The sequence below is a fragment of the Lepisosteus oculatus genome, chromosome 20 (assembly GCF_040954835.1).
Source record: "Lepisosteus oculatus isolate fLepOcu1 chromosome 20, fLepOcu1.hap2, whole genome shotgun sequence".
NCBI classification, from domain to species: Eukaryota; Metazoa; Chordata; class Actinopteri; order Semionotiformes; family Lepisosteidae; genus Lepisosteus; species Lepisosteus oculatus.
Window position 1 is genome coordinate 11,349,786 of NC_090715.1, and position 72,089 is coordinate 11,421,874.

Sequence of the window (72,089 nt, forward strand, 5' to 3'; positions counted from 1 at the left end):
CTTACACATACTCTTCAAACACCATCATGATGAATTCTGAAAAGTGTATCGGGCTGTATTATGGAGAAGACTGCATTATATACGAATTTCAAGGCACTGTTGTGCGTTACCTGCACAAATTATATAATTGTATGAATCTAATGATTGCCACTTTGAAGCAAAATTCAATTGAAGGTACTTGTTAGTTTAAAGGACTAGTCATTAATCCTTTATTTTGATATAATTTATTTTGTCATTGCTTATGTAGCTCTTGAAGTTGTATCGTTTTGCAAACTCGCCCCCTTGTGTAAGTATTTATTAATGTCTTTCAAGAAGCTCGTCAGCCATGTGTAACAATGGCAAATTTTCAAGGTTTAGGATAAAAGTACTATTACCTGGGATATATTCCAATCTCTCAGCGTAAGAATAAAGTTCACATAGTGCGGAAATAAAGTTATCTAACAAGTATATAAAAAAAAACAAAATATAGAAAAGAATGTATTTAAAATGACATGTCAAACAAAATCGTTTATTTAAACAAGTACTGTAAATATGAACCCCAGCCGAAAAAAAAAACATAAACATAATTCATTAAAGAAAGTTATTTATAAATTATACATTGATAACCGATACTTTTTTCATAATATTTAGATTGGTTTACAACAACTCAAAGAGAACATGTGAGCGTATACTCGTGTGCAATAAGAGACTGTCCACAATGTACAGAATGGACCACGCAGGATTAAAAGCAGGAAGCAACATTTCAGAATTTTGGGCTTATATTAAAATGTTGCTTCCAATGGGGACCCGGGTGCCCAAGTGATGAATTTGACGGTCTTAGCTTTTTGGAAATTGGATAAAGCCATAAAATTAATATAATGGATCTAAGGGACCAGATTAATAATAGATCATATTGAACTTACTGTATACGTCAGAGGTATTCAGTCTTGATTTCTGCCGGGTTCCTGAAATCCTCTTTACGTGAGGAACCAAGAGATAGGAGTTCAGATGGACCCATCTTCTTCCTCCAGACCTCAACCTCCTTGAGATTTGTTTTCCATAGAGATATCATCTTTACTAAGATGTATTTCATATCTGATCTAACAAAAATAAATGTTTAAGAAGATGAAAGACTAGTACAAAAATGTTATTTTCTGGTGTCTTATTTTATTAAACCTTTACTGGTCCATAATCAACATAATGATGAAAAGAACTATTCTGCTAGTCATGAATCATGCGGCTCTTAGAATGCTTCACAATATTTCACTCAAATACACATTCATATACGTCAGTGAAGCTGAGACGAGTATGAAATAGGTCTCCTTTCATTATCAAAGATAGATAGATATATACATAGTTGCATTCTAAATGTTCTCCAATGTATTTTAAGAAATAGCTCAAATATTCTATTAAATTACAAACACTAGACTATATAACTATGTATAACTATGTAACTCTATTTTGTTTTGTTTGTATAAGTGGTAGGAACCCATAGATTTGCAACTCCTACCTCGTAGGGATTCTGGCAGCTAAAACTACAGCAGAAAAAAGGGGGGATACAAATAGTTAAAAACAGACAAGATGCTTAAGACGATAGCGAAATTCGCAACATACAGTAACACCATTATTGTCAGTAACAAGTGACCTACGGTTATTAACAAACTGGATGGACGTAGGTTTAAATTGATATGAAGGAATTCACAGCAAACAAAATATTTCACCGATGAATTAAAACATTTAATGTTAAGAATAGGACACAACAAACTATTAAACAGGATTCTAGTTAATTTTAATAACAGCAATAGCGTTTAGGCGACCTCCAGTGGTCATTTGTACTCATTTAACGTTTTTGGAAACCGATCTGTCTGAGGAGGGACAGTACAAGAAGTTCAAGTTTATTCAAGTCTGTAGCAGACAATAAATGAGTTGTAGGGAATGTTTCTTTCTTCTTACTCCTCAACTAAGATGACTTCTTCCATGAAATAATCACTTGAAAAAATACTCTAATATAATTATAATATAAATACAATATTTGCAACTTTTGTGAAGTGCAGGACAATTGATAGTGGTATGAATGTTTTTTTTTACTGTTCATACTCCTGGAACTTGATGGATTAACTCAATCCATGGGAAGAAACCAGCTCTTCAAGTTTAGTATTCATTATAATATACAAATTGATAGAAAGAAAGAGAACAGTGATTCATATCCATTTTGTAATTTATTTAAAACACACTTACATTGACACTTAGAATACAAACCGCTACACAGGTTATATTTTTCAGGTGAATTAACAATGTGAGTGGACCTACATGTCTCTCCTACAAAGATAAAAGATTCACTTTAAGGCAGTTGAAATATTTAGGTCTGCCCTGGGGAGTTTATTTTATTTTTTTTAAAGAAATGATTCACATTATTAGGTACATTTTTAGGTTCTCTGGTTCTTTTAAGAACAGATTTCACTAAAAAATGCCAAAAGGTCACTACAAGCTGATGTACCTCAGTCATCTTCGGGTGACACATTGGAAAACCTGTCACACAAAGATGAATGAGATGCATGAACAAAACGAAAGCTGAGATCAGGCAAGCCTGCACTCATCTTTGACCTTTTTCTGCAGTTTAACACATGTGGTTGGCCACAGTGCTGCCTGATACTAACATAGGAGCCAGTTCAGAATGTGTCAGACATGATGCTTAAAAAGGGGAAAAACATCACTGTGTTTTAAACATTTCGTAGTGCTTTTTAATTAAAATATAATTTTAAGTTTTATTTTCTTACACTAGACAGAAAGTAAGAGCCTGAAAGGTAATTAAACATTGTGGTAATACTAATGTGTAAAAAACTGTAGCCAATTTTGTAGTAAACCTCCAGTTAAATATGATATGATTTCAGATGGACCCACCTTCCTCCACAGGTCTCAATTTTATTGGTTTCGAAAATCTCTTCTATACAACAAGGTTGTATACCTCTTCTATACAACCTCTTAAGTTTTGCCTAAAACGTTCCTGAGGTTTAATGGTGTTGCACAAAATACTGCAGGATGGGTCAGCAGCCTGGATCAGGGTTAGAGAGTCTGTAGAGAGTCATTTGAGGTGTTTTAGATAGCCTGGGTGTGATCTTAGTACAGAAAACAGAAAGTGAAAATATAGCTCTTGAAAAATAATAAGAATCTGAAACCTTTTTAATAAAATGTTATTAACATTACTATCCAACCCACTAGACACTGATAACAAAGTTAAAGAAGCTGTACTTTCCTAGAATCACTTCTCTCTGTGGGTGGTACAGTATGCATTCTGACCTACTGTGAATATGAGGTACTGTCTTAGATCAGGCTGCAGATGGTCATAGTCACGTTCTGGTCTGAGAGAAAGCAAACAGAATGGCACAGCCTACACTTACGGTTCTAGCTGCCCACATCTACCTTATATACTGTATAAAAAATATCTGCCTTTCAGCTACCTAAATGCTGATTGGAAATGGTCAATGAAGTACTGGTAACAGCTGACTCATATTGATGTGATGGGCATCCAGAATTTGACCCTCATGTCGTTTACCCCTTTTATCGCTGCGCATCTTAATTGTAATCAGCTTCAAGTCACAACCATAATACTACATGATTATTGGCTTAGAGAGACTTTCTGCTAATTTCCTTTCTTTACCATGAACAATGTAATGACTGAAAAGAAAGAAAAGTTTTTAAAAAGTGCTTACACCACACAGTGAAACAATAGCACAGTTATCTCTGAATATGTGAATTTGAATCTGAATCTGTGCAAAGCTTTGCTGTTTCTCTATATGAGACATTAAAGTAGCATGTGTCTAAAAGACTCATTTTGCTTTGCACAGAAACACACTCATAGATTAGTTATAATATGCAGTTGTCATCATTGTGGTCACTCCAACTAAATTTAGACTACAGCTTTGAGCTGCACATGACAAGATGGTCCATAGTTCATCAGGTTTAAAAGAACCCATCAAACTGTAAGAAGTAATGACTGAGTTTGGACTTCAAATTCCAGCACTGGTCCAGATGTTGATCTCAAAATGACCCCAGTACTTAATGGAGCCTTCTTATGTACTATGTACTGTATGACTTATTTCTTCATTAGATCTAGAAACTTTTATTCAAACATCAAGTTTGTAATTGGCCATTGGCAGATGGATCAGGTTTGTTATTTAATTCAGTTGAGCAACTGTTCTGACTCAGAGCAGCGTTTATAGCACCCAGTACCTGACTCTGTCCTGCAAAGTTTATGGGTGGTTCCACACGTTCAGAACACTGAGGGCTTGGTACAAATGGGATTAAGACAAATTAAGTTATTAATTTTTAGATACGAGAAGATGTAGAACAATAAGCAGAATACATTGCATCTTTTCATTAGTAGATGTGTCTACTGCTGTTTCCACTGAAGTGCTCGTGGTATCTCCAGAAAAGGAAAGCAGTCACATTAGTGTTCTAGTGCTACAAAGTTACTTAAAAGGCATGTTGTTGGTGTCATTACTTGTCTGAAGGTGTAACTATACATATATTGAATACTATGAAGCTCACTAAGTAGATCAAGTTTTTTTGCTAATAAAATACCTTGCTACAGTATATAATGATGCAGAACTATATGAATTTTATTATAATATACAGTAGCCTGTGAAACTTATTACTATTAATTAATTTTCCAACTTTTTCCAACTTAGGTATAGAAATCACAGATGAATATGTTGAATAAGCAATTTCCAAAAGACAAAAGCTCTGCTTTAAAGCACAAATGTACTCTTCCATTTGTTGTAGTTCCATTTGTTCCTCCCACAGTGTAAGACATACTGGTAGGTTAATTGGCTCTGGTGTGAATGTGTGCATTTCTGTGTTTGTGTGTGCATTGTGACGGACTGGTCTCCCATCCTGGATGATACACAGTTTTGCACCCATTGCTTGCTGAAATATGCTTCATATTCCCCACAACCCTGTATTGGATAAAGCCATAAGAAATTGGACAAGTCAAATATCACATAGAAAATAATAATAATTATAATAATTGCTTACACTTATATAGCGCTTTTCTGGACACTCCACTCAAAGCGCTTTACAGGTAATGGGGACTCCCCTCCACCACCACCAATGTGCAGCATCCACCTGGATGATGCGACGGCAGCCATAGTGCGCCAGAACGCTCACCACACACCAGCTATCAGTGGGGAGGAGAGCAGAGTAATGAAGCCAATTCATAGAGGGGGATTATTAGGAGGCCATGATGGGGTAAAGGCCAGGGGGGAAATTTGGCCAGGACACCGGGGTTACACCCCTACACTTTTCGAGAAGCGCCCTGGGATTTTTAATGACCACAGAGAGTCAGGACCTCGGTTTTACATCTCATCCGAAGGACGGCGCCTGTTTACAGTATAGTGTCCCCGTACAGTATAGTGTTTCTTCAGAAAAGCCAGGAGACATTCCTTTTCATTAAAAAATGAAACTCAATAAAGACAAAGTATGTTCTAAATGGAGTGAGACTTTAACCTTTTACTATTAAATGTTAAAAGTGGAATGTAAAATTACTGTTTGTTACAATATGTTACACAACATGTTACATGTTAAATTACTTAGTCCACCTCTGTTAGTCATAAAAGTCATAAAGAGCTGGGTTTTGGCACCCATTTTTACAAAGAGAAAAATATCTTCATATTCTGCCTTTTCAACATGACTTCCAGTAACTGACCGTGTTCAAACAGTGCTTACATTTTTAGTTTTATCTCTCTTTTTATTTCTAGAACCGAAGTGTTTGAAATTAAACTATAATGTAAATGAAAATGTACCATGCAAATCGAAAATGCTTGCTGCATAAATCTGATTCAAGACAAACAAAATCTTTAGAAATGTGGCTTTCTGGAGGCGGTTTGAAGAAAATGGATTAGAGGAACTCATAAAAGATGAAACCACAACAGAAAGGACATGAATTTCAGAGTCACACATCAAGTATTTTGCCCCTTAGCCCTTATGTAAGCATCTTTAGTAAAATAAAAATGACCAGTTAGGTCCCTTACAGAGGCAAAGTGCTTCTGCTTCTGCTTTCTCACTGTTTCTTCCAGTTCAGGGGAGCCAGACCTCATCTCAGCAAACAACGGGCAGAAGGTGGGGTAACCCTGTTCTGAAGGGGTGTACAGGACACACACACATACAGAAACACACACAACAGAGCTAGTTTTTTCAGAAGCCTGTTAACCTACCAGCATGGGAGGAAACCCACTGAAACACAGAGAGAACATAATCCAGCCTCAGGAACTGCACCCACAGCCCCCTCACTGTAAGGCAACATAGCTGATCACTGCACCACCATACCAGCCGAAACATAACGTAGGATTATTCTTCCTCACATCCTCTTCCTCCTTCTTATGGGTACTAAAGAACATGCTACTGCTTTGATTACTTGTAAAAATAGTTCATTTTTATTTCATGTTTTTTTTTGCTAGTAGTTAGAACATTAACATGCTTCCAGGACTGGAAACCACAGAATTGTTTAAAAGTCATTCTTGCAATGGTGCATTTACTGTATACAGCGTCAACATAGTATCATTTAGAGAATTCACCTTTTGACTTCTGAAATCTGATAGCTTTTACACTATCCAATACATTTTTACTGGTGCTTTGTTTGAATTAAAGTATCATCTGTCTAGAATTTCCATACTCCATAGGCAGTGAGAATGTGCCCTGATAATGCTTATGTAGGGCTACTATATGTTCATGCACTATACAGTATGTTTTATATGATGTGGTGGTTCTACCAACCTCTGTGAATATATAGAAGTATGCAGGATGTGTACATTTTTAAATTAAAACATTAATAGCCATGGTTTATGACACATAAAACAAATCTTGTTTCCCCATAAAAATGTCTCCATGTGGACAATAAGAAACAAGTGTTCTAATTTTGTCTAGATTTAAATGTTGTCTTCAGTGATTTCAGATACCACTAACTGGAAACAGCAATGAAACTTGCTACAGTGATGGATATTTATCAGTGTTATTCTGGGAAAAATTCAGGTTACTTTTTGCAACACAAATGCTGCATAAGACATAGTATGAACTGAAACTCTAACTTTGTCAAATGTGATGTTACTGTATGTTAAATTTGTATTACCACAAACTGAAAGTAAAAGATGAGATCACTTAAAGTTCTTAAAAAGTAAATGCCAATTCTATCTCAATAGAATAAACATTCCTGGCTGAAAAACATAAAATTAAGTTTGAATAATCTATCTATAATATTCCATATAGTCCATCAATTTTCAGGAACTGTTTAGTGCCAGAGCCAAAAAATCATTCATACTTAACCAAGAAGAGTAGTAGCATTTTCATTTTTTAGTGATTCATTTCCTAAATTAAATTTATTCGAAGAAAAATAAATTCTACATTTTAGTCCTCCTTGTTCAGGGGGTGACTAATCCCTTTCAGTTAGGGGCTAATCAGACAGGCCCACCCCTCTGAAAGTAATTCCCCTTCATGTATTTGTTAGATGAACAGCTCAGCAATAAAAGAGCGCCGCATCGGAGGAGATATTCACTTTCACAGTGAGTCTTCTGCAGAACCGTCGGCTTTGGGCTCCTTAGTGCCATGCTGCTGAAGATGGGGTCTCTTCGCCTGTGTCTGCCAGTCTGGCTCCTGGCTCTGCTGCTCGCTGCGTCTCTCACTGAAGGTAACACTGTCTGGGCAGCTGGCCCTTTAAAATCACATGGGCTCTGATTTTGGCTTGCAGTGTGTTTTAGCATCTTTTCTTAAACAAACTGTAGGGTTTCTTACTAATAACATTTCGCCACAAAATGAGGATGGCCTCCAAGCATATTTTAATGTTTCTAAACATTGCATCCCACATGCACTCAAACTTTTCTTTTACTACATAAAAAATGTGCTTTATATTTAACTAGAGATTGTTGAGGAGGAAAATACATGAGGTGTAAGAGACGGAATTAAGAATCTGGGATGATGGATGATGATAGAAGATGCACTCCCTGATAGAATGGACAAATGTTTGGGGTTCATATTTTAAGGGTTCACCACTAAATTTCATTTAACGTTCACAGTTAGACGAAAAAAGGTTTAAGATAGAATTTCAAATGATACCCGGCTGCATCTAACTGATTTCTCTAGAGATGTAGAGAGTATCCCAAATATCAAAGCTAATCTAGTCCTCTTTTTGCATTCCATCTTTACCTTTTTGACTGTGATAATTTATACGATACTGTTTGTCTAGTGATATTTGACTGGTCTTTTGACTGAACTGGATTGAAGAGTGAACAGAGTATTAAACCATAATTTACACATCCTTTCAAAGAAGGCATAATGTACTGGCACTTTTCTGTATTGTGTTGCTGTGGTAATCGTAGGCTTTCAGTTCCCTTGAATAAATATATGAAGGTGAAAAATAGCCACCATTACAAAAGCGTACAAGCAAGTTTCAAAACTCTTTGTTTCAGTTAAAAAATGATCCGCTCTTCTATTCTTATTTGCCAAGGAACCTGGGGAAAGCTCAGTTGAAACAAACAAGAAAAATGTATTTCTCTTCTCACCTATATTGTCCCCAGGTCAATCCAATCTCTAATATTTACAGGTGCTTCCAGAACTTGAGTTCTGTTTTGCTTTTGTGCAACCAGCTTTGAAAGTGACTTTGCTTGTTTTTGAAATCACATTCTTCCTTTGCTTCTCAGCATATTCAGTGTGCTTTTCGTATCAGCTGTAGTTCCCCAGAGACACGGCTGTGGTTATTTTCAAGGTATCAGCCACTCACAAAATCAAATGTGAAAAGGAAAAGATAGAAGAAGCCTCAGGTGTTTTACCTCAAGTCAACCTCATTTGACTATTTTCACCTGTTGGCATCAGGGAAGGTATCACATGTGGTGTTCATCCAACATGATGTCTTTCTTGACTTGCTAAGACACTAATATCCCGCTTAGTTTCAGTTTTAATCAAGTAATACTGCACAGAGTTAAACAAATGTTAAAAATCTTATATGTAAAATCAAACCATGTATGTTACGACTTAAAGATTGGTTATCAAATTGTTCGCAATTTATGCTGCTGTAGTTTCAGACTAGTCTTGGAAGAAAAATCAATAAGATAAGGTCTGGAACATTTGCTGCAAGTCTACAGGCAAAACCACAGATCTGGGAAATCAATCATGCAGCTATTTTAATAAACTGAAGAATAATGATCTTTTCTACTACACAGATCTGGGATATGTATTTCAGAACTGTAGCTGTGAATATAAAAGTACCATATATTCAGGGAGGACCCATCTTGATGTACTTGGTATAGTTTACAATTTGACTATACCGCTGTGCTTTTCTAAGAAATGATAGAAAAATAGTACATCTGACTAAGAAACAGCAAGATGAGAAATTGGTCTCATGAATGATGTAAGAAATCTTTTCAAAGTTTCACACACTAAAAATGAAAGTTTTTTATGATTGTTTCATTCTCAGTAGCTAACAGCCACGCAACAGTAATGAAGACAAATTAGGAAGGGTGTTGCTGTGCATGGGGAGACACGTTTTTGTCTACTGTGAGACAAGGTTTGAAAATCGCTGTAAAGTTGTCCCAAATCAAACTGGTGTTTACAGTATAAACAGAAGCAAAATCAATTCAGTTTGAAGCAGGCAGCCTCAGAGGAACACTTTCACTTGATTGAAAGATAGGGGAGATCATATTTTCTTGCAGGTTCTGTGGCTGGTTTAATTCCTCTAAAGGCAATCATAAAGTTACTGGAGTTATTTAAATATAATTGGCAGATTAATTCTACTTAAATAAATGTGAGTGAATTATGTTTAACCATGCTTAGCTGACAGACAGTTTAACTCATCTGAGAGCTAACAGCTCTATAAAACACATAAAAAGTCCGTGTTGGCTAATGCACAGAGAGCACAGCCTGAAGTGACAAGAACTGACAATTTCCCCTTGTTCGTGTCTGTTAAGGGTTTCACATGGTTAACAGGCCCAGGAAGTGCTGCTTTGACTTTGCTGCGAAACAGCTGTCTAGACGGAAGATTGTGAGCTACTCAACAACTAGCCAGCAATGCACGAAGGGAGGGATTCTGTGAGTATGGCTTTTTAATCCATACAATAATACTCTCTTGCTTTTCTGCATGGAGTAACGGAATATTCATCAGGCAGCTTGAGTAATGTTTTAAACCTAATGTGTTCACTGAACTGCTGAATTCACCCGCAAAACCCTCAGTACAGTTTCCATCTGCTTGTGAAAGATGGCCATGTCGCATCAAAGCCAACCACACAAAACAGGAAAGAAAGGAGAACTCACAGATATTTGCAGTCTTTTCTCAGGTGACACAATGTAGATCAAGCTACGCTGAATATCATAGGCGTTGTGGTTACATCAACCTCATGTAAGGACGTCACAAGAAAGAATTCTCAATTATTTTTTTAAACTAATGAGTTATTTACTTCAACACATGGAAAAAAAATGCTTTGGCTCTTTTTCTAAATATGGACTTGTCCACCTCAGGCTGAATACAAGCTTTAGAGCAAACCATGTTTGAACTTGGAAAAGTGAGCATTCAAATTCAAACCCCATCTGTCACTCAGCACACTGTGGGAAATTCGTATTTATATTCTCCACGCCGTCTAGTTCCTTCACCTAAATAGGTGGAATAAACATAACACTAAGAATGGTGATGAAAAAGTGGAGGTCGTTCAGTCTACCTTGTGTTAGTTGTTAGTAGTGTCTAGATAAAAGCCACAGAATCAACTAGGGGGCTGAATAGATTGACTTACTAATCCTCCTATTTTAGTTTACTAACTAGTTGAGGTATTAAATAGTAGACTAGTTCACTAAGCCAGAATCTAGATCACTAATACAAATTAGGAGAAGTAATTCAAGCAGATTCTGGTGCTTCCCAAACTGCAAGGACAGTCAGTGTGTTCTTATTTATCTTCACCTGTTACTTAGTTAAAAGTATATATTTCTGCTTATGTAAAGTTTTGTGGCCCAGGAACACCAGCTGCCATTAAGAGAAACGTGCAGCTCTGGGAATAGAAAATGGCCCCATGAACAGAGGGGTTGTTGGTGTCTCCCAGTGGTGGTGTGTAAGCTGATTCAAGAAACAGCTGGATAAGATCTTCAAATCCACCGGCCACCCCTAACCAAGAGAGGAAGAGCACGGCTACGTGTTTTCTTCTTGCCTGCTGGTGTTTAACCTGCCTTGTGCTCATACTGTGTGTTCATCTTCCTCAGGTTCAGAACTCTAGCTGGGAGGGAGGTCTGCGCCAGGCCCTCAGACAAATGGGTGCAAGACTACGTCAAGTTTTTTGATGGCAAAAGCAAGCCCTCCAGAATTTAAAAGCTCTGCTGCTGAAGCCCCTTTCATTATCTGTGTCTGCCCTGCTGTTCATTGGTGAAATAGCCAAGTATAAAATTCTCCAAAGCACCTTTCAAGCTAAAGTTGTGGACGTCACCTCTGTTGCTCATGTCTCCGAGTGAGTGACTGAGTTTGACCGCATTTTGCTCTCAGTTTAGATGCCCCATAGGGAGTTTGTTGTTAAAAAACACATATCAAAACCCGCAGTCTGGAAAACTCCAGTGGAATATCGTGTAAGTGTAAATCTGGAAGATATCGGATTAAAAATGAATGGAAAACCAAAACAAGCACTGTGTGATGAATTCTAAACTCAAGAATGTAATTTACTTCCCTTTACTGAAAATAGTGAAGAAAAAGTGTTAAAGAGGGGGCTACTTTCCTGCAGCTATTCTGCTTTTAGTACACTGAAGCATACTGCCAGAAAATGCTGTCTATTATACTAGGCCAATTTGTGATACTAAGGAAAATCACAAAGCTGAAATATCAGAAAAAGCCATCTACCTACTAAAAGAAAATAGTTTTGTGATACCTGATTCCTGTTGCCTCCTGTAAACAATTGTCTACAATAACAGTGATGCAGAAGTGTACTGTAGCCAGAGGTGGTCTATTTTGTACATGTATTTTTTTGTGCAAATCTATGTGTGTGTTTCATTAAAACAATATTACTGAAACATGCTGCTGTATCTGTTTTTCTTACATAGATATCCGTGTCTGAACACACCACACACAGTGCACTGCAAGCAGCGTTAAGAAGACAATATCACTGGGAAGCAATCTGCAATGTGCATTTTGTTACTTTTGAATGAATTCTGACTGTTCTAAATTCATATGCTGAAGGACAAACTCCTTCACACCATCTACAAAAACTGGGACTTCTACAAATCAATTTTATGGGGCCTAATCATCATGGACGGTATTGTTCTCTAACACACCAGCCTCACTTAACACAAGACCCTTCACCTGTGCAGGGGCCTGTGCTCAGTGAAACACTAAAAATCACATGCAGCCAAACTGTTCTTTTTCACCAAACCCTTCATCACATTATAATAAAACGGAAACGCTGGCGTTCAGGTTATATTTGCGCTTCTTTTGATTCTCGTCTGATGAATGAGCTTCTAGAGAAAAGAAAGACGCACTCGCCTGCTAAGTGTATCGGGTTCTCTAACTTAAGGAGTGTGCAGTGCATCACTGCTATTTGGCCAAAGTCAAATCCTTCGTCACCAACAAAACTTTGCCATCATCAGACGTTGCTCATTACCGATAACTCCCAGCACGCACAGTATAAATTCAGTAGAATATGTTTTAGTTCAGCTTTGTAATAAGTCTCTTTTGTTTGCGTTTGAGTAAAGGGAGTCTCGTTAAGTGTTTTAAGACCACATTCTTTAAAAAAAAAAAACAACTCTCTGAATTCAGCAGCTACCGTAGAACACAGATTCGCTTACATGCCCAGGGCAATTAAACTGGAATTCAGACGGTGAAAGGAACGGCGGAAATAAATAACAACAGCCAAGCGCTGCTGTCTTTCCGTTCCTGGAAGGTCAGGCTCACCGAGTGCCGTGGAGACGGAGGGGCGCTGCTGAGGACTGGAGTCACTAAACAGCAGGACAGTTCACTTCTGCAAACCTTGACCCCATACGCAGACTCAGGACCAGGGGCGTAGCCACGGGTGGGCCGGGCCCACCGGATTGATCCTAGGCCTACCCAATCAGTCCAAAGTAATTTAAGATTTTTTTTCCCCCTTGTTTGCGTTACATGATTTGCTTTTTAATGTTACGTGTTTGATTTTTTTCATCGTATGTGATTTGCTATTGTCTCGCTGTATCTTTTGTGACCAATAAGAAAATTATTGTAAATGTCGTGGGGCGGTGCATGCGTAGCCGTAGCCTAATTGCCTATAATAATAATAATAATAATAATAATAATAATAATAATAATAATAATAATAATAATAATAATAATTGCCTATCGTTGTCCACAGACACTCTTAGAGCTGTCTAGCGCTAGGGTTTTGGTTTATTAGCCAACATGGCAAAATAAATGCATATATTTGCGTTTTTCAAAAAGCCGCCTGTAGATGACCAGACCAGTCCCGAAACAAATAAGACACATGAGACGCTGTAAGGAGAACAGCCTGGCTTCCCGAATACAAGTGTTTCTGGACCGTAAGCGGCAGTGCACGCGTTTGCTTGTAGCAGCTCGATACCTGTAGGAGTTAAGTACGAGGAGGTTCTAAAATTTCTCCTGTAAACAAATTATAAGTTTTGGAATGCATGAATAACTAAGATAATATTGACGGATAGATGTGAGTGTGCATTTTACAGATAACTATTCAGATCGCCTCTTAAATGCCCTGCAGTTTAAGTGAAGGACGTTTACAGAGCTAAAGTACAGTTTTAATTTTCTAAAGCAGTTTTCCTTTCTTTCCCTACCATGACACATTGATGTCAAACCCATAACTGTGGGATTATATCGCGACAAGACCTTTGCAGTATGTCATGATAGGGACCCCGTGTAAATTGAATGTATATCGCGGCAGTTTATATCAAGACTGGCTCCTTGCTTCCATGCCACCCTGGCACCGCTGTCGCAACAAAGGACTCATATCAGGACATCATATACCCAGATAGGACTTGTCGCGATTTATGGACTTTGAGCCGTGATATGGGGTCAGAGTATCCTGTCAGGGTATGTCCTGTCGCAACATATGGACTCCATGTCGGGACATGGTGGCGGGGCATTCTGTCCGGGTATGTCATATCGCGATATAAGGGGCTTCATGTCGCGACATGGGCGTGATAGTTTTTGTAATATCGCGACATATGGACTCCATGTCACGACAAGGGGGGTGGGCGTTTTGGCTGGGCATGTTATATCGCGATATAGGGTCTTTCATGTCGCGACATGGGGCGGGGCATTTTTATCAGGGTTTGTCATATCGCGATATGCGGGCTTCATGTCGCGACATGAGGACAGGGGCATTTTGTCGGGGTATGTTATATCGCGATATATTGACTTAATGTCGCAACAGTGATACGTCAATCACAATGGGTATCGCGATGTGATCGTGATGCGCAGACTCCTATCGTGACATGCTATCGGAGTCGTGAACGCGCTGTGGACGCCATGACATTCTTTGTCTGCTATTCAGTTTTGACCTCAGTGCGACATCTCTTAGATTGATCAGTAATTGGAAACCAATGGATGTGTAACGGTATATCCAGCGTGCTCATACAGCACACACCGTTAACCGGGGCTACAGTATTTGGACCAGGAAGATCATCCATCACCTGTGTATCTACATGTTCTCGGAACTTCCGCTGTGGCGCTTTACCCAATCAGAGTGTCGATTCTCACTCTTCACCCAATCGCGGCCCGAGCTGTTCGGGGGTTTAGCCAATCACGGGGCTGAGAGCTGTTCAAGCCAGCAGCGCCAGGTGGATCGGCTTGAATACTGTCAATGAGAATCTACTTTTAAAATACTTTACTTATTTTCCTAATAATTACATTGGCTTATTTTTTTATTTTAACTTCTATATTGATTCACAATGTCCCGTACTCTTCGAAATAAATACTTTTTTTATTTGCAATATAATTGTCTCCGCTGCCTTCTGTAATGAACGCATGGTATTTGAACAATTTTAATCGTATATGTAAGGTAGGGAAACACCTTCTGCTTTTACTTAAAAAAATAAATAGAAATGTAAAGTCTATGATCATTATATTATTATGCTCGTGCTTTCAATTTTGTTTTTTTATTGTTAAATTATATCGATCTTGAAATACCTAAATATGTGAATATGGGCTCTCGTGTTGTACCAGCGGTAATTTGGAAGTGATACTTTTTCGAGAACATGGTTAAAAATTAAAAGAAAACACCTAACCCAATGAACTAACATAGTAAGTCCTTCCTAAATGTAAGATGTTTATTTGTGTAAACGCTGCAAAGTCTGGGGTCAACTGATCACAACTGAAAGATCTGGTGACCCTGGTGGACTGGCTTCTCCTACGCAGGGTATATTGCCTTACGCCCATTGTTTGCTGGGACAAGCTCCAGCACCCCTGTAACCCTGAAGTTCATAAGTGGATGAGAATATTGGAAGTATGATTAGAAAGGAAGTCTCAAACCTAAGATAGAAAAGTGTGGGGTCTTTGAATTTCAGGTGTGAGAGGGTCAGTAATCCTCGACTCTCAGGTGGTACAGCTGAGTTCTACCAGATGCACATGGATAGGTCAAAGCACTCTGATACAATTTAAACCCAGTGAGCCAGAGTGTTTTTCTTGTGATATTTCATGTGTCAAGAAGTAACGTCTATATAACAATTTAACACGATCTCTTTCACCTCAAGAGAGGAAATTGTGGTCTTTCACTGCAACACAATGGAGGACTATTTCATCAATAGGCTCATCATGTTGAGCAGGTAAGATTGGCCCTTGCAACTTAGGAATTATGACACAGAGAAGCCCTCACCGACTGGGGTGTAAGTACAATCACAATTCAGAACTAGAAAATCATAAAAAAAATAAACCAGCTTTACATGGGTCCTGAAAACCCTGTTTTTAAGGTGGGTACATTTTAATTGTTCCAGTGGTAGAGTACGCAAAGCCCGACTCAAATATTGAAGCATTCCCACACTCAACCCGACAACCTTCAGTTAATGATGTGGAACAAATCAGAGGACAAAAAGACACTGAGGAGAAGTGTATTTAAAATGGAGAACAGGAGGCATTTTTTTTGCAGAAAAGTTTGTCGGAGCCAGGAATACCCCTTAGAGCGAATATCTTGGCGTCTTCCAAGAAACAGCTGGATGAAAACTTCAGATCAGTTAGGCACTTCTATTAACGTCATCCTACTGCCATAATGGCAGCCAGACAAGGGCACAGCATGATGCTCCCTGCTCTTCATCAGAAATACACACTCCTGTTAGAGAAAAGGAGCTTTAGAGGTCCCACTCCACCTCAGAAAGCAAACTGCATCCTCATACTGGAAATAAAAAAATAACCCAAAGGATGGACAGAAAATAAACTCCACCATTCAGAAATATACATATTTATTTACAATTACAGTTCACCATTTGCATAGAAATTTAATATTTCAAAAATATTTTTTTAAAATATCACATAGTAAACGGATCAGAAAGTGATTAGAAGCTTTTTAATATACATATTTTCCACAAGCTTTTTTTAAAAATAAACATTCACCAAATACTATTATCTCTTCCTAGAAACACATTTACAAAATGTTACTTTTGAAAATGTTCAGAAGTGTTTTCTAGAAGTCATTAGACAGGACACTGTGCGTTGGGTAAGAATGGTGCCGGATGGAAGAGCTGTTGGAAGGATTTTGAAGTGGTATCAAGAACTTCAGCCAGTGACCTGGCCACACGATTTTAAGGTGACAAACACTTAACCACGGTTTATTTCCCCACACTGCAGTTGAATGAGGACGTTTCCCACTGCTGTAAAAAAGCATTTTGTATTTCTGACAGACTGCATTTATTTTCATAGTGTTCCTACTACACCTGTATTTAAATATCCTTCAACTGTAGTATTTTTTATTCCTCTCTAAATCCCAACAGGCTTTCCATCCTTAAGTCAACCAAATGGATTAATGCCCGTCTGTTCACCCTGGTACTTTTTTAATTTATTTAGCATAACCTAAAACATAGGAGATAGAATTATTGTAGTGGGGATATTTTGCATGCACAGTGCCAAGCAGATTTGGTAACAGATATTTAAGTTGGTTTCTGGTCTTCATTAGTACATTTCTGACTCTAATAAATGCCAACCTGTGGTCAACATGCCTCCCTGCACAAAAATATTAAGAACAATAAAACAGGTTGCAGGAGATGGCTTTGTTCCAGAACCCTCTAAGCAGAGGTGTCAGCCCTGTGGAAACATGAAAGTCTCTCTTACGTCCGATTTCTGAAGTCCTTCAGAGCAAGTGTTAACAAATAAAAAAAAGAAGACAAGTCGGAGAAACTTGGTTGACGCTCGGTGCCAAACATCCACATTCAGTGTCATATGATTTTATTGGATGAGACAGGTCCTCTCCTTTAAAAATAAACTTCTGGTTTCGCTTGCCATCTTCAGTCTACACTGTCAGAAACCAGCACACTGGGCCCCATACCCTCTGCAGGTTGGTCTGCAACAATGTCTGTAGATTGGCATGTATCCTGCTGAAGACCAGTATTTCCCTCAACACCCACACTTTACAGAGTCTCTAAAGGGCAACAAGAACAAAATATATCCCTCCCTCCAAACCCCCTTCCCCAAAGAAAACAAAAGTGAAGCAGATCAGAGAACAGAAAGTAAAAGCTTGAATGAAAGGGTCTACTTCTACTTCTCTAGCTAATGCACAAAATTAAGGCACCTAGTTTGTCATCTACCCTGTCGCTCAAACCTGGGTAAATCGCATTAAAAAAATAATTTTCTTGTTAGTCTTTTTAAACTTTTAAGATCCTACAAGAAATCTGGAAAACGACGTGAAGAGACGTTAAAAGCTATGGCTTTCTCATGGTTTCTCCCGATTTGGCTGTAGGTATTCCCGCAGGAACGAGGGAGCTGTTGAGAGGTCACTGGTACAGCAACGGCACAAGAAAGGAAGTGTGCAAAAAGCCCAGAGGAGCAGTGGCACAGCAGAGAGCTGGAGATACATTAGCTGGAGAGCAGAGTTCAGCATTCATGGCAAAAGTGCAGCTGAATGCTGTTTCCATCCAGACGTGATGCACAGACTGTAACAATCCGCATGCTGCTGTTTCATGGAGACATTCTAACAGCAGAGGAACAAGAACCTCTTTGGATTCTCAAGCAAGGGAGATCTAGAGTCGATGTGGCAGAAGTAGGTATTTTACACCCCTGTTTAACATCAGAGTTTGATGGAGAAACTTCACAGTTCTCCTGGGGTTCCTAGTAAACTAACACTTCACATTTACATAACACATAAACAGAAAAGTATAATTTTAGAAAGGAGACCAACGTGCCAGTTCTTCTCTGATGACTGCATGCTTTGTTACCAAGACTGATGCAAAAGTAATTCTTCAAAAACACAGAACTCCATCCTCCTCCATTTCTCTTTCTATGCAATATTTTGCAAGTATGTTAAGGCTTTGAAGGTAACTGTGCAGCCATCCTATATCAAGATGGACAGCCACCCCTATACTTCGTATAAATGAGTTCTGTAACAACTGAAGAAGAATAACACTCATATGTCAGCCTGGAAGGCGCTTGCTTGAAATAATAGGTAGCCATCAATAAAATATTTCAGCACCTAGACAAACATTCCTATAAATGTACTACAGGTGGCAGCACAGTCTGTACAGTGACAGTGTGCGAGTTGCTAACAAAGCAGGAAGACACCATTTAGACAAAAAGAACAGAAAACCTAAAAAAAAAACAGTACCCTTACCCAACAGAACAAAGCTGGGAGGGTGCAAAATTGGTGAAGCTGCTGACAACAGATTGTCTTCCTTGTGGTGCCAAAGCAGTAACAGTTTGGCTCATGTCCGGCACAGGCTTTAGAACGGTCTTTGTTTTGCTGTCCCCCTGCAATTTGTCATGCTGCCTTCATATTAGACCTGTCATCCAATTCTGCATCGCACCAGCACTTCAGAAGCTCGTCTTAGAATTATGCTGAACTTTGTGGTTTAGTGCATACACATTAACAATACTCTAAAACAATAATAAAAAAAGCTATTTCTTTCTTTTTTTAAACAATCAATAAATATGGAAAAATCCCCAGGTATTGAGTGGTACCTCGGATTGTGGAAGATAGTTAGAAAACAGAGACATAGGACAGATTCATAAATGCAAAGGCACAAAATCACGTGGGGCTGAGGCCAGATCTCTTCTCCCTGCTACGGAGCCCGCTGGATTCGGGGGCTGGACAAGGCACAAGGAAGGCCAGGTCCCCAGGAGTCAGTGTCCCTTCTCAAAGGTCTCTTCCGGGATTAGGGTGTGGAACGGGTGATCCCAGAACCGAGTGGTGATTCCAAAACCTGCAGCAGAGGGACAGAAACTCACAACCATCAGTGCCAGTGAAAAATCAGGAACACAATGTGGCATGTTGCTCTCACACAAGACTAGACGCGAGAGGGACACGTCGTTGAGGTTAAAGGCTTGTGACAAGCAGGCTGCCAGTTCAAGCCCCAGCTCTGTCACTTTGTGCCAAATTACTGCAATGTGCTCCCTAATCTATGTATAACATACAGAAAAGACTAAATGAGATTATTGCTATTAAAGATTAATTTTGTTACTAAATACTGTATAATAATATAAGCTTTAATCTGAAGTGGGATGCTCCAGAAGTGAAACATGTAACAGTGCCATGAAAAAGACATAAAAGTCTTAACTTTCATGATCAGAGTTTGCAAGATGGTTAGAAGATAAAACAGAGGAACAGAGGCCAGCCTGTACCTGATCTCTGGTGCTCAAAGTGATGCTTGACGTGGTAGGCCTTCAGACCATACATGTAGGAACCTTTGCTGGGGCTGCCGTAGTGTAGGTAGTAGTGGATCATATCGTAGACCACGTAGCCACAAAGACCCCCCACAAAGATGGACACACCCAGGGCCTCAGGCAACAGCAGCCGGATGAGGCCATAGAAGGCTACGATGACTATAGAGGCGGGGATGGGGGGGAAGACCAGGCGGGACCCATCATATGGGGACTGAAAAGCAAACATCCATTGTCACTGGAAAATCAAGGCCCCAAGCACTGCCCTAGGGTTGCAGGATTGCTCTATAACTGCTGTACATTCCCCTAGGTTTATTCTACACTTCTTCAGAATGAAGACAACTCCAGTCACGGGCAGCTGGGGCCTTGGAGGTCTTCACTCTTTATTTAAGTAGATGGGTTAGTCCTTCAAAAGAGGTGTCAAGCTCATTTCCAGCCTGGAGATCCACTTATACAGCAGGGCATTTACTGCAGAAATCTGAGGGAAATATCTTACTCAAGGGCACACCAGCAATCACAAGCCCTCACCACCACCCCATAGCACTGCCCAAATCATTGTCAATTGGCTAATTCTAAAACCCATCAGATCTCCGATAATTTGGCCATTTATCCAAACATTCAATTTAATAAAGTAATTGAGGCGAGAAGTAGAATGAATTTCTGAGGAGCCTGTGGCCTGCGAGGACAGGAAATGTCCATCTCTAATGTTCACCAGAGGAATGCAAGACTTAAAGATATTTCTTCTTTTTTATTCCTCAGATGTGTCCCGGCTTTCCCTGCACAAGATCCTCTAGGTTTTCGCCTCAGTCAGCTCCTACTGTCTTGCTGCTTATTTGACTGTTGCCCTTCCCAGGCAGCAGCGAAGCTTGGTTCTATGTTCTGGGAGAAAGCGCGAGGCTGCAATCTCACCAGCCCCTTTAATCCCACAGCACGGCCCTGTTGACCTCTTACCTTGTGGTGCTGCCCATGCAGGAGGAAGTGGAAGGTGATGAGGTAATAGTTGCTGGCAGGAGGCTTCATGTGGAACAGGAAGCGGTGGATGAGGTACTCGACCAGGGACCAGAGGAACATCCCAAGCAGGAACATGAATGGGAAGGTGTACTTGTGAATCGGTATGGAGTAATCTGCCATAGATACAGAAAAACACACAGTGAGGCCCAGGAGAGTGAGCGGAAAGCAGCCTGCCAGCCTGGGCCTGTGCACATTTCAGAGGAATAGCAAATATGTTAATTGGAATTTCTCCTTCTATAGTTTAGTCTATTTGAAATTGAAAAAATAACTGAAAACTATTTAATAAAATATAACCTCAACAACAAGCAGACTTAGATATCAACTATTACTTGAACAGTCACTCTGCTAACCAGTCCTGCCACACCTCGCAGACTTCCTTCTCAGCCTCCTGATATTCCAGATGTGGTGCCACTCATGCAATGATACAGCATATCTCCTGGGGTGCGATTCTGCTTGATTTACAAATATGAAAACACACATCTGTCAGGGGTGGTGCTGCTCTAGCGTCTGCCCTGGCCTGCACCACCTGAGAGTGTGGGGAATTCTGCAACAGGGACAAGGGTCAGGAAGCTGGACAGTGCTACAAGAAAGGCTGAAGTGCTCTGTACGACTATTTACACACCATTCTGAAAGAGATCCAGAGTGGAAAATTCTAACAAGACCAAGAGTTAAGTTACAAGAGACAGCCAATGCCTTAGTAAGCTTTTGAGAAAAGTGTCAGCCAATAAAATGCCAGAGGTGGGAATCTGAAATACCTGCAATGTGGGACACACCTACCTGTGGTGAAGGAAGCAAAAAGCCTGGTGTCACCCCGTGCGAGAGAGGAAAAGCAGTACCAGCTCAGGTACGCAACAACTGGTAACCAGACTATAGGGACCATGTACCTGCGCACAGAGACAGTTTGCACGGTGAGAGGGTTCAGCTGCCACACCAGAACCAAACAGACAAACGCAACAAAGCAAATTAACACCACAGAGCAGCCACTCTTAGCAATCATGTGAATAACGCCATTCGTTCGTCTCTAGGGAAATCACATCAGGCACAGCAAGTCATAACGGCATAACTGTAAGCTGAAACTGCCTGCTCTTTTTCTTCTCCATTCAAAGGATTTCCCTTGGAATGTGAATGCCAGGGCGACAGTGGGCTCGTATTGCTTCTGTGTTAATCCATGAAGCCAACGTTTTAATTTCCTCATTGGAGGTTACATAGTATCGTACATTTTGCAATGGTAGGTATATGACTAGATGCTGTAGAACTTAATTTTAACCTGCTGTACAAATTAGCAGTGCGGTGCTTACAAAAGTCACTTTTGGTGAAATTAATAGAACGTCAATATAGTTGCTCCTTTCATTATAAACCTGGATACCCTAAACAAAGGTCTCAGTAGTCACGGCACAATCAGAACCCCGACAACTAGCAGCTGCGGTCTTTACTGTGTCTCATGAGCCCAGCACACACCATACAGATGTCAATGCAGCACAGAAGGCAGCACTCGATTAAGAGACTATTGCTTTACATATGGGGGCCACATGTGCCCGCTTATATACTTCAAACACACTCACCAGGAGGTTTTGGAGCAGGCTTCTATGACGTCCGAGTAAAAGAGACGGATAGGCCGATCCACGGGCTGGTGCACCCAGTCGTCGTACTTCTCTCCCAGGTGGCCCACCTGCCACAGCAAGGGCTTCCTCCAGTCCACCAGGTCCTGCGGAGCAGCAGAGAGAACACCGTCAGCCCCAGACCTGGGGAAGACCTCCACAGGGCAGCAGCTAAGTGGCCAGAGTACAAGAGCAGAAACTACAGGGCCATGCCTGGTTATAATCTCTAGCCTTCACATGAGGATGTGCAAGCAGTACAACACCAAGCAGAAAAAAAAAGGCACAAGCACAGCAGGATCCAGTCACTTGAGCCTTGCATCAGGCAAGACCTGATCTAGACCCGTGCAGACCAAAGCTGCTGTTATTTGCACCACAAACATGAACTGAACAAAAATGTCAGAAGTGTACATTTTCAATTAGAACTGTAAATAATCTGTAACTGTAAAATCTAAGGAACCTAGAATGTTTCTGCTTCAGGACAAAAAGAGGAAGTTCCTTAATGTCTGTTCATGGGGTTCAGCAGTAGAACAGGAGGAAGGGAACATGACCATCTCTTTTGGGGGTGTATAGAAAAACTTGGCTGAAGCAGAAAAGAGCAAGAGGCAGACGTGTACTAGTGCACTGGGATGCATGAGGCAGCGGGACTGAGGAGCTCAGGAGTCGGACAGAAGTGTCCTTAACACTGACAGATCGTGCGAGAAAGAGGGGTGTGCAAAACTCGTCACCTGGAATGTTCCTTCTTGAACCAATGGAATGCCATGCCAGATGGATTTCACAAGCCACACCTAACCACCAGTTTAGGAGAGAACTCTGTCCGGGCAACACAGCTGAAAACCACTCGTGTGTTCCCGTTTCCTGCTAGTGCCTCAGCACACCAGAAGAGGGAGCTCTTGTTTCAGACAAACTTAAACAGAAAGCGGTAACTTGTTATACTGTAAGTCTTGAATGCGCTCTACAGGTCAGGTTTCATCCTTTGTTTTTGTAAACAAAGCAAGTACAAATCAATGAATATTCCTACTTATGCCTTCAGCAAACTGGTCAGGCAAAATAAAAAGTTTATGTAAACACTGAACTACATTCCTGACCTGCACAGCATTTTTTAACTCGGAGGGGAAAAACAAACATCCTTAGAGAAAAAAGGGTAAACAAGAAAAAAAAAACACCATGCAGACATGCAAGCCATGCAGTAAAGAGCCTTATGAAACTAAAGAGTTTGCTCATGATTAATCAGGATTTCCCTGATACACCAGTCTCATATTTACTGAATCCTATGACTTCAGGTGTCCTTTGTATCATTATTACAAAACTGTTTACACTGAAGCCTGATTGGATCACAGCTTCAGAACATGAACAGCCCCTGTCCTTCAGGCATGACCGGAAACATTAAATAGTAAGAAGAGATCTGAAAAACATCTTATATTACTCAAATTTGGATTCCAATCAAGTCCTTCCCAACTGAATGGTCTTTCTTATCACTGTTACATAATTAGGGTCAAATCCTAGAATTCCCCAGAGCAATACACAGAAAATGGTGGACATTTTTGTATTTAATTTACAAAATATACATTGCCACTCCAGTTTAATCTGCACTTCAAAGATTAATCCTAGCCTATAGAAAAAAATCCCATACAGAGTATTTAAAACATGTCTATTCAATGGTTTCTGGCTCCTCTATTCCAATACTGAATTTTCCTACATCCAGCTCATTAGTTAACCTGATAATCAATACAGCAATTTCAAGCTGGTCGCATTAAAGCACCGCTATCAAATAATCCTAACAAACAAAAAGTAAAATTCTTTTTTTTTTTAAGTGCAAAAATTTTGACAGAATCTGAGTCAAACCAGAAAAATACTTCAGGACCTGCAGTGAAAGAAGACCGCAGTGTACAAATGAAAGTTGAGAGGAAGAGCATTTATACATCTGTCCCTAGACATACTGAAGTAGATATTTTGGGATTCATGGGTCACTAAGCAAGGTGGGCTAATGGGCTCCTCTTGATTGCTCTGGAGCAAAAGAGGTGTAAAACAAAGGCCAGTGGGAGGATTCAGTTTGAGTGATCAATGCAATTCCATTCCTGTTTCTCAAAGCAATGGACTTCAATAACATAAATACCTGAATTCCTCCTCAGTGAAACATGCAGAGTGACTGCAGACGCTCAAAGGTACATGCTAGTCCGAAACTACCTGGGTGGCTCCAAAGAGGGGAGCAAACACTGACATCATGCACATGCAATCTGATGGAGCAGGACGAAGATGTCATTGTACATGCTGGTTTTGGCCTATGGCCCAGGGTGACTAAGTGAGAGACAAGCCTGATATTGGAAAAATCCATCTGTGGTTTCGGGAAGAAGGAATGTCAGCGTACAGGTCTGGTGTGCATTTGTGGAATCCAAATCACCAGGCTCTAATCTCAAAGGCCACACAATACTTCGGCAGAGAGGTGGCACAGTGGTTAAGGATCTGCGCCTGTGGCTGGAAGGTTGCTGGTTCAAAACTTCACATCTTCACATAGAAATAGCCAAAACTTTTTTCACTGGTCAATTTTTGTGCTCAATGAAAGTATGACCAATGTTGGATCACTTTGCCAGAAGCCCGAATACCTCACTTAAAACAATCACTAATCTACCAAACTACAAATCAAAATTAAGAACTTTGGTATGATTACATAAATGATAACATGGGAATATTTAGCAGAAGATTCGAACAATAAATGCTTCCAACCTAGAACCTTTAACCCCAATCAATGCCATCCATGTCATGACAAGCATGCTGCTCTAGGCTGCAATTATAAAAGGAAAATTACCTACCTAAAAAGAATGCTGTAAGACATGTTCTTTTCCTCATTTCTGCCAGTACCTTGTTTCACAATTTTCAACCTGAGTAGCTGGTTTGATCAGTGCATGAATGTTCTAGAGGAGGATGATCTAAAAACAATGTATTTGTTATTCCCTTGCCACAGTTTCGTTATTACGAAAGAGCATAAATCAATTTTTTTTTTGGGGTGGAGACAGAGTATTCATTAAAAATCTTTTTTCGGAATTTATTGCACCAGTCTTAGTGGAATCTCATTCTTTTCCCGATTTTCATCTTTAAAACCCCTGAAATACTGTCAGAACAAGACGCTTTCTTTTCTCATTGAGGAGACAATACTGTTACTCAATGGACAGTAAAACGGATGCTGTAGATCATGGTAGAAGGAAAAAAAACTCGTCCATAGCTTTTTAGCCAATTATATTTGAAAATAAAAATGAAAGAAATTGGTAAACGCTCCTATGAATTCTTCTGATCGGATTTATTCACTTTTGGCTTTCTGGCCCCCCCCACGGAACGGAAAGCAGCTTTCAAGAACTGCAAAAACACTCAACATTTTTTCCCCCCAACGAGAAAGAAAGAGAAAAGGGATTCGAGGGACGAGGAGTCAGCAAGGCTGTGCGCAAGCTGTAGTGAGGGCTGAGCGTGGAGGGTCAGTGACCGACCGGGCACTCACCTTGCCCAGGCCGCTCCAAACACAACCCAGCCACAGCTCACAATGGGCAAAGGCCCTCCCAGCTCAAACACTGCCCAGGGCCAGATCAACAAACACCACGATAGCGCCAGTCCCCTCTCGCCAGGAAGTGCACGGCACGGCCATGCACTGCTCTGCCCTCTCATCACAACTCGGCAGACGTGAAAGTCACCGTGTCGGACACTACCGAGGTCAAGCCCACGCTTGAGGCGAGAAGATCAAACTGTACAATAGAAAAGGCTTATTTTAACTTATTTTATTTCTTTAGAAATTCAGTGCTAATGGATGAGATGGTAAGTTGGGGTCTCCAATCCTGGGTTTCACAGGCAATTTATCAAATTAAGTGATTTAAAGATCTGGTACAAATCGTAATACTTTTCATTCCTCAAAGATCCATAACTCCTTTAAATGAACACATTTTCATTAGATTATTTAATATATAAATACCTTACATATATTGCTCATCATTAAAAAAAAAACAAATGATTAAGGGTAACTTATAAGGCTAGCTACATTTAATTTTCCAAGACCAGGGTTAAAGATTCCTGTTATAAACCACTATTGATAACCATTTTACTAATAAAACAGTCTGTCTTGGTCTACACATATTAAGTACTAGCTACTTGTATGTTTAATGCTAAGCCTTCTTAGCGTCTCTATAATATCTTTAGCAGGAATGAAGCCCATGAGCTAGACAAGTTCCAATACAGGTCCTTAAACTCCTGAAGACATCAGGCACCAGGGCAGATGTATGATTATCACCACAGAAGGAATAAAAAATGCTTGCATGTCATTTCTTATTTCCCTCTCTTCCTAAAGACATGCACACTGTTACAAAATAGCAGGGTCAGGAAATAACTCAAGCGTTAGGCAAATGTGAGACACGCGAGTTTTTTTTAATTCTCCAGCACAGTTATGGCGAAACAAATTAATCAAACTCAAGACTTGACAAGACAGCTGTTAAAAATATTATAACAGCAAAACACCAAAAATATTTGTGTTTCAGGGGAATACATCCTACAAACCTAAAACAATTTTACCCCTGTAATCTGAAAACAATATATAACACCTTTACAGTCTAAAAAATAAAAAACATGCATTCTATTAAATGAAATCAAAGCAAAACCAAATATCCCTCCCTACAACATGGATGCCCAAAGTGAATGGGAATCAATCTCCTTGTTCTATAAACACATCACCAATTAGGAGAGAACGTTTTTAGCCTGAAGATTCCACAAAGTAGGAAAGCTGAATTGCTTAAAAAAGTAAAACAGCAAAATCTTTACAATAAGTGCTCAGATTACTTTGTTAGAATCTGGTCTCCAGATCAGGACAATGTCTTCTCACATGGCCTAAGGTTTGAGGAAGAGGATGGTGATGGATCACACTTTTCCCCTCTCCACCTTCCTCCCCTCCTAGTTCATTGCCTCTGTATTGGTACTGTGTTCTATGGCTGTTGAATTATTCTTCTTTATTGTGGTTCCAACAATATACCATGAAGATAAAAGGTGCAAATCACCACAAAGACCTCTGAATTGTCTGCATTCACTTGCCTCCTAGCCCACCTCTAACCACTTCAAATGATAGCTTAAAACAAAGGATTTCTGAATTGGGCCTTGATCATGATGTAAACTGAAAATAAACTAAACTCTGCTACCAAACCCATCTAGGGGTTAGTCACCAATTTGGTTTATGTTGTAAATCAGACAAAAATGTTCATTTACATCAAAGTTTTTCTGACTTACCCTGATAAAGGTGGGAACTTCTATTGATATATAAAATCAAAATATGTACATCACAGACAATCTAACGGATGTTTTGATTTCCTGTGGCACTGCAATCCTGCAGGACCCGTGCAAAGCAGGAGTGATTTTGATGCAGTAATTCCTCCAATCTGTCCTCTAGGAACAGCTGTGGGAGACCTACTCTTTCAAGAAATCCAGCGTCAGTGCGTTGAAGGACAAGCTTGAAAACATTGCTCCATGTGGGACGGCAGGTAGCCTTGAGCCCCAGGACTGTATACAGCCACCTGCCTGCTCTGCGCTCTCTCTGTTGTTTCTCCATCTCTACCACAAGGAGCCCTTTACCATTGTGCCTGTCTATTTAAGTGCATGTGATGAAATGATGATGAAGCCCTACTGCACTTTCAAATTGCTGTGCTGTACTTATCACGCACAAGGTGACCGGTAGTAACTGGGCAGATATGCTGATTATAATAGCAGCAACTTCTCCATTACTTTTCTCTCCAACAACAGCATGCAAAGGTTGTGTTAAGGATGCCTCAGGAACACTTGCCCGTGGTGGTCAGGGCATTGTGTCACTAGCAAAGTATGCTGGTTAAACAACATGCAAGTCTTTCACTCTCACATCAATTCCCTTGTCACAAAGACAACGAAAGTGTCAGGAGGCACTCCCAAATCAGCCACTTGTGTCAGCACGAAGATTCGAGGAATGTCTACAAATCACTCAACACTGGGGATGTTCATAAGTCTATCCAGGACCAGCCTGGACTGGTTTCAGATCCAAAACTCACGCAACGTTTGGGGAGAGCTTTCTATCGCGAGAATAACAGGGTGGCAGACAAAAAGGCTGCTGGCGTTGCACATAGGACATGAATGAAATGTTACAGGTCATTCCATGTTTATTTTTGATCAACTCTTTTAAGATGAAGAAGGCAAAAAAAACACAGATGGAAAGATGTATACCAGATATACCAAGCAAACTGCAGGACTACGGTGGAAAATGATAGGAAAAGTGTTGACGCAGTAACACGTACTACTTACAAAAGCCTGTGGAGACTGGATTCAGTTAAAACAGGAACATTAATTGGGGGCAGTAAAGCAGCAATAAAGATGCACTTAAGCAACCTGTGCCAACCCCCATTACATCATTTGTCCTCGGATCAGATAAAGTGTCTATAAAGTATAAGTAGACAATAACAGATTAAGGTCTTGGTTTTAAATTGTCATCTACAGGTGAAGTTCTGTGGGATGTTTAGGGATGAAAGTTCAGTGGGTGTTTAGACAGGCTATTAGTGGACATGTAAGCACTGCTGGTCCTGCTTTCCCCTTTGTTGAGAACACAAAGGAACAGATAACCAGGGACATGGCTTTAAATTACTGAAGGATTGTAGTTCCCAGAGTTGCTGCAGCCTCCTGTTCTGAAACCAGTGCTGTCAGCTGTTACAGCAGTAGCCAACCAGCCTAAGACAGAGTGCATTTTTAGGACAAGCTGAGCTCAATCTCTTGAAATGATAGAATAATCCTCCCCCAGGCCTTTGACAAGACCTAAGGTTGGAAAACATGCTGGGGATGACTTGCAAAAATAACTTGCTACCATCAAGCTCAGAGCCAAAACACAGAAAAGGCAGCCGAAAAGCAAACCCTACTAAGCCAAGCTTAATTCATAGTGCACTGCACATTTACCTCAACCAGGATGTACGGCTGCTGCTAGCTAGGTACTGCGTCACGAGTTCCTGAGCTGAAACAGATTGTGCTCCTTTGATTTTTCTGTCCGCTTCAGTCTGAATGTCTGACTATGTGACCCCAATCATCTCCCTTGGCCTCATGAACACTGCACTCCATCAGAGCTATACAAGGTGTAAGGCATAGTCACTTGATCTATTGCTGACTGCAGTCAAATCACATGAGCTTTTAAGAAGATATTAATATTCATCTGAAAATTCATTCATATACATATTTGGCAGAGGATCCCATATTTTGCCATTTATGTACTGCCTAAACCATTATACAGTACACTGCATTTACATTACATGAGTCTTCTAGTAAACTAGAACAGCCCCTGCGCCCACCCCAGCCGTGTGCTGGGATCCACATTTCGAACTGTGCAGTCAAGTTACCGTCTCCGTGTTGACACTACTGCACCGGCTGGCTCCCGTCTCCTCCTCTGGGGTCTGGTGTGAGTCTTTCCTCCTCTCTCGCACCATCTGAAAGAACAGAGAAGAATTGTTTGTTATTTTTTCCCCAGAAACAGACATTCTTATTTTCAGACTTCAAAAGTCACCTGAAAATCAACTTAAGGTACACAGAACATGGATAAACTGAACTTAGTGTTAATTGGAAAATTCAGCTGGCACGGTTGTATGACAGCTACTTGAAAGAAGAAAGTAGAGTACAACACCATTGGTGTGAACAGCTGAGCTTTGGCAAGCACGGGAGGTCAGGTAAAGAGAAACTGATCAATATCTTCATATTTAAGCATCTCAAAATGCTTAAATTTTGAGCATTCAACTTCAATTTAGTTAAAGGTCTAAATTAAGTTCTTGAGTCTTTGAAGGACCGGTAGTGATAAACGCTGCAATTCAGTTTTAGTTACTTATAATTATCCGATTTCTGTTTCCTATTCTTTACAATCCCAATGTGAAGAGGACTCTTAAAAACAGGATTCAAAAATATGGTGTTAAGCACTTTGCTCCCTCAAAGCTATAAAACACTATATAGACATTCAAATACACAGACGGTATATATAACAAACCAGAAAAACATGTGTTGCTATACATCTTCAAATTTGTTCCTTTTAGAAAAAGTGTTGGTTATACTGAAGTTATGTTAAACACTGAGTGCACAGACCGATGGTAAAATGCAGTGTGTTACTATGTGTTGGTCCTTGCTTGCAATTTGTGTCTGAAGGTTCCCGTCTTTAATTTCTCTCTTTCATTCCAGGACTTCCAACACCCATTTCCACCTCTACCCCCAGCTTGAGGAGCTCCACAAGGAAAAAAACATTTCAGACAGATGAGCGATTACAAAAAAATAGATTCACTTAAAGGGAGGAATAAGAACCCTTTACATAACCACATTGTCAGATTCTATTTTTCCTGCAGAAACACAGAATATTTGCTTGCATAATACAATTTGCTTGACAACTAATGCCCAAGAAGACTCCCTCAGCCAAGTTCTTATTATTCACAGTTGAAGTATTAGGATATGTTCCAGTTCAATAGCAGATTGAATGATCACACTAATGAGTGGTATGGAATAAAGGATGTGAACTCCAACCTCGCCTAGAGTGCAATGCAGAGATGTAATAGAAAGGGTGCTTTTACACATACAGTAGGAACAAGCATGCAAGACACTGGGTCCAGTTTAAATTCTCTGAGCAAGAAAGAACAGAACCATTTAAAATTAACATTAAGAATCTCCTGAACACATATAAGGCACTGAATGTCCAGGCTCAAGATTGTTTTAAAGGATTATGAGTTTTGTCCAACTAAACTCGAAATTAATCTTCTGATTGAGACCTTCTTACTCTGCCAAAAGATGGACTCAAAGGAATGGGTATTAGATTGCAACACCATTGGGGTCTTTGGAACTCACTACCCAATTCCATTTAAGTCTGCAAATCAACTTTTTAGTCTTACTGTCTTTTCAGCAATAGTCTCAATGCATAGTTATAAATTAGTTTTATTAAGATTATTTGTTGTGCGCAACCTGTATGCTACTGTAAGGAGCAGGAGAACAGAAACAGGTTCTCCATGCAGCTGGAATGGAGAGAATGCATCACATCTTCTCTCACATTCCTGGGCTGGTGCTTGTGCAACAGGTTGAATTCTAGAACAGGGCTGTTCTGGTTTCAGCTCTCATTGGTCTTGTGTAATTAGCAGTTCAGATACACATTTACCTTTGCCACTTTCTCAACTTTTTGCAGGCCTGAATATTCTAGCTTTTATCCCCCAATTAAATGACACCAATAAGCCCATCATACACAAGTAGGGGCGCTCACCTTGTGGTCTGTGCAGGTTCTAATGCCCCCGTATAGTGACGGGGACACTATACTGTAAAAAGGCGCTGTCCTTTGGATGAGACGTAAAACCGAGGTCCTAACTTTCTGGGGTCATTAAAAATCACAGTGAGTTTCTCAAAACAGTAGGGGTGTTACCCCAGTGTCCTGGCCAAATTTCCCAATGGGCTTTACCAATCATGGCCTCCTAATAATCCCCATCTCTGAACTGGGTTCATTATTTTGCTCTCCTCCCCACTGATGGCTGGTGTGTGGTGAGCGTTCTGGCACATTATGGCTGCTGTCATGTCATCCAGGTGGGGCTGCACATTGGTGGTGGTGGTGGTGAAGGGGAGTCCGCCATTACCTGTAAAGCGCTTTGGAGTATCCAGAAAAACGCTATATAATAATAAGGAATTATTATTATTACTTCTGCGAGAACTGGAATGCTAGTGAAGCAGCACATAGTTCAGGACAGACCAGGACACAGAAGCTCATAACCGGTACAGCTCCCATAACCAGGGAGCTTCATATAGATCCCAGCTACACTCAGAAGCACATTTAGTAAGTTTCAGACAATGTTCTTTCATTCTTAAGGACAAACCAAGAGCTATTCTGGAAAAATGCCAAGACGCACAAAAAAATAAGAGTAACCCACATGCCAAACAAACCTTTTGCTTTAGTTTAGAAAACATTTCTGGAACTGGATCTTATTGACACTTTATTACTTGATGCTGTAAATATGTTGCCTGGTCTGTTGCAGAGAGGCTCTCAATAAGATTTATGGTTGAACAAAGGTCAACAAATGACTCATGAATACACAGACACGCCTGTGGAACAGGTCTTTCTTGGCAGGGACTATGACCTCTCACCTGCCCCGGGGATATGCCCCCACCCATTCGTACGTGCGCCTCGCAGCACCCCACGGACAGCAGTGCCTGCTGCATGACTAAGCCGTAACTTGCCAACTCCTGAGTGAATGGTTTGCTGCACGCTTTCCTGTATTGGGGAGGTATCGAATGAGTAGGTTAGCAGCATTGCGAAATGAGCCTTTGAAAATGGATTTAGCAAACGCTGCATCCCGATTTGGATGAATGAGATCTGTAACCATGCAATTACTACACAGGCAACAGCTACAACATATCCTGGCAACAAACTTAATATCACGAATGGATACTGCCTCTACAACATAGATATTATTGATGCAGTTGTTTGTTATTTAAAATACACGATGCATCCTACTGAGAACTGACTCACTTCACACAAATTGACAAGTAGTCGAAATAAATTTGGGATTGATTAATTAGAAGATTCCACATTCTTAATATTTTTTTGGGGGGGAAATACTCAGAATGCTTCATTTACAGGGATTGAATATGGAATTGCTCGGGACTTTAAAACACAACAAGAAATCCAATGTCCATGGCTACTGGGAACCTGAGGACTCATGCCTCACCGCACTGTGTGTGAGCATAGATTCAAACGGGCCGTCATTCCTCAGTCTTTAATGAAGTGATTTTAACCAAATAATGACAGAGGGATATTTGTCTTTATGCTCAAAATATATGTGACAAAACTAGAGAAATGATTTATAGAAGAGGAATTAAGTGATAAATGTTCAGGTGGGTAGCTGCGGCAGCATGCGTAGGCTGCAAAGGAACAAGTAATAGGTTTATTCCATGCTGAAAAACAGAAGAAAGAGAACACAACGTTTCGGCCCTGGAGCCTTCTTCAGGTGTGAGGGTGTCTTGCTCACAGCTGAAGAAGGCTCCACGGCCGAAATGTTGTGTTCTCTTTCTTCTGTTTTTCAGCATGGAATAAACCTATTACTTGTTCCTTAAGTGATAAATATCCAATAAACTAAAGATATTAGTTTACAAACCTTCAGGGTGTTTTTGCAGACCTTGAGTAGCAGGCCTCACACTTGCACTCCTAAATTAACAGTGGGTAGTTCAGGTTTAGGGGCAGCATGGTGGTGGATCAGTTAGCATTGTGGCTTCATAGCACTGGGGCCCTGGGTTCAGTTCCACACCTGGGGTGCCGTCTGCATGGAGTTTGTATGTTCTCCCCATGTTCGTGTGGGTTTCCTCCAGGTGCTCCAGTTTCCACCCACAGTCCAGAGACATTCTGGCACTTTAATTGGCTTCTGGGAAAATTGGCCCTGGTGTGAGTGTGTGCGTTTGTGCATGCCCTGCTATGGACTGGCATCCTGTCCAGGGGTACCCTGTCTTGCACCCATTGCTTGCCAGGATAGGCACCTCCACAACCCTGAAACGGAAAAAGCACTTAGAAAATGGATGGATGTAGAGATTGGCTTTAGTGTTTGAGAAGATACTGGTTAACCTAATAAGTCTGTTGGAAAACCTTTGAGGTAGTGTATCGGAATGCAGATAGAGCAAAGGAAAATCACATTTCCACTGCATCTCGGCAGTGAGATCATGTGCAGTGTTACAGAAGCCTGTGATGAACCTCGATGTGCTCAACGCATCACAGAGCTCGCTGACGAATACAAGAATGATGCTCTTCATTGCATAATCAGAGAGCCCAATCCAATTCTTTTCAAATATCAGAAGTATACTGACACCCTCAGCCTAAATTAATCTTAGTCACCATTTATACAGGCCCTTCTGCTTTTCATAACCTCTCTTTGGACTGGATGATGGCCAGTAACCAGGGACACATGATGGCAGATACACTCATCAATGGCAAACCATGACTACACTTCCCCTTTTTCTCCCTCTGTTTGTTTGAAAATGAAAGAAGTACAAGAAGTCAGGAATTCCCCATCTGGATACACTTGAGTTGCAACTACTTCTACAGATGCCAATGTGCCCAAAACGGTCATGAAAAAGCTTTTGTTTACGGCGGTACAAAACTGAAAGAGGAATTCATAATAACATTCTCTCTTTTGAAAAGAGCCTAGTTTTCTCCCTCCAAATAATTGTTTCGGGATCAGGTTATGATTTCTACGCCTAAGACTTTTACGAAAGTACAGGCTCCTGGAATGTAGCCTGAAAGTAAGAAAACTTCCAGTTGATATGAATGATAGATCAAGAGAAACCAAGAACAATGCATTTTAAAATTTCCACCTGGCTGGATGGCATTCCTCCGAGACACAGAACCGGTTCCCTGCCTATTCAGTCATTCCTAGCATGTATTTACACAATGAACATTTGCAGGGTGACCTCTTTGAAAGATATTCAGATAAACATCAGATCTGCAATAGAGAACACTTCTAGTATTGCTAACTAACCAAGGTGAAACTCTCATATGAAAGAGGCTGGAGTTACATAATCTATAGATGGCCACTTCTGGTCCTAGCAAGGCGCTGTCAGTCACCACAGACAGATGAAAGACCTAGATAGATCGATCGATCTACACTTGAACTACATCTTTAGAAAGTACTAATCTAAAACTCCAGCCTGTTTTCTCTGCAGGATCTGGGAAGAGACAGCCTTGATCCAAGTGTAAATTTTCAAGAAGGGAGAAGTTAGGAGTTCATAAAGGTTTACAAAGATCTGTATTTAGAAGTTAAAAAGATGAACACTTTTAGAAGCCATTTTTTCATTCAGTTATGTGTACTTCAGCCTAGCTGGTGGTGTGTGTGACTAACATCAGAAAATGCTGTATTTCTGATAACATGCATGATGCCAGCACTAATTAGTATCAAAAGATAATGCTACCTACACCCCATGAGGCCACCTAGACAAAGAAAGGCCAAACAAAACTGGTAGCTATAGCAAGCGTAGCTATAGCAAATGTAAGTGCGTGTGAAAGACACCCCTGTTTATTTCAGCAGTGAGCACTGCAAGTGGTGCTCAGACAGCAGAGGTGCAGCAGGTAACTGGATTCTCTCTGGGTACAGACGTGTCAGGGAAACTCGCAGACAAACGGAAAAATGAATGAGACTTTTGCGTCACTGTGGGCACCCATACATTGTTTTAGTCACAAGTACCAGAATGCAATGAATTCGCCTCTGAATAACATGCCAGAATAGGTGCAGACAACAAACTGCCCTGAGGATTACCAGAATGGAAGGCTGATAACAATAACCGTGTACTAAATGATATTTTCATAAAGTTCTTTACATAAAAGGTAAACAGCTGCTAATGAAAACCATTTCAGATGTAGAGAAGCTGGAAATAACAGACACGTCCCATTCACCCTCCTCTAATCCTGGGACAAGGGACCACTGCACGCAGGCTAAAATGAACTGCAACCTGAGAACATTAATTACACCTCCTGCAAATGATATCCCACTAAAGAGTCTCATTATGTTCTGTTACTTATTAAAAAAAAACAGTAGTATAATAAGAATGCACTCTCTAAAAGAACAGTTTTAAAAACAAACCACACCCTTTCACCTATTTTAATCACGACAAGTCCCAGCCTGCTGCTGCCTGGTATGACCCCATTCCCAATCTTCTCAATCTCATATGCAATTAATGAATTCAACTGTAAACTCTAGATCACAAAAGATGCTGTGAGCTTCAGTCCCTATTTACAGGAATATTTTATGTTAGTTATAAAACATGTTGTTAAAGCACATAACCAGTTTTCCTTCAAGAAACATCAAGATGAAACCCTCAGATCATTTACTTAAAACCAAGTGAGGTAGACAGGCCCCCTCTCCTTTGTAAACATTCTTATGTTAAATTAACATCTTAGCCTTTATCCACAATCATATCAGACATTTGCAGTCATCCTATTGACTATGACTGGAATTCCCAAAAAGAGCTTGACAATGTGCACACATCAAAATAAATCTCTTCAATGGTAGCTCCCTTTGAACAAGGAGGTCTGATAAGTGGCTGATCTACCGGACAGATGCCTATTCACAGATCTTCAACTATACGTGTTGATTTTGACAAAGAGACATTAATGTCGAATCCCAGCCTGCCTACTTTGGCCCCAAAGATGAAGACTTTTGCATGACAAAAATGAACCATGCTGCGTGTTCACAGAGACATACCATGGTATATTCTGCCTCATAATTCTTTAATTTAGCCACGGGTTCTCTCTGGAAGAATGGAAAATAAAATGAAAGTGATGTCTAGAGACCACTTTATCATGTCCAGAAAGTTGCTATGGTTCATACTTTTCACAATACTGGAAGAGCACAGGGCCTAGTTGGTAGCAGAACTTTCATATCTGCCTTTCAACTGATTATTTTAAATTTGCATATTGTACAATAATAACAAAGCGTATGTCTAGGGAATTTTCACAGATGCCAATGGAACAACAACTGTACTATAAGGGGGGAAAAAAATGGAAGTCTCACTTAAACATGGGCACGGAGAACAATGCAATACTGTATTTGCAATCCTCCGCAACAACAGGCTCTCATTGTGAGCATCTGAAACCAGTGGGGGTCTGCTGCAGTCTTTCATGGGAGGGGTCAAGAGTCCTGCTGTCCCTGGTACAAGAGAACAGGGTGCAATGTGTCCACCACCCTCAGACAGCTGGGGGCTGCTGCTGCATTGTGCAGACAGTGCAATGGGGCCATGCAGCCCACAGCAGCCAGCACCGACTGGCACACTTCTCTAATTTTGCCCAGCCCAGCTGGACGAAACAGGGGGCTCTTTACTGGACAAGCACAATGGGGCTGCTGTGTAGTGCTCTCCATTGCACAGTGCACAGCACGGAACATTTCATCTCCAAATCCAACTTTACCCGAGAACTACATGAGTCTCTACAAAGAAGTGCCACCCACCACAACATCTGAAATCAGGGAACTGGAAAAGATGGCTAATCAGAGGCAGACCAACTGCAGTGGGGCATTCATAAGAGTGGACACTGCACTGTTAGAGGGACAGTCCTGTGCTCCTTCTGAGCAGCACATAAACACTGAGAAGCTGTGGTCCAACTGTTCTGGCAAGAGGTTCAAAGGATGTTGAATGGAGCAACGTAGTACTTAAAACCAGAATTTCTAAAAGTCAAAGGAAATATTTCACCAGGCATCAGAGGAAGTCGGATATCAGAGCTTTCTTTGTGGTTGTCCTAGTCCCAGTCAAAATTGTTGAAATCCATTTTCATTTTCTGAATCCAGCAGATTCCAAAGAATACTGACAATACAAATTCCAAACAGCCCTGAGAGTTCTGCAATAATTAATCTGTTTAACAATTCTTTTATTCCATCTGCCAAGTACAAAACGCAATACTACCACATCACAAAGTCACAGTAAATAAAAACACACAGAAGCCCATCAAAATAATTTAAGACATGATAATATACATTTGTGACATTTCTGTTGGATGTAATATAACTATTTCACACACAGCATTTTTTAAATCCTGTAATTCATGCGTGATCTTTGTGATGATGAATACTTAGTGAACAAAGCTCTTTTGCCGATAGCCAGTTTGTTGGTCACCTGTTCCCTGCACTACACTGAAACCTGCTGTTGTGATACCTGTTGCCAGACTACCTGCAATGTGCTGCTCTCAGGTTTCTGCTCTAAAGGGTGGGGCTCTGTCAATCAGCTCGCAACCAGCACAGTCCTGCCCTTCCTGTTCTATTCCCAGAGTGGGACCACATACTCCAGGAACTGGCCTGAACTGCCCTCTAACTCCCCAACACACCCCTAAAGAGAAGCAGCCAGTTCCCACTGGTTTGGTACAGGTGTTTCCAAAACCACCTACTCAATTCACCTGCTTTCATGTCATATATTACTAAAGTGAAAATAATCCCAACAACAGAGTCTTGCATTTGTATAGCACTTCATTTAAAAGGATCCAAAAATATTTTACTTATCGGGGGGAACTACTTCATCCATCATGGGGTGACAGTCCATAATAACCATTATGCAGCAGCAGCCCCACTACTTCAGGAAGAAATGTGAAAAATTGTTTCACCAGATGGATTAACTTTAGAGAGGTCATACTGTGGAAGCCCAGAGTAGGATTCAGCCAGGACATCACAGTTGACACCTCTTGCCTTGTCAGGATCTTTAATGATCAGACAGGCAGAATCTCAGTTTAAGGACTCATCCAAAGGATGGCGCCTCCTACAGCACAATGTCATTGATCACAATACTTGGGGGACTTCCTTGAAAATTCTAGTGCAAGGATAAAAGTGTGAACTGTCCCCCGATACCACATACAGCAGCAACCTGGTGTTATATGGAGGTCTCTCACCTCAATGCTTACCCCAGCCAATGTTAGCTTCTGAGATCTGATGCAACTAGGCTACAGCTTGGTAACACAGCTGCTTTTTAAGTTATTACAAACTTTGCATATGTTCTGGGTATGCTCTGTGCCAGCTGACAGAGTAAGGAAGAGCAGAGGTGGTCTGTACAATAACTATTTTGAAGAATGGCAATAATTTGAAAAATTATTTTGAACAAAAAAGCCATCTGGATTCTATCATGGAAATAAACACACTGATATCTCACATTACAAACCTGTCAGACAGGATTTCTCTTGTATTTCTCAGTCAGCTGAGGCAAATTCCTTGTCAGTCACAATGCAGCGATAACTGAAACAGCATAAAAGTAAAACTGTTCAGTCTGGTAGTGACACACCTGTGAGAAATTAGAAGTCATTCTTCTACTGTTTCAGAACATTTGGGGTTGAAACTGGATTTTTTTGACTGAACCATTCAAATCAGAAAGATCACTGAAGGAGCTTTGATCCTCAATGCATGATCCGTAACTTTCAAACAATCTATCGTTGTGTCATAGAACTCATTCACTCATACCAATACATCTGCTTCATGCTTTCACCAAGAGATTTTGTCCATTATGCTTCAAATTAAGTGGTGAAAGTGGTTAAAGATGTTTCCACCTGGATCTATTTTAGTTTTTGTTTCCAAAAGGAGTTAACAAAAGGCTATTATATATTTTTATAAAGATGGATATCTTATCTCATATATATATCATATCTCAAATTGAAATTGAACAAAGACTCAGTATGCTGTCTCTTAGCTTTTTTATACTAGTCTATGGATTGCTGACCACAGTCTGCCTATATACAACTTTGTCCTGTTAGGGAGTTTTACCCTGAAGCTAAAACGGAAAAATCTCTTTTTCATAGTATATGACAAAAAAGGTTTCAGCAGTCTAGAAAGCTGTAAATAAAACTGGTGATCAGTACCCCATAAATGCAATTATGTTAGAAATGAACTGCTTGTCAAAATGAAATACTCAAGGAATACCAGAAAGATAAAGATTATTACAGTGTCATGACAAACATTTGGCAGTTATTTTTAAAAACAGCAGCTATCTCAATGCAATACAGTGCACCTCCCTCAGAAGGTGGGGTCACTACAAAGAATGACTGAATGACTTCCTCACTTATATAAGAACCGGTTTGCTTGTCTGAGACCACAAACTCCAAAAACCACTTGGAAGTGGGGAAGGGGCTAAAACATGCAACAAGCTTAAGACCTTCAGGGCTTTGCCCATTGTGAGGGCTCAAATGCAGGATGAGACAGTGCTAGTACCACATGGATTGAGCCACTCAGTCCAGCACTTCCCAACTAACTGAACAAATAATTTGCATGAACGTCATCTTTTTAGCTAGCAGATAATGGCAGGTTTCAAAACACCCAAACAATTTTAGTGGTTACCACACAAAAGAAATTCTCTCCAACAGCTCAAGAGCTGGACACAATTATCAAGGTCTAGTTTAGCAACTTCTTAACTCAATTAAGTTAATGGACAGGAGGTCTATAAAAATCTTTGGGAGCTTCTATTTAGGCGCAGAATCACCTTCTCCATGAAGCAAGTCTTTCTTCTGCCTTTAAAATAAAAAAAGCAGGTCTAAAGTTCTTGTTAGTTCAGAGGGCAAAGTGGGCGGACACCACGGAAATCCTCACTTGAAAAGCTGCCATAAAATTCTTGCAATCTCATCCTGTAAAACAATCGATAGCCCTAGAGCCTTCAAACTACCTTCTCTTACTGGGTGCACAAAACCGAGTGAACACGACTGAATTCTTTGGCAGCCAGACAGCCCTCTTTAGAACAATGAGCCACAAGCCCACTGGCTGTTCTCTGGACTGATGACCACAAGTTGGGAAAGTAAGTCAGGATGACACTAGGAATTGGGATCTGATCGCGAAGAAAAGTTTAGTGTATTTAAATTTGAGATTTTCTTTGTATGTGATGAACTCCAATACATGCATGATGCCCTTGTCTATGCATTTTCACGCAAACTTCCTCAAATTCAAACTATGGCTAATATTAAATGTATGGTATTTATTTATTGAGTAGCCTTTCTGTTTGCTAGTATCTGCAATATCAACAGTAAATCCATTTCTGAACAGTGCAGAGATCTTGGAGAGTTACTGTATGTCTGTTGTGTTTAATTTTTAAGAGGTTACAGAAAGGCAAATGTTATTACAATATACGACAGCAGCATTAAATCAGGACTTGTCAACATCAAGAAGAACCAAGATTAAATATGAGTTTCTCTTATACTGTATGTGCTCATTACTGTTCCCCCTGGATTTCAGTTCAAACAAGATGCCCCAAATGAAACAATGCATTCTCTCATTTGATGGTTAATGACCTTACATACTGATTCTTCTTAAATCTATGCTACTTATAATGCTATACGTTTCCCAATCTATTGTCAGGGAAAGATGATGTGTGAGTGAGGAACAACTGGCCCAATCATGTTGCTGAAGTAGATACTCTGGCTTAGGCAACACAAAACAGTAAGAGCTAAAGAAGTACAACTTTATACAGAGAAATTCTTGAACATTTGCTGAAACAACTCCATACACCCCGACATCTTTTTAAGTTGCAGTGAGAAAGAAAATGGCACAGACCTGCATCTGAAGTGATTCATGTCCAAAAGAAAAGAATGGCAGTGTGATAAAAAGCAGGTCATGTCATTATCTCATCCTAGTTCCACTGAAACCAGTTACAGACTGAAGGGTTTGACACAGTACAGAAGTGCTACCAGCTAGTTCAGAGGGACTGTGAACAACTAACCCAGTGTGTTCTGGTCACTTCCAAAAATGCCAGCCACTGAGCTTTCTTGGTGGTGACTGACAAAAACACTGGTATTGCGGCTCTTTTGACCTGTAACCACCAAATGGAACCTGAACAATATTCATGTTTTCTTTAGTTAGTCACTGTGATGGACTGGGGTGCTGTCCAGGGTGTACCCTGCCCTGCCCTGCTGCTTGCCAGGTGTGGTGTCAGTTCCCCTGTACCTGTGAATTGGATGAAGCAGTTAGCAAATGGATGAACTCATAGTTTAGCAGCTGAGATGACTCTTGAAAGCATCGAAATTTCACAGTGATGTGAACTAACATCCTGGAAAAAGCATAACAGTACATTTCGGAAACGGACATACAGTAAGTTTAATTATTAATAATGTAGTTAAACGTTGAAATGTAACTTATATCAAAACAGGCCTTCCTCCCCAATATATAAAGTACAAAATTACAATACCTTAATCCAAGAGTTTTGGCTAGAATAAGTCCCACACCTGACCACAGTGAAAACCAAATTATGGCAATTTAGAAACAAAACATTTGACAGTTGTAATTGTTTCCTTTTCAGTTTAAATGCTCATATAAACCCATGCAGCTTATTCAAACTGGAATCTGCAGCCTATTCAGGGAAACATTTTCCTCTGTCAAATAACACCTTGAAAGTAAATATTTAACAAAATGCACCTCAGGCTGTGGCACTGGATGTTAGAAAAACAGAACCTACAACTAATGTGAGTTTGGAGGGTTTTTTCTCCATCTACAACCATCTTGTTGCTTAGCAAACACTGGATCATGACCACCATGTTTAACTAAAACAAAAGAAAAACACAGCATGCTTTCTTCCTTAGAGAGAAGGTCAGAAAGCAGTTCAAACCCAAATGCAAAAGTGAACCCCCTTCAAAGTAAACTGATTTGCTGAACACTCAAAGGTCTGCTGTGGACAGGTACCCTACTCTGCTTGGAGGAACAAGCTCATGTGCTGCAGAAGCAGCAGATCCATCACGTTTCCTCATCTGTTGCCACCATCCTGTAGAGACAGCACCTTACAAAACACATTGGATCCCTGCATCCCAGTTAACTTGCTATCCATTCTTTTCAGATCCTTATTCCAGCAAAGGTAACCACTGAGTTGTCACTCTTAAACCACTGAGTTGACAACTCTTAAAAGAGCTGTCTCTTTTTTATTTTTTTAAATGAATAATTTCATTCTGGGAACTTGGGAAGGCGAGTGAGTAAAATAAGCTGTTAGCTACCCCTCAAAGATGAGAGCTGCCTTAATTGAAAGCGTTGCTTGTGTAATTTATTAATAGTTCAGGTGGGGAGCTGCGTCAGCATGCAAAGGATGTGAGCAAGACACAACAAGACACCCTCACACCTGAAGAAGGCTCCACGGCCGAAACGTTGTGTTCTCTTTCTTCTTTTTTTCAGCATGGAATAAACCCATTACTTGTTCCTAATTGATTAATATACACACACTGCTGCACCGGTGTTCTGCAAGACCAAAAGCAGACTCATTCCACGACACAGGTCTTTCCACAGTTTCTTTATTCCGATAACATACCTTAGAGAGCATCTGAAGCTTCACATGCATAAACCACTACAATGCGGCACTAAGGCCTGCCACAGCCCACAACAAATACTCTGGATTTCAGATCAATGTCCCCCTTGTGTACAAACGGACATGCCTGGTTTTCAACTCCACCACACCCAAATCTGAACAGTCTTCCAAGTCCCCAACCATATCTAATAGAAACTTTAATTTCTTTCTTTCAACACAGGAAAACGCGCATGACTCCCAAACAGGAACATTCACCTCCGTGGCCTACTGCAATCATACGAATCCCATTCAATAACCCATCAGGATAAATATGCAAATCCATTAATGGAAATCATCTGATCCCGACACCTGCAGAAAGACCAGGGAAATCACCTGTAAAGATACAGTGCAGATCCTGGGGACAGCGAAACTAAGAGCATGTCTTGGGCCCAGTCAGAGTTTGCTCATATCAGGCCCTCGCTCCTTCCCTAAAGATCCCACCCCACAGGGTCCAAGTAAGCAAAACTGGCAAACTGATCCACACATTAACGCCAGCTGCCTCAAAGACTGTGACTGTTTTAATCATGATCTCTAGTAAGATGAGCATCTCACTTTGAAAGGTCTGGTTAAGAGACTACCACAGGTTGTTTAACAAGTGATTTAGAATAAACATAACTATATACATGAAGCGATCAGAGCGAACACAAACCCTAACAGTGCTTCAGAGACTGGGCAAGGTACATCACTTAACATCATTAAAACTGTGAAGACTCCAGTCAAGTCTTCTCTTGGAGTTTTATAAAATGTACCTCAGCAGCTCCATAAGCTCATGGTTCAATGTAATTATACGTCTGTGCAGATTTTTAGATCTTTTGACAAACCCAGACCTAGTCTATCTAGAGTATTCCAGTCTCAGCATAAAGACTTGCAATATAAGCATGCCTCCAATATTTCATATGTATAATTTTGCAAGAAGCATTTACTCTGGGTTTGGCCTAACAAGTAGGTCTCGCCTAATCAAAGCTAGGTATCTACTTTTGCAAGTCCTGAACACACATTCCGAGTTTGCAAAAACAAGCACTCAAGCACACAGTGCAAACAAGAGCAAAAATAATTAATCTTTAACACCCTGACTATCTTGCATCAGCTCCAGACATGTAGACTTTGCAGAGTGTTAGCATCCTCAGGGAAACGTGAGGGATACAAAGCCTGACAGCTGGGGGCAGTAAAGGATGCCAAGGTCACCCATCCCTTTTCAAGACCTTTGTCAGCTGCTCAGTCATTACTCCAGTCTCCAGTCCAATCTGAACTAGCATGAGCAGTATTACTATAGGCTATAGAAACTTGTACAGCCTGCGAGTTGAATTTGATTAATTTTACACTCTTTCGCCCAGTTGCTGCTGCCAGTTGGTCAAGGCCAAGTACCACATAACCCAACCAAACTTGAGCAGCACTCTGCGGGCACAAGCTCAAGACTGACACCAAGACCAAAGCATCACCTCATCCACCATTCACAAAAATGTGCAGCCTCTGACCGTATACAGACGAAAAAAAGAAATTTTCAAGTACAGCCACTGTAAAATATATTTCTTGTCAATTCCTGTGCTGTAGGACCTGACTTCAAGACAGTAGGTGTCTGCAAAAAGTCTAGCCTGATCAAAATTCTCAAGCCACTGTTTTAACGTTGCAGACAGAAGATCTGAAGCCCAGGTGATAAAGACTAAAAGCCGTGAAAAGTGTCGTGTGTATTCACCTCACACTGAATCAGGCAACTTCGGCTTCCAGTCAGCAGTTCAGTTCTGCATTCGATATCAACGTCCATTTTATTTTGCATTCAGTGTCAAGTTGCAAAGCTCAATAGTTTCAAAGTTTAAACAGTTTCTGGGTTAAAAATAAATCACAAAATGGGATTTTATACACAGGTCTTATGGGGTTCAACAAGACACTAGGAGATTTACATATTTATATTATTAGCCTATACAACATGGCATCCGATATTCTGAAGTCGGCGCTTCCTGTCCTGGAACACCTGAAGGGCACCTTGGGATCCTTTTCCTATTTCAGGACTTTAATGAATTGCTCCCGTATTAGAGGAACAGCAATGGCGAATTTCGCAGTTGAATTATTAACTAAGGACCATGGTTACGATGGAAAGAAAGCCTATGAGTTTGTGGAGGCACTTGTGCAGATCAAGACTAGTAGGTGTTTAAGACTGTGAGGTGCTGGAGCACCTCTGCTCATCAGAGCAAGACAGTGAAAGCCTGCAAGCTACACCAACATCACCTCATTTGAGAGCAATGCCATAAAACACTTTTTCTTCCCTCTGCACAATGCAATTACACATAAACCAGCATAACTGAGGATTAACTGGTCTACATCTCCAGCCTTCTCAATGGGAATCCTTTAAATGCTGTCTTCTTTTTACTTACTCAAATGGTTTAGCAAAAACTAAAATTGTAAATACTTTTCTGGCACTGTTTTTATTTTGGGAGATAGCTCTGCTTATAAACTATTTGTGACAATACATCAGGTTGTGCATTTATTATGCATCAATACAATTATTGAACCTCTTGCACGGAGATTTGTCTCCAGTGATGTTAAAATACAGACTTGAAGATGAGTGGGTCAGAACACTTCCAGCACTGTTATACAAAAATATGAAAAACATAAATCAGGTTTGTACAACAAAAACAAAATCAAGAGTACTTTATAGAATTCATAACAAGAAATGAGAAATCAGCTTACTTTATGCAAGTACAGAAAATGAGAGGATAGAAAACCATTGTTCAATTATTTTTAAAATATCAAAAACAGCTGTAGTGAGGTTGATTGTTAATTACAAAAATTTGGATTATTGAACGACATACAATCCAATTACAACAAATAACAGCAATTATAGACACAAGGAGCAGTTCTTATGCTCCATTTGAAGATTATTCTGTACGAAGTCAAACCAATGGCTCACAATGAGTTCAGACAAACTCGACTGGGACAGTGGGACAGAAAAATGCGGATCACTAGAATGAAAAGGCTCTTTCTCTCTGTCCCTCCTTCGGAATTGTTCAGCATTCCCAGAATTCCTACCCTGAAAATGTGCCCATTCTTTCAAATCCACTCTGCTCCCAACCTATGTAAGATACTCTTTTGAAAAACATTACAGAAAACCTTCACAAACAGAGACCCATAAATTCCTCTTGCAAAAGTCAAAGAATTAAAAGATCTGATCGTTTCCGATACACATTTTCAGCAGCCTTTATTTCTCTCTGCCTTGAAGTGCCACTTCCAGTACAGTATTTCACACAGAAATCAGCAGCTTCATGGTAGAATTGTAAAACGCTGAAGTAAATTCCAGCCGGCAGATTATAGGTTATGCCCTTTTGAGCATCCAGCACATTCTGGATATATATTGAGGATTTTGATTGTTGACTCTTCTGAAATAGCTCCTTTAAAAGAGGAATAGTGCAATTAACTTACAATGAGAGCTGTGTTTTCCTAGCACAGGCCTCTCGAAATTACACTGGACCTGAAATGATGAGCTCTCGCCAAAGCCACATTTAAAAAAAGAATCTAAATATTAAGATGGACATGCATTAGGATGAAGCAGCCCTTTGCTTTCCATGCAACAAAAGGAACCAATTATTTAAAAAGAACTTATTTTGATGAGTCAGCATACTTAGCATTGTTACTTTGAGTGCTCAATGTTTTAACATCTGCTGACTAATGCTTTATTAGTGTAATAAAACAATCTTTCTGGGCAGACAAATGCACAGCCTAATCATAATTTTCTTAAGATCACACAAGAATTACATGTTATCACCAGCTTATAACATGTTGAAAACCTTCAAACGAGGGCATTTTCACTAACAGTATTCTTGATTGCTAGATTAATAACACCATCATTCCCTCTGCTGTACACACAGCTCCTTAACTACAGGCTTCTCCGACAGGCGCTGTTTGCGCTATTCCAATGATCTCACCAATACCAAGCTTCTCTTCTGTTCTTCTTTGTGGAATCTAACGAAGTCCCGAGTTCAGGGTTCACTGCCCCAGTGGGATACCCCACACAAAAATTCAGGGCTCTCTGATCTCGCACTAGCAAGCTGCATTTCCCTGAGGTCCCCAGTCGACGTCAATAACAGCCCATACTGAACCCCGATGGGCCTCCCTGGAGTACTTTCCCTGCAGCCCATCGAGAGACGAGCACTGTACAGTACCTGTAACTGAGCAACTGCCAAGACGCTCTGTGGATCTTTAAAGGCACCGCTGGCGCCGAGAGCAGGTGAATGTGAATTTATCGGACCAGTCCCTGCTGATGACCGTGTCCACAGAGGACCGGGCGCACATCAAGGGCAGTACATTAATGACTCCCAGATGAGAGACTAAGCCATTGTGGAGAAGCGCAAACCAAATTAAAATGTAATGTATAATAATTAAAAAGCAACACTACTATTATTAAACCGAATCAACACACCAGAGTTCGCAGTGGCAGATATTCCATTTACAGAAGCTGAATGAAGAAGCCTCCACGGCCGAAACGTTGTGCTTTTGTTCTTCTCTTTTCAGCGTGGAATAACCTATTACTTGTTCCTGAACAAAAAAAAAAAGTTTGGTAATCAGAGCATCAAGTGGTTTCATATTACCTGCACCACACAGAATTATTTTATGCACCAAGCTGGAAGAGCACCCACAAGACATTTCTTAAGCAGCATGTCACTCAAGCTGTTACTCCATTTAGAGCTATGAATTAACAAACACCACAGCATACCTAATCAACCCATATAGTCAAAACTAATGAGCCCAGAAAAGCCCTCAGCACAGCAATGCGTTACCTATTAAAAGCACAGCAGCTCTTCTATCCTGACCTGATAACACTCCACCATGGGGGAAGCAGAACTGCTTTATTGTTTTTAAGGGTGTGAGACAGAGTAAGCTGTCCAGCCCACTGTACTCATCAGATCTGATAACTGGATTGGCCGTGTATCCCATATATTAAAACTGCCTGAGGGGGAAAGGAGTAAAAAAACCTCTAGGAGATTTGTTTTATATTATATGACCAGCAGCCATATCACCCTGCAACTCACAACTGGAAACCCACTGAAGCTAAGCGGGTGTGAGCCTGGTCAGTACCTGGATGGGAGATCTCCTGGGGAAAAACTAAGGTTGCTGCTGGAAGAGGTGTTAGTGGGGTCAGCAGGGGGCGCTCACCCTGCGGTCTATGTGGGTCCTAACGCCCCCTTATAGTGACGGGGACACTATACCGTAAACAGGCGCCGTCTTTCGGATGAGACGTAAAACCGAGGTCCCGACTCTCTGTGGTCATTAAAAATCCCAGGGCATTTCTCGAAAAGAGTAGGGGTGTAACCCTGGCGACCTGGCCAAGTTTCCCATTGGCCCTTACCAATCATGGCCTCCTAATAATCCCCATCTATGAATTGGCTTCATCATTCTGCTCTCCTCCCCACCGATAGCTGGTGTGTGGTGAGCATTCTGGCGCACTATGGCTGCGGTGGGGCTGCACATTGGTGGTGGAGGAGGGGAGTCCCCATTACCTGTAAAGCGCTTTGAGTGGAATGTCCAGAAAAGCGCTATATAAGTGTAAGAAATGATTATATTGGTTTAGCAGATAAAAGAATGACACTGAAGCTACCATTATCCACCTTGACATATTTCCAAGTGACTTCTATCGGCTGTAGTAGGAAAACGGCCAACTTAGACTAAATATGAAGCTGACGAAACCATATGAATGGAAGGCCTTAGGCTTCCATTTGGATCAAACTGGTTTAGATCTATATTTAATTAAATTGAAATCAATCTCTCGGTAAGTATGGGAAATTGTAACACTGAAAACTGTACTGCTTACAGCTGACCCGTCATGTGACAGAACCATGGTATGACAGAAGTCATGGAAATCACTTGCAAGGGCACTTAAACCCCAGAGCAGGAGGTACTTCCTTACCCAAAGGATTTTTGGAGTCTATGCTCCATAACAAGCTACCCCGCCATGTCATTTATGCCAATATCTTCATTCAAGAAACACCAGGATGAGAATCTTGGATCAGTTAAAACTACTTGCTACCAAAGAGTTCATTTTTCAAATCCATTAAGCTTCAGTGAAATGTGTAAATACATAAATTAAATGAAAATGAAGTTTGCCATGCTGGTTTTGCAGGGAATGTTTTCTTTTGTGCCGTCATTTAAAGGGAGTAAATCTGCAGGCCTTTCTTTCAGGGTAACATCTGTAAAGTACACAACACTGGGGTGGTTCAGAGGTCTTATTTGCTCACTGCTGTTTATTTAAATTATTTCTCTATCCCACTTTGAGTTGTACCCAGTGAAATTGTTTGTAAACAACAACTAGGAAATTGTCAAATCTTTACTATAGGCCTTTGGAGTAGTTACATGAACTCTAATGATTTTATAATTTGAAGCAATAATTCACTGCACTTCACTTGCAGACACTTATTTTATCACATCTTAAACAATGGCACAAACTTGAATAAGTTTAAAACCCTGCCACTGAAACAATTTTACAGAATGTCAATACAAAGGAAGACCCCACTTAAAAGGGATATTTTGCAATGTTGTCTCATCTCAGTGCTGACCAGGTTTAGCTTTGCTTAGTTTCTGAGATCTGACCAGATCAGCAACAAGCAAGGACTGATCCGGAGAGCTCATGAGATTACAGGTCTTATTTGCTCTGTTTGTTGAAGCAGCCCCCTTCGATGTGACCATTAAAAAAACCAAATACAGGAAGTCAGGGTGTATTTTCAGGAAATGAGCACTGTTTAATCTTGAAGGAACAAAACACTGCTGTATTGTACAGTATAGTCTAATCTCTTCGACCAGGAACAGAGATCGCAGCATGTAATATAAATTGTGGTCTTCAAAAGAAACTGACATGGACACAAATCCTGACTTCAACAAGAAAACTAGGATGAAGGGATCCTCAGCAAATTAATTTTGCATTTAGGAATAGGAGTCTCTTCTCTTTAAAATGGAGAGGATTTGCAGAACAAACTGGGACCCTTTTAAAAAACTGTTTGCCGAATGTCTGATCAGGGAAGCAAAATAAATACGATATATAATCAACTTTTAACAAAAATTAGGTCTTAATTTTGTAATTAGGTTTTGTTTCATTTTATTTCACGCAGGAATGTGTTTTCCCGTTTCCAGTGCTCACACAGATCTCTTCTGTAATTCCACACCAAACCTTAAAAGAGAAGTTTGCTGCACCTTAACTACAAACTTCTTTGACCTCTGCCATTAGAAAAACACGATCTTCCTGGATTTATAAGGGAATGTTGAAGATATGCATTTATAATAGTGTATTTTTAACAATATTTTTATTTTAGTACTATTTCTTTGTTGTTGACCCTCTTTGTGGTTTGTGAAGTGTGATGCCCAGGATACCTTGACAACAAAGGTGCAATATTTAAACACATATAAACTAAACCCCCAACAGCAGTTACATACAGTCTTCTTTAGACAGGTGTGTTTGAAATGAGTGACACAAAGTATGGGGTAAAACATTATGCAATTTCAGCTGACCACGAATATCAGATTATGGGTTGGTCATTTCTTGTAGCCCAAAGCATCAAGACAAGAGCTTTACATTAAAAATGGACAAGAAAAAAAGATTATAAAATAACTTTCTCATCAAGACTTTCTTTGATGCTATAAGAAATGCAAATAAGGAGAACCTTATTTGTATATTCAAAGGTAAGAGGTTAGCCTACTATGCTACTTAATGCTGGGGTATGAGTGATCGACGGCAGCATTTAGTGATATTTATGTGAAACTAATACATTTATCTCCACAGCATACAGCACAGTTAGCTGCCACATAGGCAAAGGTTCTAGACAAGAATCCATCTGAAAGTTTAGAAACCAGTAATAACAAAGCATCCAACAGAACTGGCTCCACCTATCAAGGTTTTCTTCAATATTTGCCATGTATCCACAGTACAAACACCCAATATTGAGGGACAGCTGGACAGCTAGGTGGACTATTCTTGTGAAAAAGGGCAAGGGTTTTATTTCAATCAAGCGCATGTGGATACTAGCAAAGATACCTGCTAGAATGAGGCCTACATCTCCACTAGGCATTATCGGCCAAAACTGACACAATCGAGGACTAGCACAGCAGGGTCTGTTAGAAAACGGAAATGGAGGAGAAACTAAACATTTTCACAACTGCAGGCTCAATAGTCTTTTAGCAGGCATGTTAATCAACTCAGAGAACCTGGAGCCGCCTCTGCACAACCACACAAACAACAGAAGCCCAGCTCAAGATCTCACATGAAGCCGATGTAAAGGTAAAGCCTCTGGGATAAAAACACAGGAACAGGGGCTGAACCAGGCATTAAACTGTGAAGCTCTTGGCAACAGGCCTTTTAACACCTACGCCACCATGAAGATGTTGCGTAGGAACAAACAAATCCTAAAGCACCCTTCAGAGACGTGCTTCAGTAACACAGCCATTCTAACGCAGACTGGAGACATTAGTCTCTGAAAGAGCTAGGAAAGCCTGACATGATCTCATTTCCCAGAGTGACAGCAAGCCAGATTGCATGATGGATCAGCTCACAGAGTAAACAGTTTTACAACTGTTATGTCACAAACTGAATATGAGCTCATTATGTCATCACTAGAACACAAGGACATGAGACTTTCAACCATTGCTTCGCCATGGAGGAAAAAGGGAAACCTCTCTCAGCTGCCAGAGCACCTGTGCACCTCGATGCCAAATCCAAGCACACTGTCTCCTCCTGCTTCCATTCAGCTCTGCACCATTGAACTCCCAATGTCTTGAACTGAACTTTCACATTTTTCCACCTTTAAACGTGAGTGATATTACCTATTGATAGAATTTCCCGTTTTGACTCTGCGCCAGCTGTCATGTTATTTTATTTAGAAGCACAGTTAAACATCACATTTTTGTTCCAAAAAGAAAAATTAGTGAAAAAAAAAACAGTGAGTGACAGCAGGCACACTCTCCAAGCAACGCCAACTGGTTACTCAGGTCGGCAGATGGGCGGGAACCAGATGGAACCAGTTGCCATGTGGGCAGACAGGTTCAGCCACGGTGGAGACAGGTCACAGCCCAGCCTCATGTCCACAGAGAGACTGATTTTCTATCCTTTAGCACAACCGGTTCTCCTTTTCTTGAGAAAAGGTCAACGGCCCCAGGCCTCCTTCTCCAAGGTTTCTACATCCCGTAGTTGTGGCCTCTACTCTCAGTCTTTTTTTTACTTATATTACAGCTCAGCCCTCAGTTACTTGACTGTGCTCATTTCTGCTTTAAAAGAGCTGCTTTTCCTTTCCAGCTCTTGAGGAGTTCTAGATCTCGAGTGATCTACAACATTTCACAAAACAAATAGAAGATATCCCCTGCTCAAGAGCTCAAAACCATTTAAAGGTTTTAAACGAATAACTGTAGTTGAAGGAGTTTTATTAAAAAGGGTTGGGGAAAGTGCAGTTTTGAAACAGTAGTAAAAATTTCCTTTTCCACTTAATTCACTGCCCAATACATTTTCAGCCAAATACACTCACTGCAGTATGAAATACTTAATTTTTTCAGAAAATGTGGGAAAACGATAAGTGAAGCGTGCTTCTTTCTCTTGTCTGTTGTGCAACACATTGGCCTAACACCTACTAACAGTCTAAATGTTTAACTGAATAGTGACAGGAAGAATGACCTGAAGGACAAACAGATAAAAAGACACTAAATTCCTCATAGGAATCTGCATTACAAGGGGACAATCAGCTAAGAGTTTCTGAAAAGACACAGGAGGAGTTCAGACAATTAAATTGATGCAGGCCCTACAAAAATCTACTGCTCTGATAGAGAAACTGGCTGTCCACTAACTAGGCCCTCAAAATTTACATACATCAGCTACTGCAGCTTCTGCAAATTGGGAAGGGGAAATTAGCTAAAAATGACTCAAAATATATTGCAGAAACAAAAATACATTTTAAGAAGTCAGCCATAAATGAAGTTGTGTTTAGCTGCACATGGTGACATTTGCACACTGATACTGCATTAATGTGTAAATTAATGGAAGGTAAATTTTGATAAAGCATTCTTTAATGAGTTTTAACCTAGGCTTGAATACACCAGCAGGGCAGGCTGGTGCTTTAAAGGCACAGTTATCTGAAGGTGACATTTGCGTATTTATGTCAGACACATTAAAAGGTTATCCAGACCAGCAGGAAAAGTTGCTGGGGCAGTGTTAAGAAGTGAAACAACGCCAGTCCAGTGAAATACTGTCTCACACACTGAGGAAACAGAGTCTACTGTGTTGAAAGTCCTCTAGGAGGTCACAAAATGATATTATATGAATGTGGTTTATGCTAGTTCCACCAGCAAAAATGTCAACAACAGTATACCAATAACTTAAATAATGTTTTCCAAAAATCGATACAAGGTCTGATTATTGATTTCCACAGACAGATGAAAAACCATGACATATACTGACCAGAATGGCCAAAATGTGCCAAACTCCAGGAAAGTGCACAGTCCAAAGGTTTATCTGATGACACTGGCCTGAGTACATGGCCTATTTACAAACAGCTACACCAAAATCACCCCTTACCAAGTAATCTTAATGATAGCCTCTGATGTTCAACATTACCATAGTTCATTTTGCAGATAGCCGTATGAAGGCAGGATATCTGCAAGAAGTAGTTTGTAGGAAATAAACACAAGACTGAGAATGATGGTAACCTGGCGGAGGATGGTTTTGGCAGAGGAGAGCACAGCGGATCACACTTCCGAGCAGCGATCTCTATCAATGTGGACTGGTCCAGGGAAAAGATCTCATCTTTCCACACCTCCCGTAACCACCCGTCAGTTTCTTTCTCTAGGGGGGTCACTCTTCCACTCAACTGAATCTAACACTTCAAAAAAGAAGAGCTCAAACAGTCAAAACAAACCCAAGACTGTTGTGATGCAGAACTAAATCTAGAGCAGAAGGAATCAGGGATGAGACTAGCCCAGTAGTCCCAATTTAACGTGACAAAAAAAAAAGAGAAAAAAGCCTTTTACACATTTGAAGAATTTAGCTCACATCTGTAAAAATAAACTGTGCTTACTTTGGTAAAGAAGCTACCGAAGATATTAATGCAGCTGTTATGAATGAAAGGACACAGCAAAAATTGGTCCAGTAATGTTTGACTAAGTTAAGGAGCAGGAGGACCAAATGAGGTTTCATGACATACCACTCTGTTAAGATGAGAATACTGTATGTTGAAAACATGGGGTTTTAGTTGGGGTGGTAACGTAGGCAATCTAAACAGTAATTCAGATATGGTCTTCAGAATGACGGAGTTAGTCATCCCCTACTCAGGATACAAAACGCATATCAAGTAAATTGGTTTGTCCATTGATAACAGGACCACTTTGTTCTAAAAATGCCACAGAAATACTGACCTCTCCCAAAACTAGGGTCAAACAAGGTTTGTGTAGGCAGGTCATTCATAGAAACAGTCACTAATGGTAACTGAACACAATGCCTAGAAATCAAAGCTGGGCTTATCTTCAGTCTGCTCAGCATAGCATGATTCAATATCAAACATTGCTAAAGAAATCTGAGCATTTCTCCATTTCAATTCCAGTGACGCACTGGATATTTAAATACATGTTATGTCCTCATCGGGGGCTGAGATTCACAGAGATACATGAAAACCTTGCATCACGTCTACATGAAGCTTTTAAAGAGTGCAGTTGTTAATTTTGTCCAATTTAGCCAATACGTCAATTTAGCTTCAGATCTGAGCTGGAATGAAACCCTGCAACCAAGAACCAAGACTAGACAACACTACTCATACTGTGCATTCCTACTACGTTTTTCGCAAGCACAACGCTACTACTGGATCGACAGTTAATGCTCACAGGCATGCAAGTACTCAGTGGAAGACAGCAGTAGAATGTAAAGGGGAGAGGAGTACTGGCACTGTTGACCTGTAAATGGATATTTAGATCACTCTATTTGGCTAAAGAAAATTGCTATGTTTCTCCCTTAGTAAAAGGTGCTAAGGGCTAACCACACTGTGACCATGTCCAGAGTTCTGCACACCTGGTCCTAGAGTCCTACAGGTTTCACTCAACCAGCATATCTAGAAAGCATGTTAAGTCTCCCTGCTTAAGCAACTGATTGATCCATGCCACATGAACCATTGTGCTATGATGGTCATCACCGCTGAGCATTTTGATAATTTTAACAGCATTCACATGCTTTAACTAGAGGCTGCTATCAGTCACTGTTCATTTGCTACATTTTTGGATTTAATAACGCAACACCGATAGAGCAATCCAAGCAGTTACAAACAGGCGCGATCTAAAGTATATACTGCAAATAAAAGGTACACGAAAACGATACGTTAGAACACATTCTGTAATGTCCAATAAAGGAGATAACACGGGCATGGGTTTCGTTTTTAAGTCAAGCGCTGTTGCCTTGAAGACCTCGCATATTGGTTAGAGCTTCCCAGACCCGCTGAGCTCAGATGCGTACTTCGCCCCGAAACTATTTCCTAGTTATTATCCTGTTTCGCGTACCTGCGATACGAGTTGCGCAGGTAGGACACGCCCAGACACACTGGCCCGTTCCCCTGCTAGCGACTCTCGGCAGCGGAGAAAGTAAACCACTTGTGCCGGACCATGGCCGAGCTGCCGGCGGCCGGGAAACTCACACCCAGTCCCTGGGAGCTCTCCCAGACCCCTGGCCATAAGGTGGTGTTGAAAACCGCCACTTTTTGTGCAGGGTTTGCTAACCACATCGCACCTGCAGGCGACAGAGAGGGGGGCTGGCTCTCCATGCTTTCCGTTTTGGCAGATGGGTTATTTGGCTGTAAGTTGCGGCGTGGGTGTGGGAACTAACGTGCCCGGTTTGCCTTTTTCATACAAAGTTCATCTGGACAGGAGGTTACTGGCACCGGCGTCAAAAAAAAAAATTAAAAGTCTGTCCAAATTCCGTTAAATTTGAGTTTCAAGGAGCCGCAGCGGTGTTTCGATATCGTCGGCTCTGACTTGACTGGCGCCGCAGCCTGGTCGCAAGACTTCCCGATTTGGTTAATTACGTTTTATTACGAAGTAATGGTAAATTAAATAAACGCCCTCTAGACCGAAAGAGCTGATGAAATTAACAGCTGGTGGCTTGCGTACCTGCGTGTCCCCAGGGTCTTTGCGCAGTTCCCCGATGTAATACTGCTCCATCCACCGCCTGGCGTTTTCTGAGTGCCGGTGAGGAGGTCCTTCCATCTGTCGGCTGACATCGGTCCCCGCTCGGCTTAAAATCAGAGCTTCCCCGCCAGGGTGCCTTCTGAGGAAACCAGTCACATCGTAGACCCTGTTGGCCAACAGCACCCAACAGGAGCTGGGGGAGCGGTGCTGGGACACCTCCGACTCCGAGAAATACCGAACCGGCGCAGGCGAGGACATGGGGCTCTGGGAAAGCTGAAAACTGACCGTCTGGGGTAAAAAAAGCGGAGCTCCGAGCAGACTGACCAGCTTCACTGACTCTGCGCTCCCTGCCGCGCTGCCCCAGACACCCACCTGCTCATTAACATGCTCATGAATATGCAGCGCACACCTGACTCCTGGCCCCAGCCCGACCTGGGCATGAATAATTCAGCAGACACCTGCTGCTGGCACGGCTCCGCCCGGCTTGCCGCCTACCTGGGCGACAAAATAACGAACAGAAATTTCAAAACGAAATCTCGCCTGTGACTACCAGAGACTTGAGGTTTCCAGACCCAATCTCGCCGTTTCCATTAAACAAAAAGCACACGTACACAGGAAGCGATGAACTTCCTGTGATTTTTTGCTACGTTGCTCTTCAGCTCTTAAGCTGTAGAACAGTGTTTCACGGCCCACTGACTATCTCTCACATGCGCCGAGCCCCCCAAATGCTGCTGCTGTCTGTGACTCGGTCGCTTTTCTGTGTTTTTTCTTTCCGTCAGTCCGGTGCAGCATGGTGCTCTGTGTGTGCCGCATGAGACTGGCTTAATTGGCACGAAGGACTGCTCTAAAAGCTGGACAAGCTGGCTATAAAAAGCGTTTATCAAGAAAGAAAGTGCACAGGGGATGTGACTGACTAGCGCATTATGAAAAACCAGTGATAGAACAGGGCGTGTAGTGTGTTAAAACCACCTGTAACACAACTATCAGACTCCAGCGCAGCTGCTGCCGGAGCTAGACGCGTTTCGTCTACCTAGAAATACTGTACAACCTTCGTGTTTAAGACATCGTGCGCGACACATGTTACGACAATGAGACGTGCAACCCCGTCAACCGCCTCTACTTCCTTTGAAACATTGACCGAGTATCTCCGAAGAGGAGCTCCGTGCACAGACAGGTGGAGCGGACGCTCAGGACCCGTCCCACTCATGGTAGTGACGCAGCTTTGAAAATCGGGGGGTTTGCGATGAGATCACGGTGTCAAAATGTTGCTCCGCGAGTTATTCGGAACCAAGGTGGAGAGGAGGTGAAAAGGCACACGGATGATGTAGAAATATGTCCTGGTCTTCCTCTGCATTAATTCTATTTCGAATAAAGTCCTAAACGGAAACATGAATGCATAGTTTATCGGACGTGTATCACGGACTGTGTTTTGGCATGATTTCAGTTCGCGGTTGTGAGGCGTGAAGAGGGAATAGCTGAGGGGATAGAGAGTTTGAGAAAGCCCATGGTTTGTATCCTGTGGCGAAATCAAGGCAACTGTTGCGAAAGCATCTGTAGAGTTTTTCATATTTCAGGTTTAGCGAAACTGGAAAGGGCGAGATGAGATCAAGCAGGTGAGCACAGCATTCACGTGTATCCGACTTGTGTAGAGCGGCCAGAAACAGCCAAGAATATCCCGACCTCGAAACTGACAGGTGACCGAAATTAGACAGCTCTTGTGACATCTGACGGCTTCAGGACTAATATGATATTTTCGTTGGGGCGGACGGGACAGGGGTAGAAAGATTTGTTTGCCTGTTTGCCCCCGCATTTCGTTGCACTGTCCTGTCTCATTCCCGTGCTTTGTTTATAAATTATTCATGGCTAAATTAATAACCGTGAATTTAGCATGAGAACTTTTAGCTTCATTAAATATTCATCGTCCGCCTGGAGCGAAGCCCTTTGTTGGTGAAACTGGAGTCGAGCGCTGCCTTTCGGTTGTTCAGAGCTGGGCTCTCCAACCCCGGACTGGACTACCTGGATCCTGGAGCCGGAGCGCTTTCCGGCAGGGCCTCTAGGATTAAAGCACTCTTAATTGAATACATGAGTCGCTTATTTCATGAATGCCTTACAGGTGTTGCCAATTGTTAGAAACTGGTAACATAGAAGACTAGAGCTGGGTTACAGCTCTCAAGTAGCAGGGTTGTAGACCCCTGTCTTGTTAATGGGATCAATCCATGTCTTAATCAGGAAGAATTTGCAGATGTTTGTTGATGTTTTAAAACCCATACATGGAAAAACCCTGTATCTGCAAGTTGTTTTACGTCTTATAGTGATCATCAGTACCTGAAGGGCTCATGGAAGTTATTAAATGGGCCCAATTAACCCAATAACAAGCAGATTTAGCCTGTTAAGAACTGACGTGAAATAAAAACCTGTAGAGGCTCACTGGGCCAGGACTGGACAGCCCTACTAGTATATTTTTATAAAGGGTAAAAGTCAAAGGGAAGTATAATAAAAGCTTTTGCCTTCAGACCCTAAAGAAAAGTTTGTTTCTGCCAGTCTTGTATATGACCATCCACCCACTGCCTTATCCAATACAGGGTCACAGGGGAGCTAGAGACTATCCCAGCAGGCAAAGGGCACAAAGCAGGATACACGCTGGACTGGACGCCACTCCGTCGAAGGCACACACAGACTCAAACACATACACATTCATGCCAGGGCTCAGTTTTCCAGAAACCAATTAACCTACCAGTACTTCGACTGTAGGAGGAAACTGGGGCACCCAGAGCAAACCCACAAAAATACAGGAAGAACATACAGTACAAACTCCACCAAGATAGCACCCCAGGGCCCCAGGGCTACAAGGCAGCCATGTTAACCACTACAGCACTGTGCTGCTTAGTGTCCTACTTAATTTTCCAAAATAAAAGAAGTCAACAGGCACCCATGACTCATGCCAGATCTGAAACCCTGTCTTAAAATATTGAACGTTGGTGTGCTATTTTGGTTTTTCAAATTTCTGTTACGCATATTATCATTCATGACCCTCAGTTACCTAAAAATACTTCCTGCATGTTAAAATTTCACTTCATTTGCATCAACAGGATTTTGAACACCCCCCAACCTCTTCTTTCATTTAAGTCTGTGGGAGAGGATTTCCTGAGTTCAGCTTTCCAAACATCAATAACCAGACTTCTCAGAAAACATTTTTGCTTTCAAAAACATTTTGCTTTCGTGAACATACTCTTCCTTGGAGTCTCTGAAGTGGTGTCATGGTGTTGTTTCTTGTCAAAAGTTTGTCAGTGTATTTGGTTTGGGAATTATTTAAAGGTCTTGCTATGAAACATTCAATTAAAGTAGACCTGGTTTAGTTTAATAGTCTGACTGCTTCACACGGTTACTTCTCCTTCATTTCAGATGTTTACGGTTTCTAACAGGCTCAACTGGAAAGTCCCATTAACCTAAACTGCTCATTCCTACACCAGTAATTTGATCACATGCCAGATCTTCTGATCTCAGCTTCCTTTCTGGCTCTGCCTACTGAAAGAGCAGGAGCCCACAGCGACATTCTTGCATCAGTTAATCCATTTCTTCTCTGTTCTTCGTGGATAATATAAATTCCTTTCATTTTTTATACTGCACCACCTTTCATCCCTAGAGATCACAAAGCAGTTCAAAAATATGCAGGGACTCACTTCAGCCACCAGGTGCAGAATTGGCCTGGATGACACGCAGCGGTTTCCCCAGCAGATGCTTGGCTTGGGTCACAGCTCGTTCATGCACACAGCCAGAGACACTTGCGCACGCGCAGGCCTTGCACATAGCTGTTCTGTGGAAGGGGGCCTGGCCTGCAAGCCGATCACAAGATGATCTGAGTGATTTCCTGGCCAAGAGGAAGCTCCTCTTTAAGGCATTTTTATTCATTGCGGCAAAAAGAGAATTGCAAACGAAAAGGAAACTTAAAAACAGAAATGCATGGAATATCCACTCCCCTAACAATCAATATCTCGCATAAGAAAAGCCAGCATCTCAGACGGGGAGCCTGTGTGAAAGAACATGGGAGGTTCTTTAATTTGTACAGAATGTGATCTCATGGGAAAAGCAATACAGAAACCACAATCGACACATCATCCATTTCAGCCAGTGAAACACATGAAGATGTGAAACCACAGGACAGAGGCTGAAAGCTCTTCAGGCTCTTACACAGAGCAGTGGTAATACTGAACAAGAGCTGTGGATGAAGTAAGTGTGTCCAGATGCATTCAATTCTCATGTTCAGATCAAGAAGAATCGGGACGTGTGATGCACTACAGCAGTGAAACCAGAAAAGGCAGTCATGCTGTGTGCAAAAAACTAACATGAATGAAATGACAAGCCACAAAATTAACCCCAGACCAAAAACCCTCAATCCTAACTGCGCAACTGTAGGAGCTTCCGAACCAAAAGACCAGGCTTCCTAAAGACAACAAAAACAAAATCTTGAGCGAAATATGTTGAGGTAGAAAAGAAAGCACGTTAGTGGGCTTATTTTAAACACCACTTTTTTTTTCTCTTGAAGGTACAAGTAAAATAAATAAATAGTAAGAAAATAAATAATACAAATTTGATTTAATTCAATATGAATTAATGTGTTCCAAGAAACCAATGTTCAATTAGATTAAATGATAAATATTTCACTCTTATTAAACCTGGCTGACTAGGAGCACTTAAAACTGCACATTTAACTCCAGTGTTAAATGTGATAGTACCTGTATAATTAGATTTAATATGTGTTATTGTACAACTGGATACCAGTTTCAGAAAAAACATTGAATTCCAATATTAGACCAGTTTCAACAACATGGCTGGGTAGTTTGTCCAGGACAGCTGCTACCCCATTAATAACAAAATGCTAAAATTCTTGGTCAGACCTCTTATTTTGACAAGCAGATGAGTATTAAATTAGAGTTATCTAATTTCTTAGACATCTGTGGTGCAATTGTACACAAACAACTGCAAGTCCTACCAATTTAACATTTGAAATCACAGAGTTTTCATTGCTTGTGTCTCTACGGGTTTGTCACAATGCTTTTTATTGGTTGTTTGCCGTTCTCCTTGTGTTCATAATATACAGTACCCTAAATTCACGTGCTAGCACTCTGTCAATTTCCTTATTCTGTGGTATCTCTCTTTGCTAGGCTGTGTGAATCAGAATATTTTTGCACCATAATAAATATTATTGTTGTAGACACAGTTTTAGCCATAACTGTAATCCTTGCAAGATCAGAATGAAAATCAATTGAAAGGGCGTGAAACACCACAGTGGACTGTTCTCATTCTTTCTGTTGTATTCTGGCTGTGTGCAGGTCTTTTATCGGGTCGGGTGGCATTTTCTGATTTGTTTGTCTTCCTGTGCTCATTGTATGGTGTTTAGTTTCGTTCGTGTAATCATCTAATAAGGATTAATGACACTGTACTGACTGCACAATTTGAAAGACATGAAATGAAACTGATATTATTTACCTGACGTGTTGCACAAGCGTTTCAGAATGACGATTAAAAAAAAAAAGTTTCTTTTAGGAAATGTAGCAGTGCCACCTTGTGGACATGTCGCATTCACTGTATTGAAGCTTCGTCTGGAGAAAGCATGTGGGTATTTCGCTTTAACTGCGAAATTATTTTTAAAAACTGTACACAGTTTTGTGACGCCCACGTCCTGAGTCGAGGATGACTCAGCTGATGCACTAAAGCAATCCTCACCTAAACATGTATTATGTCCAGGAGTCGTTTACCTCCTGGATCCTGCGGCTGATTTGAAATCCATGCCGTAAATCTCATCATGCCTGAAAGTTTCCTGAAAGAGCAACTGCACGAACAGCCTTAACGCTGCAGTACGGAAGTATTGCTGTACCGGGGGCTCCAGTGTTACCCTGGAGGGCCGCAGTTTCTGCAGGATTTCATACCATCCCAAATCTTGACTAAGTCATTACGTTAAGTATTAGAACAAGAGAGCTTTAACACCTTTCTCCAAGTGCACGGAACCTAAAACCTGCTGGACTGAGGCTCTCCAGAATTAGTGTTATATGGAAAAAAATAACTGCTATTGTAAATACAGCACTCCCCTGTTTTAACTGTACCTGTGCATAATTTCCAGTGTGTCCTTCAATCCTGGATAATCTGGTTGTACTGTACTGGAAAAAAGATCAAAGAAAAGTAACCAGATTGTTCCTTAGCCAATGTTATGTACAATCAGGTTAACACAAGTTAGTTTTGTTCATTTTCCTGCCGCAGAAAATAAATTCAGAAGGGTCTGGTTTTTCAAAAATCCTGAAAACTACTGACAAAGTAGTTAATCCAGTGGATAATGCCAGGAAACGTGGTGGAACAAGAGCTCAAGAACACAATTGGAAATTAAAGCACTGTGATGCCTTACAGAGCCGCTCAGCTAGGTTGTTGAAGCAGTTCTCGCTGGGACCTCTCAAAGAACGGCCGGCAAGATAACCAGCAAACCGCACTAACATAGCCTCCTCTCGTAATGAACAAATTCACATCGCGAACGGATTAGGAGTCAACAGTACATCCGGAAAGTCAATCAACGGTCAAAGAAGAAGGACCATAATTTTGTTCGTTTTTCTCAGGGGAAATCTGACAGGCTGTTTTATAGATATTTACGGACATAAACCTCTCGGAATTGCAGCACATGCCAGGAGTTTAGCTGTAGCTTGGATCGTCCACCAGAGGGCGCGGCGACATTACTAACGAACGTACAGCATCGTAAGGGCTGTGCTGGGATAGGGGCGCTCGACCCAAAGGTGATGTTTTCTCAGCGCTATACATACCCTGGAGTGTATTATTCCCTTTGACACACGACATTTTTTTTTTATTTTAAAAATAATTTAACAAATAAAACGGGGCACCATCCTTTTGTAACATAAACTAGTTCCTGTCATAAATCACGGCTGCGGAGGTCTGGTGTAGGAACACGCAGGTGCTTCATACTTGTCATTACAAGAATAACAGGGCAGATCCAGTGACAGCCCGCTCAACGGCTCTCTTACCATTGCGTGCGGAGTATTTCCCAGACAGGCATGTGAGGCAAGAACTGACATCCCTTAAGATTCTGAATGAAATTATAGATCTGCTTATCCGTTAAACTACCAAACCAGCAGAATGGGCCGAATGACCCTCATTGACTTAACCCTCTTGTGATTTCTTATTAAAATAAGATTATTTTAATAAGATTTCTTATTAAAATCTTGGTTCACAAACCATGCTAACCTTATGCTCTTTGCCCTTATATACAGTAGCAGCAGTGTCCATCCCAAAGGACAGTAACGCTCTTCACACGCAGAAGGAGATACACTGCACCCCCTCCTCCTCTCCCCTCATTGCAATTATACACTTGAATTTCAGCCGCGCCCGAATTGCGGACAAACAATTCTGAGAAATGCGCGGGTTGCCTTTGCTCCTACCCCAGCTTGCATTACTTGGACCAGGCCACCGGCGACACGTCACACTCCTTTTCCAGGATGAGTAGAGTCCCGAGCTCCTGCCAACCCTGTGACATTAATATTCCCAGGCTGGAGACGTCGGGCAGCTCTCGGTTCCCCCTTTCAAGCCGACAATTTCTTCATTTCCTCTCATCCCTTGTCCCGGGACCTCCTCTCCCACCCTTTGCTTCTAAATTTACCTCTCTGACAATAGCAAGTTGAATAATTGATCCCCTGATTTGAGCCGGGCTCAGTGTGCGCAGAAACCCGAGGAATCTTGGCACTGGGCAGGGGAAACAGGAGAGGAATGAGCTCACCTCTTCGAGTCAGACTAGTCCCAGTTTTTATGGACGGCGGCTCTCATTGGCTGCCTCCTGAAAGAAACACAACCTTCTGGGTATAAAAGAGAAGAAGAGAGGCCAGGGGGTGAGTATAGGAGACTGACACAAGCTCCCCCAGCCAGGACTGCTTTCGGATTAGCAGAAGTATGGCGACTTTTGTTCCAGTGAGTATGACACCCGACAGTTGTTACGACAGGTAGCTGTGGGTAATGGAGAACGTGCCCGTTGCTTTTCTTCTGAGTTGGCCGTTTCAGGAGTGGGGCTGAGGACCAGCAAGTGACGGAGTGATAAGTCGTCTCCTGCAGAATCTTAAGATATCTTAGAAAAATGTGTGATGAAAATTGCATCCTCCAGTACAGTAGGTGCATCGTCACTGTGAAATGTGGCCTGTGCTGAAATTGCTGTGCTTAGAAAAAGGGCTACTGGTGCATTAAATCATGATATTGCACTCAGGGGAACATAGTTCACTGTAAAACTAGATTGTAAGTCTAATTCAGAATACAAGGTTGACTGGTATAACAATTTAACATTTTGTAGATATATTTGCTATTATTCTCATATTTTTAAGACACATACATTTCTGTGCCAGTAGGGCACTTTCTGTGAACATTTCCAGAGGAAATACTTGAACCTTGATCCTGTCTTAAGCTGTGTTTTAGAAATTGTAAGAAACACTTCTTAGGAATGCCTTCAAAAGATACTGAAGTGAGCCAGTTTAGGAAGTGGCATCTTGCACTGCTTTTTAGACCTTGATAAGTGTGTTAACAAAAGGCACTAATCACATTAGTGAATCCTAGAGTGAAAAGTTTCTTCTCTATAGGAACTCAGAGACATGCAGTGCAAATCCATTTAGGATTAACAACAGGACACCTTTGCACCAAGGGTTGTGGGCTGCAAATCAGGCAGGCTGTAAAAGTCTCCTCACTGGGAACTTTGCAGAATGAGCTTGTAGAGGTTCTTTAGCTCAAAAACTGATTAAACTAATATGGGTGCAACAAAATAAGCAAGAGGGAATCTGTGGCTTCATCTTAGAACAAGGGTTGTGATTGTATCAGAGAAGACATTTTTTCCACTCCACTTGCTTTTTAGCATTGCCCAAAGAATGTAAGAACATAAGAAATGTTACAAACGAGATTTCAATTTGTTGCTAGTGTCTCCTGATTTTTAGGATCTCGTCCTGCCATTTCATGGAGGAATTTCTGTTTAATCATATAACTGAGTGATCACTGCATATTGTTGGAATATAGATGTATAGGGTAACATACATTATTTTATAATTGAGTCTGGATATGAGAATTTTACTGCCAATGTTGCTGTCTGACAATAGATTGTCGGAAGTTACTAATGATAGAATCCAAAATATAGATGCGCAAAGTGTGGAGAAAATGGCAGGAAGAAGCGCAATTGAAATAATGAACTAGCTGAAAGGCAGTCTTTATGCATTCATTTGTAGCCATTAATAAGTCATTTTCAAGTAGCAACACAAACATTTCATCTCCAAGTGTGACAGTGTGGCACATCTGCAAACCCCCAGCACTTCAAAGTGCTGCAACAATATGTTAATTATTTAACAGAAGAGATGGGTGTTGGAGTTTTAAAGTTTAACAATCTTTAATTTAGACCCAGAAATAAATAATGATTAAAAATAGTTTGATGCAACATTACTTTGAGTTTTTAAATGGCCTATAACACGAAGAAAAACTTTTAAATTTTTAGTTCTTAGTTGATGAGACAAATAATGATGATGCTTTTGTCCGTACATGCGTTCATTTTTTTAATCTTGGTTCTGATTACGAAGGACTAGCATACCCATGACAGGATGCTGGATGTCTTCTGGAGCAGTTACTGTATGAAAGAGAATTTCCATAATATAAAAAGACAAAATTAACGGTGAGGTTGATAAAGAGGGTAACAGTAAATCTCTCCTTCCTGCCCCGATGCAGGTTACAGTGCTTTACCTTCGACACAACAAGTAGCTCCATTTTAAAAAGGATATGAAAATGACTAGTGGTGGCTTTAATACTTTAATTATTCAGGAAGGCTTCTTTTACAGCCTTAAGAATTGCTGTGCGTGTGGACTGTGAGCAGGAGTGTTCATGTTTCAAGATATGGTAAAAGTATCTGCATTTATCAAGAATCTTATTGTGTGACACACTGTGACCAGTGCTACTGTGAGCAGTGCTCCAGCTTGGATGTCTCGCAGTGCCAGTGACAGCAAGAGCAGGGGAACGGAGAGTGGAATACTCCGCAGTCCCTTCATTTCAGCAATCCCCAGTGATCATCTCACTCCAGGCTGCTTATGTGCCACGATATCAGCATCTGAATTTTATCATATGTAATGAAGGTTCCACATTTTAACCCAGGTGTCTGATTGCATTTTCTCCAACTTCCTCAAGACATGTTTGAGTTTCACAAAGCTGTGCTGGTTTCAGTCTCTAAACTATCCCAGTGTCTGTGCTCTCTGCAATGGTCTGGCATAGTAAGTAGCATTTTGATCATGCTGGGACTTGTGTTTATAGTGTCCCAGCTATTTCATTTACTGAGTAACAGTAAGTGTTTTGCAAAAAAAAATGCCTGTGAATGAAATTCTGTGGCATGGGGCTGCGCTGAGGGGATTGCCGCATGTGATGCCACTTAAAGGGAAGGAAGGAGCATCATCAACTCATGATGTGCAATACAAGAGCCACCATATTTCCCTTCATTGCAGTGGAGGCACTGATTGCAGTAAGCGGCCAAGCTCTGATATTGCAAAACGGCTTCTCTTAAAACAAAACTGAAGTCTAGACTTGCTCTGCAATCTTTAAGGAAGTTCAGTGCTCGTTGGGACTACAGTGTATGTGCCCACTACGTTATAGGTGAAGTGAATTGCTTTTAATAAAGGAGGTTTTAATTCAGTGGGTTTTTTCCAACAAGAAGAAATTATTTCATGTTTCTGGTGGCAGCCAACACTTGATTTATGATCTCATATATCTGTTGCCTTAACTAAATCAACTGAATTTAAATAACTAAATCAACACATTAAATTAATCGTTCTTATATTTATGATACGAATCCTATGAATCCATACTTCTCGCACCGTGACTCCGTATAATTACAAATATCAGGCAGGTGGTGAGCAGATAAATGAACAGAATTGTAATAAAACACACCAGGCACAGGAGCAGGACTGACAACAGAAAGAGCAGATTCACACATCGTCATGTTGGGCCTCCCCTAAAGGATCTCTGTCACTTTAAGAGTGTTGGAGGGTCAACACTCACACATGCCCCCGGGGAAGAGGATAATCAATAGTAATAATAAAAGCTTGCTGGGAGCCCTGTTGCCCTCAGGGCTGGCATGAGCCGGCCTTGGAGGGGCTTCTGTTCTGACCAGGCGTCCCTGTCTCCCACCACAGTGTGCTTCCTGCTACAGCAACGGCAGACCGGTGCCGCTGTTTGGGATGGGCAACGCGGGCGGCTACCTCTCCCTCCTGACCTATCACGGGCCGCTGGCGCCCCGGCGCCGCCTCACCTACCACACCCCCAAGATGACGCTGCGCCAGATCTGCCGACTCATCCGCATCCTGCAGCAGGTCCGCAACAGGGAGGCAGCGCTGGCACGTGCCGCCAGGTGAGTCAGGCTGAGCCGCACAGGAACTCGCACTGCAGGCAGCGAACACAGGGCCCCACACCTCAGCCCCAGGTGTCACAGGGCCTCAAGCCTCAGGCCTCACAGAGATCACAGGGCCTCAAGCCTCAGGCCTCACAGAGATCACAGGGCCTCAAACCTCAGGCCTCACAGAAATCACAGGGCCTCAAACCTCAGGCCTCACAGAGATCACAGGGCCTCAAACCTCAGGCCTCACAGAGATCACAGGGCCTCAAACCTCAGGCCTCACAGAGATCACAGGGCCTCAAACCTCAGGCCTCACAGAGATCACAGGGCCCCACACTTCAGGTCTCAGGCGTCACAGGGCCTCACAGGGCCTCACACCGCAGTTGCCAGGTGTCACTGTAGCAGATTCACAGCAGGTGGGCTTAGCTAGCCAACCACAGGAAATCAGACTGAAATGAAGCCGAAGCCAACTCGACACTGCTCCCACGAAACACACGCGGATCTTCGCAACGGTGCCCCCCAGGCACGCGTGCGCACGAGGCCTCACACCGTCTCCTGCCTCTCCGTGTTCCAGGATGCCCGCCCCAGCTCTGCCAGCCGCAGGGCCGCCGGTGGCCAAGGCCCCTGAGAAGCGCTGCCTGCCCGCCTGCCTCCGGCGCCGCCGCAGCGCCAACGTCAAACGTGTGGGCTGATCCCCGCAGCCAGGCCCGAGGACCGGAGGACCCTGGTGCCAGGGTCCAGGAGCGCCCTCCCCAGCCAGGGAGGGCAGGCGCAGTTTTCCCGAGATGCCGCCCAGCTCTCTCCCCCCTCCTCTTCCACCCTCCTTCTCCTTCTTTCTCCATTTCTACCCTTTGCAGGCGAGGATCCCCCTCAACCGGGACACGGACACGAGCACAATTCACGTGTTTCGCCAGGCAGCCTCGACACGCCTCGTCACCGTTTGTCTGCGTCCGGACTGCAGTTGGTCCCTGTGGCTCCAGCCAGTCACAGAGGGGGATCAGACATGGTTTTAACTTCCTCTCATGGTCATTAAAATGAACAAAAGCTCATCACTGGCCTGATCACAGTCTGCTTTAAAATCAGAAAGTCTGTTTCTTTCTTCAGCAGGTTCCAGTGCTAACTTACCTAACGAGTTTGAGAGCCCTGTATTGTGGTGTATGAAACTTTTTTATATCCGTTGACTTACTGAATTGTAGGGCAAGGCTGCATGCCTAACAAATGGCTTTTAGGGTCCAGATAAACCTGTCAGTCACATCTCCACACGCCCACGATGAGATGAGCACAGTAGGAGCAGCAGAGAACAATGTAATAGAAAGCAAGTTTTAAATGCTATATTCTAGTAAAACTCTAAAACGGTGCTGAATGAACAATACAGGCAAATAGGATGCATTTTCTCTCACTTCCCAACTCTGTATATATAGTATGCTGTAGGTAGTTTTTTTTTTCTTGGGAGGGGGATGGAAAAGGAGGGGTGGGAGTTCAGTGTCATTCCTTCTCTAGAAGGATGCTGGCTTTTAATTACTGAGATATTTATTTTTTAATGAGAATCCTGATCTGGTGATAAAGACAGTCCTATCCATTATACCTATACCTGAACAGGACACAACTGGTGCCTGCACTGTTCATTCTGATACATGTTACACCAGCATATTGGCCTTTAAAATACAGTGCTGAAAATGTCCTTGCAGTTGGCATCTCTACAGTAAGCAGTTACAGCTCTTTTCTACTTGTTTTTACAAAATTAGAGTTAAATTCTATTAAAAAACTGTTTGGTGCTTTCCATTGTTGAAATACAGTATCATGTTTGTTCTTCTCAAAGCAAAACGATGTGTTGTAAATCAAATCCCTAAATAAAGCTCAGTGTGTTCTTGATGGTTCCTTGTGGTGTTTATATGTCCCTGTTTGGCCTGGAAACTGGTTATAAACTGTCAGATGTGTCTGACTGCCGACAGTAACTCCTCCTGACAGTCAGCACCTCTGGACAGCTGCCTGCGGAGCTGAGTTGCACCACGGTCCAGTTACGAGCTGGACAAGGAATGACCCAGCCATTATGTTTTTCTTATCCTCCCCCGGCAAGACCTCAACCAGCGAGAGCAGCCATGGGCAACGTTGCAGCCTTCTTTCTCCCAACAAGAGAGGCTGCTGTCCACTGTCCTCAACACCCAGACCACAAACCCAGCCACTAACAGCCATCAGTCAGATTACCTGAGCCTTGACAGGCCTGTGGCACATACAGTACAGCTGGGACACACGGATATCTCTGCAACCTGTCTGTCTCTTCAATCGACGTGGCCCAAGCATACGCCAAACCCACTTTATCAAAAAAGGCCAGCTCTCTTCGTACCTGGTCTTCGAATGCTCAGAAGGACACGTGGGATTAATCTAGGTCTCCTTAGAAAACACACTCTGCCTTTACAAATCACAGCTATAGCTCTGCAAACAAAAGGCAACAGGCACCTTTTCTTAACTACACTGAACAGGTACCAGCAAGCGGATTAGTGAGAACGTGGTAAAAAATTCATTGGGAGCTCTTGTTAAGGCTGTGACACCCAGTAGAAGTCAGGTTCTTGGATAGGAAGGCCAGGATATGGTTTCAGAGTTAAAGGAAGTCAATACACCTGTCTGCTTATTGATTTACAAGCCTGCAGCCAGCTGGTAAACAAACTATGTGTCTGCAACGTTAAAGAACAAGGATAGGGAACAGCCAAAGGGATCAACAGAAACTGTATAAATACACACAACATAGACATATAGCTCAGTGCTCTCATTCCCTCTGAATTTCTCAAAGAGCAAGTGCTTTTGAAAACTTCGGTTTTCATGATATGATGGTAGAGCATGTCTTTTCTTTGTTTTTAATGCTGCTCATCTCACGCAAACAAAATCAGACAAATTTCTGGACGTACAAGAGAACTTTTACTTTCTCTATGAATCAGTCAATGGCATGTCAGGTAGGACTGGGACTAAACAAACAACATTGATCAAGTGAGTGAATGAAGAACAAATACAAGCAGTAACAATCACAGGGGCTGTGACATAGTTAATTGACACCCAGGACAACTCCAGGTTTCATGTGACCAATTTTGGCAAATGCAAAATGTTAGTGTCTCACTGGAGACCTTGGCAAAGAGACATTAAAGAAACATTTTACCCCACAATCACCTTTCTTACATAACATTGATGCAACTCGGGTCAAAAGTGAAAGGTGTTGGCTTACCTGACAGCTGTCATTTTAACTCCGGTGTTCGAAGGCTAGGGTGATGTACATGAGTGATGTGAATACAAAATAGACAGCAGCTTTATTTTATGTAGAGTTAGTGGTAATAAAATTGCAGTTTTACAATAGTCCATTGTTGCTTTATGACCTTTTATCTCATTTTATAAACGGGCAAGTTAAATGTGTCCAGTCAAAATATCTTTAAGATTACAAACGAAACAAGTATGTTAGTTTCAAAGCAGTAAAAAACAAAATATGGCATATTTTATCAAGAGTCAAGTTTAAGACAAGTTTTTCACATCCATGGGCTTGCATTTCTGGTCTGAATATGGCCAAGACAGATTGTACCACTTCATAACAGTTTAGAAGGACTGAACTGTCCACGAAGAAGGCGTGAAGAATGATAAGAACAGCCATCATGCAAAAGCAACAAAAAAAAGCTGTCAGCCTCCCGCATACAAAGGACTACATTTCCCTTCCTGTGATCTTCCATCTTAATAGGGGAGGATTATGGGACTTGCAGTTTCATTTTCAGACATTAGTTCTATGAATTCTTACACATACGCTGCATTACAGCAAAGATTGAGACATATATATATATAATTGATTTCTCATAGTCCAGTGTGATGAGGTTCACTGCAGCGTTATGGAAAACGTGAAAAAGTTCAGTTTTATTGCCATCGTACAAGCACATATCTGGTATTAGATTTGTGTGCAGTCTGCAGGGTTCATGGGTCTGTGGGCCTCAGAGGATCTCAGTCCAAATTCACCCTTATTTTGAAAGGCAAAGGTGTGTAACGTGCCTTGAGTGCACATGACAATGCCAGGGGTTTAGGGTGACTTGTGATGGAAAGTGAACTGGTGGCTTTTGTTGAGAGGAAAACATCTAATGAGCGTCCTGAGGAGAGATTGCACAGGGCACAGATAACCTTCGGCATTGTTGAAAGGGAACTCACTGACACTCTAGAGGGATAAATTAGGCTCCCTATCAAATAGCACCTACTGTAGATCCCTAGATAGCACAGTCCCATTCAACAGCATCCTCTGAAGGGCAACACAAGCACTGGTCCGATGGTTGCTGCTGATGGACTGAATGGTTTGACTTTGAATGTAAACATACCTACAAACAGCAGGTTATTCTAAATCATTAAACCTCTCAGTAGTGAAGCCTCCTGATAAAAATGATCA

At 41.4% G+C, this 72,089-nt stretch overlaps 2 protein-coding genes across 2 annotated transcripts; one reads left to right on the plus strand and one right to left on the minus strand.

Annotated features, from left to right (window-relative positions):
• The first annotated feature begins 7,497 nt into the window (after positions 1-7,497).
• On the plus strand, positions 7,498-12,000 carry LOC107079988 (monocyte chemotactic protein 1B-like). The gene is made up of 3 exons (XM_015368021.2): positions 7,498-7,657; positions 9,930-10,050; positions 11,206-12,000. Exons 1-3 carry the CDS (start codon positions 7,576-7,578, stop codon positions 11,309-11,311), a joined length of 309 nt encoding a protein of 102 aa, XP_015223507.2. The 5' UTR covers positions 7,498-7,575; the 3' UTR covers positions 11,312-12,000.
• Positions 12,001-16,360: 4,360 nt separating this feature from the next.
• fa2h (fatty acid 2-hydroxylase) lies at positions 16,361-56,656 on the minus strand. Its single transcript, XM_006641324.3, has 7 exons — positions 56,281-56,656; positions 29,754-29,840; positions 22,354-22,496; positions 21,569-21,675; positions 20,732-20,904; positions 19,742-19,994; positions 16,361-19,323 (listed from the first exon to the last, which is right to left on the minus strand). The coding sequence occupies exons 1-7, from the start codon at positions 56,554-56,556 to the stop codon at positions 19,244-19,246; spliced, it is 1,119 nt and encodes a 372-aa protein (XP_006641387.3). The 5' UTR covers positions 56,557-56,656; the 3' UTR covers positions 16,361-19,243.
• Positions 56,657-72,089: the final 15,433 nt, after the last annotated feature.

Bases quoted from the DNA above. Each gene is read 5' to 3' on its own strand.
- LOC107079988 (XM_015368021.2), top strand. From the start codon at position 7,576: ATGCTGCTGAAGATGGGGTCTCTTCGCCTGTGTCTGCCAGTCTGGCTC. The intron at 7,658-9,929 runs GTAACACTGTCT...GTGTCTGTTAAG, and splicing joins CGCTGCGTCTCTCACTGAAG to GGTTTCACATGGTTAACAGG. The intron at 10,051-11,205 runs GTGAGTATGGCT...CATCTTCCTCAG, and splicing joins TGCACGAAGGGAGGGATTCT to GTTCAGAACTCTAGCTGGGA.
- fa2h (XM_006641324.3), bottom strand. From the start codon at position 56,556: ATGTCCTCGCCTGCGCCGGTTCGGTATTTCTCGGAGTCGGAGGTGTCC. The intron at 19,995-20,731 runs GTAAGAGGTCAA...TTTGCTTTTCAG, and splicing joins TGCATGGGCAGCACCACAAG to TCCCCATATGATGGGTCCCG. The intron at 19,324-19,741 runs GTACAGGCTGGC...CCTCTGCTGCAG, and splicing joins CTTTGAGCACCAGAGATCAG to GTTTTGGAATCACCACTCGG.